The 72,089-nt window shown below is 33.4% G+C and overlaps 1 protein-coding gene across 1 annotated transcript; it reads right to left on the reverse strand.

The window, feature by feature from the left end:
• Positions 1–3: 3 nt before the first annotated feature.
• LOC133336773 (kinase D-interacting substrate of 220 kDa-like) lies at positions 4–35,186 on the reverse strand (the record flags this gene model as incomplete). The annotated part of the gene is made up of 5 exons (XM_061545053.1): positions 35,070–35,186; positions 3,960–4,292; positions 1,291–3,898; positions 1,044–1,209; positions 4–116 (listed from the first exon to the last, which is right to left on the reverse strand). Coding segments are annotated over exons 2-5 (3,196 nt in total), but the record flags the coding sequence as incomplete, so codon positions are not given.
• Positions 35,187–72,089: the final 36,903 nt, after the last annotated feature.

Genomic DNA, 72,089 nt, shown 5'->3' on the forward strand with positions numbered 1-72,089 from the left:
CTGCTACCAATAAATCAGATTTATGCAATTGTAGGAAAGCATCTAATTTGCGCTCATCACGATCCAATTCGAGAAGGGGAGCGGCTTCACGTAAGCAGGCCAATTTGGGGCGGACTCTGGAGAAGAGAAGGAATAATTATATATATATATATATATATATTAAAAATCCGAGGTTTATAAAGACCATTTGGTCTGTATAGAGACAAACAGGGCTGTGTACAGACCCACAGGTCTTTATAAAGACCAAATGGGCTGTATAGAGACCCACAAGTCTTTATAAAGATCAATTGATCTGAATAGAGACCCACAGGTCTTTATAAATACCAATTGGGCTGTATAGAGACCCACCGGTCTTAATAAGAACCAATTGGGCTGTATAGAGACCCACAGGTCTTTATAAAGACCTATTGGGCTGTATAGAGACCACAGGTCTTTATAAAGACCTATTGGGCTGTATAGAGACCACAGGTCTTTATAAAGACCTATTGGGCTGTATAGAGACCCACAGTCTTTATAAACACCAATTGGTCTGTATAGAGACCACAGATCTTTATAAAGACCACAGCTATTGGTCTGTATAGAGACCACAGGTCTTTATAAAGACCTATTGGTCTGTATAGAGACCACATGTCTTTATAAAGACCAATTAATCTGTATAGAGACCACGGGTCTTTATAAAGACCAATTGGTATGTATAGAGACCACAGGTCTTTATAATGACCAATTGGTATGTATAGAGAACCACAGGTCTTTATAATGACCAATTGGGCTGTATAGAGACTCACAGGTCTTTATAAAGACCAATTGGTCTGTATAAAGACCCACGGGTCTTTATAAAGACCTATTGGTCTGTATAGAGACCACAGGTCTTTATAAAGACCTATTGGTCTGTATAGAGACCACACGTCTTTATAAAGACCAATTGATATGTATAGGGACCATAGGCGTATATATAGGCCAATAGGTCTTTATACTGATCATTGGCCCTTATAAAGTAAGCATTTCTGTTGTAGATCATTAAGAGACCTCATCTCGTAACTTACTTTTCATAGACCGCTTGCAGGGGAACGCTGTCATCGAATGATTCCATAAATTGATCATGATGCAGCACAATCATACTGGCTCTCAATGGCCATTGTTCAGTCAAATTAATCCAAGAACTTAGACGATACCAGCTAAAATCAATTTGGAATGCCTTGAGGAGACGAACTGAAAACAAAAAGAAAAACATATTAAATTAAATGAAAAATTAAAAAACAGTTCCCTCCCCTTCCTCTGCCGCACACTTACCCGTAATATAAATAACATTCATCAAACGTCTCATACTACGTGGATTAACATCACTAAAGTAATCATCGGTTAACATAATTCTCGACATATCCAAGACACCTTGAGGATTTTGACCCAAACGATGTAGATTCGAACCAATTGAACTGGCCACAGATTCGGAGAGCCGTAATGACTTCTTACCCGATGCAGCACCACGACCACCTCCTAAGGGACCACGTAATTTCTCCTGACTTGACATAATTTCCGATGCATTCGATAGCCTTCTGGCCGAGACAGAATGACCCAATGTGGGTCCATCATCAGATTGTAATTCACCATAATTGCGCTTGAATAACAATGCTGTCATTTGAGCCCGTTGTACCTTACGTAATCCGGAATTTTGCAAATACACCGGCAAGTGAACCAAATTCCTTAGGAAATCATGACCACCAATACCACCCTCGGTAAAGAGACGACGACTATTTGCCTCTGCCGCCTTGGCAATAACATGTGGATCCACAGCAATCAGCATTACGAAGGGTCGATTTGGTGAAGAGAGCAATGTCTGTATGGCATTCAAAACGGAGAGGATCCGCTCGGTATCACAGGAATCTAAGGCATCCACAACACCCACTAGGCGACTTTGTTGATTGGTGAAAGCGTCGAGGCATTTAATCATATCTGTCATTAATGCCACTTCGGTGCCCAAGGCTGTAAGCGGTGCTCCTTCACTCGAACGAATGGTTCGCTTCAAATGTCGGCCCTGCGATGTGAAGAGGGCACCAACTGCTTTAGCCAATACATGCAGATTGGTACAGATAATTGTGACCAAAATGGCACAGATTACATAAATTGACATGAGGACATTGTTACTATCTACACTGGAACCATGGGCAAAGTAAGCCACAACCAAGGAAACGCCTGCAATGAGGGTTAGCAGGCCCATTTCAAAGATTACCACAATAGGAACACAACACATGCGACGCCAGCGCCAACCAGCTGTAACTTTCAGGGGTTTGGGGCGAAAAGCTCTGTAGAGACGAGTTGATAGCCAACCATAGTGGACCTCTATGGCCTCAAACAAGGAGGCTAACATATGGGCCACAGCTCCTTCACCTGTCGGCGATGCACTACTAGCCTCGGCAAAGTGGAAACGTACTGGCTTTGCTTGGCTATCCGCCTGAGCACCGGGTGGATGACAAAAGGCCACTTGGAAAATCAGTCTTAGACGTCCAATACGTTTCTGTATGCCATGATCGATCGAGTAGGCCCAGTACATATCCATTTGGTAGTTGCAATAGCGGATGATGGCAAGCAGGAGATATGTAAAGGCCAGGAAACTGGCACCCGCCACAGGACCCCAGGTAAATGACCAGGTGCATAGGCCGACAATGGTGCCGAGGATAAGGGCCAGATGGAAAATAACTAGGAATAGCAGACCAGCTGTTCGTATCGGAGGTTCAGCCCATTGACGGGCAAAATTTGTCATTTCTTCTCTTAACTTGGTGAGCAGGAACGATTTTCCGCTGCCCCATTTGGCATAGAGACCCACGGTAATGGGTGTGGTGAGAGTCGGTTCACTGAGAACATCAGCCAAGGCCGAGGAGTATAGCTCGTAGCCCAACATGCCTTCAGAATCTTCGTTCGTGTTCAAACGTCGTGAACCAAATACTTGACCCAATATTGTCTTCTGATGGGCTGTATCAATGGCATAGGGTGTCTCTCCCGACTTATTGGCCCGATATAGCAATTGACTGTTCTTCGGGTTCCTCAGCAAAGCCTCAACAATTGCCTTGGACCTGGCACGCATTGCTATGTGCAAACATGTATCACCACGTTTATCGCTAGCACCCACTTTAGCCTTACGATCTAATAACATTTGTACTATTTCCAAGTTGCGATTGCGTACCGCCCTCAACAGAGCCGTGTCGCCATCTTTGGTCGCAGCTTCGAGATCAGGATTTGTGTGCAGGAGGATTTTGACAATCTGATTGTGACCCTTCTCTACGGCGGTATAAATGGCGGTTTTACGATCTTTACCCTGGATATCGACATCAGCATGTTTCTTGAGTAGAGCTTCGACAACACTGCGATGTCCACCCTTAACGGCGTGTATAAGAGGTGTATCGCCTGCGCGATCTTGTATATTGATATATGCACCGGCAGCAATTAAAGCCGCAGCAATTTCCTGATAACCTTCTCTGGCGGCAATAGCCAATGCGGTCATGCCATCTTTATCCAATGCATTGACATTGGGTTTCTTTTCCAAAACAGAGGTAACACAATCGGTGTGGCCACCAGAGGCCGCCACCAACAGTGGTGTCCATGAATACATACCAGCTGTATCAACATTAGCACCAGCTTTCAAGAGGGTATCGACAATTTCTACATTGCCTTTGCGACAGGCCCACACGAGGGCAGTGGTGCCATATTTATCGCCCACATTTACCTTGGCACCGCGGGTTACTAACATTTCTACAATATCCTTAAAGCCACGGCCAGCGGCCCACAGCAATGGTCCCAAATGGTAATTACCATGGACATTGACATCGGCACCTTTCTCCAAGAAGAATCGAACCAATTCGGTGTGGCCACGATAGGCAGCCCACATCAATGAAGTCCAGCCTCCCTGAAAGAAGGAAATACAAATTAGAATGGAATTGAAATAGAAAATTGAAAATCTTCCTTACCATCTCACGATGTTCCAAATCGGCTCCATGATCTAACAACAACTGAGCAATCTCAAAATGCCCCGCCTTTGAGGCACACAAGAGTGCCGTCCAATTGTCATTATCCTCGGCCTGAACATCAGCGCCCCGGGCCAATAGCTCACGTACAAATGCCGTTAGACCTCGTGTCGAAACAATCATCAACAGTGTGGCACCATTTTCATCACGATCATCTACCGTCAGATGGCGACTATCTAAGATGGAACGCAAACCGGATATATCATTGGCGTCCACATATTGCAGAAGTGCTCGATGTCCCAGCGAACCCATAGAATCTCCAAACCGATTTAGGTTCTAAAGTTTTGAGAGAAAAACGAAAAGAGAAAAATAACGATAACGATTAGTAAGGTGATAAAGAGAAAGCGGGAGAGATAAAAACAAAAAAGGGGATTCATGCAGTTCCATCAATTCAATTTATAATAAAGCTGAAACACAAGCATATCCTGTAGCTAGTGTTAATATTTCCATTTAAAACAACAACAACATATTTGTTATGATTTACAACAACATGAAAAAAACAAGTCAAACTGTGTAATATTATAAATATTTAGTATAGAAATTGTTGATAACTATAAGTCGTAGAAAAAATTGACTTCATGATAGAAGTCCGATCTAAAAAGCTTGCTGGGATATAATAAATATTAAATATATTATATATATAAAAATATTAATAAATATTAATAATATAAGTATAAACAAATAATAAATACAAAAAAAATTAAAGTCGAACGGGGCTGACTATATGATACCCTTCTCCACTTTGGGTATATTCAACAGATGAATCCTAAGAGTCGTTGCATTTTTGAAGGACCAGTAAAATGAAATTGGATCCATAAACATGCAACCTATACTAAATTTTTCATTTGGTAAGATATAGAGTTGCTTCTTACCATTTACTTAACATCGGACGAAAATATATATATATATATATATATATATTTTTCGTCCGCTATATCGAAATCTATATCTGAACCGATTATCACAAAACTAAACATACATCATTCTGGACCTAATTCAGTATCCTATGCCAAATTTCGTCTAAATCGAAATGTATATAGAAGCTTTGGTGATCCATTAACATAAAATCGGACGAAAATATATATGAGAGCTATATCTAAATCTGAACCGATTTTCACGAAAATTAGAACACATCATTATACACTCAAGTCAGTACGCTATGCCGAATTTCGTGCAAATCGAAAGATATATAGAGACTTTGGTGCACCATTTACATTAAATCGGCCGAAATTATATATGGGAGCTATATCTAAATATGAACCGATCTTCACGAAAATTAGAACACATCATTATACACTCAAGTCAGTACGCTATGCCGAATTTCGTGCAAATCGAAAGATATATAGAGACTTTGGTGCACCATTTACATTAAATCGGCCGAAATTATATATGGGAGCTATATCTAAATATGAACCGATTTTCACGAAAATTAGAACACATCATTATACAATCAAGTCAGTACGCTATGCCGAGTTTCGTGTAAATCGAAAGATATATAGAGACTTTGGTGCACCATTTAAATTAAATCGGCCTAAATTATATATGGGAGCTATATCTAAATATGAACCGATCTTCACGAAAATTAGAACACATCATTATACACTCCAGTCAGTACGCTATGCCGAGTTTCGTGTAAATCGAAAGATATATAGAGACTTTGGTGCACCATTTACATTAAATCGGCCTAAATTATATATGGGAGCTATATCGAAATCTGAACCAATTTTCACGAAACATAGCCCACATCATTTTAGTCTTAATTTAGTACGCTATGTCAAAATTCGTGTAAATCGAAGGATATAAACGGGCTTTGGTGTTCCATTAACATAAAATCGGACGAAAATATATATTAGAGCTATATCGAAATTTGATCTGATTTTCACGAAACCTCACATACATCATTCTAGGCTCAATTCAGTACGCTGTGCCAAATTTCGTGCAAATCGAAGGAAATATAGGGACTTTGGTTCGCCATTTACATAAAATCGGACGAAAATATATATGGAAGCTTTATCTACATCTGAAGCGATTTTCACGAAACTTAGCACACATTTTTCTAGACATAATTCAGTACGCTATGCCGAATTTCGTGCAAATCGAAAGATATATGTAGGGACTTTGGTGCATCATTTACCTAAAATCGGACGAATATATATATATATGGGACCTATATCTAATATCTGCACCGATTTCCTCCAATTTCAATAAGGTTCGTCCTTGGGCCAAATAAATTAGCTGTGCCAAATTTCATCCAATTCGAATCAAAGATGCGACCTGTACTTTGTTTACAATTTAACATCAACAGACGGACGGACGGACATGCATAAATCGATTCAGAAAGTGATTCTATGCATATTCTTAAAAGGAACCACAGGTCTATCTCGATTCCTTTTGCCTTTTACAAACATATGCACAAAGACGTAATACCCTGCTTCACAGTGTGGTGAAGGATGAACGTTAAAATAAAAACGATTTTAACTAGCGAAGACACAAACCAAAGTATACACGACCATACTGTATAACAGTTATATTGATCAGTATAACACAGTAGTGTGAAGTTAAAAACGAATTATACCAATGGAATTTAGTAATTTTTTTTTATGAATCGTATCATGCTAATTCAGGGAGGGAAGGTACCATTGGAAAGCGCACAGGGAGTACTTTACGAAAAAATTATACCCAGATTATTTCATATCGGAAATTTTGAAAAAATATTTTTTTCAAGACGTTATCAACGAATGCCACTGTGCAAAATCTGGGAGGGATAGATCTATATGGAAGGTATCATTGCAAAACCCACAGGGAGTACTCTGAGAAAAAATTATACTCAGATCATTTAATATATTTTTTAATTTTTTTTTTTTTCAAGACGTTATCAACGAATGCCACTGTGCACAATCTGGGAGGGATAGGTCCATATGGAAGGTATCATTGCAAAACCCACAGGGAGTACTCTAAAAAAAAATTATACCCAGATTATTTCATATCGGAAATTTTGAAAAAAAAAAATAATTTCATCGGATCATTGGAAAGCCCACAGGGAGTACTCGAAGAAAAAATTATACTCAGATCATTTCATCTAGGAAATTTTTTGAAAAAATATTTTTAATAAATCCACGCCTATTATAGCCCTTGAAAAAAATTGTTATATAATATATAGATATTTATTACATTTTTAAAATATTAATATTTTATTTTTATACCCTACACAACTATGTTGTCAGGGTATCATAGATTTGTGCAGCCTCAAGAGTTTGTAACGCCGCGAAATATTGGTCCTAGACCCACCTTTAAGTATACCGATCATCATATCTCGACTAGCTGAGTCGATTTAGACATGTGTGTCCGTCCGTCTGTTCGTTTGTTCATTATAATTTGTAAACACGATACATGCCACAGTTATAAACCAATCTTCACGAATTTTTGCATGTAGGATGGGTTTTGGCCAATGAAGACCCCCTATTGTTTTTGGTAAAGATCGTTTAAAATTTAGGAGATGAAATGGACCAAATACTTAATTTTTGTCGATTTTTGTGGTTGCTCTAGAGGCCGCAATTATGGCCCAAACATCGCGAATTTCTACAAGGAGAAGGGGATTGGGCCAAAGAATAAGCATGCTTGTTTTGATAAAGATCGGTCAATATTTAGCGGTTCAAATGGACCCTGACTATTGTGTGAAAAATTACAAAATTTGTATTCTATAGGAAATATATTTACTCCAGAAGGACATAGACCCGAGAAGTTGATAGTATATCCAAGAGGAGTGGTTGACCTTTAAATTGATACCAATTATATTGTCGTATGTACTCGGAGGTGGGAGTTACATTTAAATATTTACAGGTGCTTACGTATTTACAAACCCATTACCACACTAGACGGCGGAAAACTTAACTTTTTGTGTGTGTAGGGGGGTGGGTTTTTTTTGAGCCGATCTATATGCCATAATTGAAACCCCAACATCACAACATAACCCACGGTAAGAAGAATCTGTACAAGTACAGCCCTCGTCTACTGAATATTAGAAATATTTGTTGACAAGTCGGGTAAAAATATCGCAAAATATTGCCCATGCTCTGAATATAGAATCATAGAAAGTTAGATTTTCGTGGAAGATGTGTAGGGTATCATATGGTCGGTCCCGTCCGACTATACTGCTCCGCTCACTGTTTTTAAATATAATTTTTAAAAAATATTTATTTCCTTGTAAAAAAAAAAAATCCACTACCCTAATAAACATAGTGCACCTAATGGTGGTGTGATTATACCCTTCACCACACTGTGGTACAGGGTATTATGTCTTTGTGCATATGTTTGTAACAGGCAAAAGGAAACGGCATATACACATGGTTCCTTTTGAGAATATGCATAGAATCACTTTCTGAGTCGATTTATGCATGTCCGTCCGTCCGTCTGTCTGTCCATGTTAAAGTGTAAACAAAGTACAGGCCCGATTTATGATCCGAATTGGATTAAATTTGGCATAGGTTACTTGTTTGGCCCAAGGACGAACCCTATTGAAATTGGGAAAAATCGGTTCAGATTTAGATATAGCTCCCATATATATTTTCGTCCGATTTAATGTAAACGGTCTCTATATATCTTTCGATTTGCAGGAAATTTGGCACAGCTCAATGAATTAGGTCTAGAATGATGTGTGTAAAATTTCATAAAAATCGGTTCAGATTTAGATATAGCTCCCATATATATTTTCGTCCGATTTTTTGTAAATGGTGTACTAAATACAAAATATGGCAAATGAAACAAAAATATAAAAAGTTTCCACCCACAATGAATTTAAATATTTAGATAAATATTTTCATATTTCTTTCTATCACACAAGAACAAAACAAAACTAAATCCCTTTAATTTCTTTTCCAAAAAAATTAAAATTTTTTTTTGCAAAAAGAGGAAATCATGTCTGCTTTAAAAGTTTAGGGAATGACTAATTAAAAAAATTAAAATAAATACACAACTAAAAAATTGTCTACGAATAATTAATACCCTATAAGACCTTAGCAACCTGTACAAGAAATTTGAAATGCGTGCACATTTCTAACACGTGAAATATATGTTTTGAATATTTTCGCCATTAAAAATAGAAAAAAAGATATCGCACATGTTTTTTGTTTTGATAGTAATGGGTCAATTTCTAGTCGAGCCCCCCGATTAATATTTCAAAACAAACAATCGCCCAAAAAAAAAATATGCTTACTAATTGCCAGCCATGAGTATCATAGATGATGGAGTAGACAAACGACTAAAATAACTGCAAACTTGAAATATTTCTGTAAACAACAAAAAAGACACATTCGAAAAATGTGTAAACAAATTAAATGACATCGAGATGTATGTATATATTTTGCATGACATGTGTTCGGACAAGCAAGGGTAAGTATTTGGATCTACTGCCTCTTGGCTGCTGGGTAGGTTGGTAGGTAGACATGATGATTGATAATGGAAAAAAGTGTTGTGTTTTCTTTTAATTTTATCTTATCACAAGAAATATATATAACGTTGCAATAGCAGCTGCTCTTCGAGTACCACACTCGTATGGGGGGGTTTCAACCGAACTAAGCCACCACTCTAGTGTGGCATGGCTACTGTTAAATCTCACACCCCAACCAACAACAGTAGTGGTAGTTATAAGGGGGGCGAAAAACAACAACAACAATAACAACAAAATAGTTGTTTTCAAAACACCTACTAACTGTCATTGTCATATTTCTCTGAAATGAATGTCACAGCATCCCTACTACTCATGGTTATCTACCGTGTGTGTGTGTGTTTGTGTGTATATACAACATCACATCTCTTTCCGTTTTTATGACACTGCATAATGACACAGACGACAGCGGAATATGCCAAACAAATATTAGAGGAATTAGTCATATAAATTATTTGTTATCTTAATTTTCTTTTAAGCGAAATTTAATTCAAATTATTTATTGTTTTGTTTTATTGTTGTGATATTTCTGTTTTGTTGACATACATATGATATACATTGCTGTTGTTACTACTGTTTTCATTTGTTATTATTTTTTTCTGCCAATGGTATTTAGTGAAATGCAGACAGAATTTTTGGAATTCCTTGACATATTTGGTATTCTTATGGATCATATTTAATGCAAAGAGGCGAATAATTTCGGTTGGATTTTTGATCTTGAATTTTTTTAAATAAAATAATAAACACGAAAAAAATATTTTTAATAAATCCACGGCTATTATGACCCATAATTTTTTTTTTTTTTAACAAATCCATGCCTATTATGACCTCTAACTTTTTCAAAAAATTCACGCCTTTTAAAGACCTTGAAAAAATATTTTCAATAAATCTACGCCTATATATAGCCCTTGTTCTTATTTTTGTATACACTTCAGGGTACAGGTACAGGATATTATGTCTTTGTGCATATGTTTCTAACAGGCAAAAGGAAACGAGATAGACACATGGTTACTTCTGAGAATATACATAGAATCACTTTCTGAGTCGATTTACGCATGTAAGTCCGTCCATGCATTTTTGTGAACAAAGTATAGGTCGCATTTATGATCCGATTTGGATGAAATTTGACCCAAGGACGAACTCTATTGAAATTGGGAAAAATCAGTTCAGATTTAGATATAGCTACCATATATAATTTCGTCCGATTTAATGTAAATGGTCCACCAAAGTCCCTATATAACTTTCGATTGGCACGAAATTTGGTACAGCGTAATGAATTAGGCCTAGAATGATGTGTGTTAAGTTTCCTGAAAATCGGTTCAGATTTAGATATAGCTCCCGTATATATTTTCGTCCGATTAAAGGTAAATGTTGTACCAAAGTCCCTTAATATCTTTCGGTTTGCACGCAATTTGGCACAGCGTAATGAATTGCAGAATGACATGTTTATGGATCCAATTGAATGTTACTGGTCCCTTAGGATTCATTTGTTGAATATACCCAAAGTGGGTATCATATAATCGGCTCTGTCCGACTTTACTACTTTCCTTACGGATTATTTATCGATTTAATTTAGTTTTGAAAATATACTCCACATAGGGGTATATTTTCTACTGATTACTACCGATTATTATGATAATAATCAGTCGTTACAAGTATCTACGCGTGACGGCAAAATCAGATGATCCACCCTATAATACCAAAAATAATCCCTCTTGAATATTAAAAAAAATCACATAATCTATAAAAAACCAAAAACAACAAAACTCTACACTTCCTCATGCAACTTAAATAAATAATTGAAATTAAAAATAGAACATTTGACAAAACAAATCAAAACTTTGTTTATAAAAATAAACTTTCAATTTTTCAAGTGGGTGTACAGAGCGCGCGAGCACCCACATTATCGCCATTTTAGGGGAATTTTTAGGAAATCATGGCCGATTAAAATTTGTTTACGGATGGTGGGTGATCTTTGATGTCAATTGCAATTTGCCACTTAATATATCAAATGCAAAACAAATAATAACAATACAAATAATTTACAATCGATGGAGTTCTGTTTGTTTCAATATGATGACAGATACTGTCTACTGGTGGCTAGCCGTTGGATTTCTTATCACTCATTTTGACATTTGACGTCTTAGTATTTTTCTATATTCACAAATTTGTGAAGAGTGGAAATTTTTTGTTAGACGTAAAAAAGTCATTTGGTCTTCTCAATAAATTATTGGATATTATTTTTTTTCTGTGAAAACAAAAAGAAAATCCTTTTTTTAATGTCTTCCTCATAACAACAATGTAGGCTAGTAATATGGCCTACAACAACAACCACGAAAATATTGTCATGTCATGCCTATAAATTATTTGAATTTAAGTCATTTCAATTTTCAAAATTGACTTGACGTGTTAAGAAATTGATTTTAATATTTGTTAATGCCACTGTTTTGTGTTTCAATTTCATTTTTCTTCGAAATTAAGTGTCATTTTGGTGTCACCGTGAAAATAATCAAAGCTTCGGTATTTATCAAATGATTTAAAGGGTGTTTCGTAGGTAGCCCATCACTTTTAATGCCAATATTTATTCGCGTTATTCAACATATTCCACATCATTAGGTGGCATTATATTCTACTAATAGCGACATTATACATAAACCGATCATTAGTGAATGAATTATGGGAATTGCATAATTTGTTAATAGGAAAAAAATCAAATTCAAATAGGATTTTTTTCTTCAAAAAATTAAGGGGTGTAATTGGAAGGGATGTATTTTTTTACCAAAAATGCGATGTGGTTAAAAAATGTGCCACCTAAAGATTTTTTTTATTTAAATATGACATTTATTATTTCAATTCATTTTCAGCAAAATACCGACCATTTTTTGGGGGAGGTAGCAGAAGGAGTGGTCGTATATTGGGATATACACAATTTGTATCAAATCGGACATTTTCCAATACGAAACGATTTTGGACCGATGGGTTTCATCTCCGGATTTCAAAATATTAGGTTGGGGAAAAGAAATCCATTCTTTTTTCGGCATTTGGCTGTACTAATAGATTTCTCGTAAAGTATCGATCAAACAATTTCAGATTTATGCTCGTTGAAAGGTTGACATTTCGCAGTAAAAAAATTCTTTTGCTGTTTTTTGTTTGGTGCTTTCAGTTGTGAGTTACAGGGTGTTTAAAATGGATTTAAAATGGTTTTTTCTTTGACCACGGGAAAAATGCAAGCCTTTAAAATGGCAAAAAAATCATACAACAAAAACAAAATCGGACATTACGAAGCATGTTAAATGAAGTCCTATAGTTCATATAAAAATAATGGTTTTCTTTTTTCCCAATATATAATATTATGATAGAAACATTTTTAAGAAAAAAAAATCATCAGCACCCGTCTTCTATTTTTTCCTATAGGAAAAACAATTCGTCATTTCCTTTGGGCCAATTTTTTTCTATAGGAAAAAAAATTCTGTCCCCTAGTTCAAATTTTTTACCTATAGAAAAAAATGTCAGGACCATTGGTAAATTTTTTCCGTATAGAAAAACATTCATCAGGACCCGTGGCTTAAAATCGTCAGTCCCTTTGGTCCAATTTTTTTTTCTTATAGAAAAAATTTTCAGTATAGGAAAAAAAAAATCGTGGGACAATTTTTTCATATAGAAAAAATCGGCAGGATCCTTGGTCAATTTTTCCGTAAAAGAAAAAATTCGTTAGGGTCCCTGGGGAAAATTTTTTCCGTAAAGAAAAAATTTGTCAATTCCCTTGGGCCAATTTTTCGTCAGGAACCTTGGGCCAATTTTTTTTTCTGTATCAAAAAATAGTTGAAGATAGTAATTGTCAGTCCCCTTGGTAAAATTTTTCCGTAAAGAAAAAATCGTTCATCAGGACCCTTGTGTTAGTTTTTTCTGTATAAAAAGAAATCGTCAGGATCCCTGTTCCAATTTTTTACCGTAAAGAAAAAAATCGCTTGAACTCATGGGAAATTTTTTTCCGTATAGAAAAATTCTAAAGAACCCTTGGTAAATTTTTCCGTATAGAAAAAATTCATATTTTTAATTTTCGAAATAAATAAAAAAAATCAATAACATATTTAAAAAAAGAAATCGTCAGGACCAATTTTTTTCGTATAGGAAAAAAATTCGTCAGGACCCTTGGTCCATTTTTCCGCAGGAGAAAAAAATCGTTAAAAAATATTTTTCGTATAGAAAAAAATCTTTAGGACACATGAGCCAATTTTTCGCTAGGGCCTCTGTGAAAATTTATTTCCTTTATAAAAAATCATCAGGGCCCTTGGGCCAATTTGTTGTGTATAGACAAAAAATCGAAAGCCACCATTCGTAAATTTTCCGTATAGAAAAAAAAATTTACAATTCTTCGAAATAAATAAAAAAAAAATGTTTTTCCTCATTCAAAAAAAAAAAAAAAAAAAAAAACGGTTATGGACTGTTCCCCTACAGTTATGGACTGTTCCCTTTACTACTAAGATAACAAATTGTTCAGTATGATTTCGAAAAAAATATTAAAAATTATTAGATTTTTTAATTATCGAAAATTCTCAAAAAAAATTTTTTTCCATGTTAATATAAAAGCTCAGATAATAAAAATATCAAAAATCTTCCAAAACGATAATTTTCTTTAAGTAGACTTCGGAGCAAACTCGTTGAAACAATGATATTTTTTGCAAAAAAAAAATCTTGTTTTGAGATCGAAGAACAAATTGGGTATTAAAGGGTTAAATTATCATGGCTCAAATGGTGATCAACACTTTCTTGTATAAAGATATTTTCCCCATATCAACACTTTCCAACTCCAACATATACACATATATTTTTTTCTCAAAAATTACAGGTTTTGTGGAAATGTGAAAAGGCATCCTTTTTTTAATTTCTTTCATAGTTAAAAAATATGTTTTTTTTAATTCTTTAAAATTAGGGACTTCGAAAGTTAGTATGTCTCAAAAATAAAGCAACACGTTATCAAGCTTACAATCGGATATCTCACATAGAGGCATAGGCAACATTTTATTTTTTTAACAAATTCAGAAATTTAAACATGTTCTTTAAAATCAACATTTTCACAAATATATATTTTTTAATCTCATACATTTTTTCTCTTAGTCCTTGAATGCCCTTGATGATAGTTTATTTTCCATTTTTTGTTTTTTATTTTTTTTTTTTGCACTATTTCACATATTATTTTTTATTGTTTATTTTCTTATTAATATTTGTATATATAAATAATAATAAAAAACGATTTTGGATACTAACATTTTTACTTTTCTTCTTGCCGGGCGTGCGTAAATTATTTAAACTTAACCGCGACGCACTTAAAATTAATTCATCCCAACTCTTTGATAATTTCATACTAAACGGTTTAGTTGGACGGGTCACAGCATTTATACACAACACAAAATTAAATTATTTTTTTTTTTTTTATTTTCTTTTTGCGCGTTTTCCGTTCAAAACTTTGGATAGTGATGAAGTGAAGATAATTATTTGTCTAGATGTCACGGTAGTTATCGTATGGCTGGATGGATGGATGGGTGATAACTTGGCCAGATAGATATTGGCTGTTTCAAGTAGCGGTAATAAAACAACAATTCTGACAGCTATAACGCGGCATCAATGATATTGATGACAATGTCGAGGTTGGAGGTGGTGGCTGTTGTGGTGGTGGTATTGAACGTTATAAACATTTTTCCCGTTATATTAGGCGTATTTAAAAGGGCGAAACAAGACGAAACGGTTATTTTGTTTATTTTTTGTTGTTTCTTTTCCTCGATCGCTCACTCACACACTTACTACCCCCTTTGTTGTGATTCCTTTTGGAGTAGAAGAGGGTACTCAAGTGGTGCTACGACGACAACGACGTTGATGATGATGATGATATCGTGGAAAGTCACGGTCTCCACTATATATTTATATGGGTGGAAAACAAACTGCAGCACTCTCGGCGATAGTATAGATTACAATACTACGCATACGACCAACCGAACGCTACACACACACAGTAAAAAAAATTGAGATGAGTGACAGTTATTGGTTGTGCTTGTTAAAGGTGGCGTCAAACGCGATAAGACCCTTCCTAGGTGTTTTTTTTTTCACTGGTGCTGCTCGACTGTCAAAAGAGGCTCATTGTTTTAAGACCTGAAGATTTTTTTACTTAAGCATATGAATAATTTTTTTTTTCAATATTTCACGCACACACTCCTATGCACATATATCATTCCACTTGATTCGATACCATTTCATTTTAAATGACAGCTGAAAGTAGCTACCCAATTCCGCAAATTTCAAGGTAGATTGTAGAAGAGGCCCACCGCCGTCTGATATTCGGGCATATTAACGTCTTTCTTCGATTATCTCAATTAAAAATTTATAATTAATTTGTTTTTAAATATTTGTTTATGATTGCTAACAGAAATGACGTAAAATATGACAACAACGACGACGACGAAGGTGACAATCCGGCGATGAGGATGAGGACGAAGACTTCGTTGACAACATCAATCATTTGCCACTTATGTTTATTTATTTGATGGACAAGATTATGGTTAAGAGGTTTGGGTTGTTGTTGTTTTTGTTCTTGTTGTTATATTTTATTAACTGGGAGGCACTGTATTTATTTTTAATTCTGTATTTATTTAATTTTTTGTTTTTATTTATTTTTTATTTTTTAGATGCACACGCGCGCCACTTCAAAAAAATATTGAATGAATGAATTTCTTATGTTGCTTCTCTTCGCCTTCTTCTGGATTTGTTGCTTAAAAATTAATAATATTTTTCTTTAAAAAAAATTATCCGAAACGCGTCCCGTGTTGTGATCACGTTCAAGGTACAATACGTTATGAATCGTTTATTATTTATATATTTTTTTGTAATCATTATTATCATAAGTGTGCTGAGCAACATTATCATCATCGCCATCATCTGTTTGATGGCGGGTTTTGCAAAAAAAGGTAGCCGGCACATCAGACCCCCACCTAACTGTGAATGTTTGTGTGTGTGTTTTGATTTGAAAATTTTACGGAAGCCATACGGCATTTTTAAAGAGGTTGGGAGAATTGTTGCTTTTTTGAGTATAACAACAGAGAGCAACACACCATTGAGAAACGTGCTTGAAGAAATTGTTGTTGTTGTTGCTTTTTGTCAATATCGTGTGCTCGCTTCTCCTTTCTTAAATCGTTTCCTACGGTGGATTATTAATTACCCTGACACACTTTTTATTATGATTTTTTTTTCGAGAATTTTTTAGACATCCCTGATATAAACCTAATTTGTAGGAACTCCCAAAATCTTCCTCGAGACCTCTAAACATATATTTTGTTACGGACTCTCACCTACTTGAATACTTGAGAAAAAATCGTAATTTTTGTTGTCGATTTTTGAAAATAAAAAAATATATTTTTTTAATTTTTGGAATTTTAGAAAAATTAAAAAAAATAATGATATTTCAAACCCAGAAATATTTGTTTCTAGAATTAATTTTTGTAAAAAAAAAATTTAAAAAAATGTTCAGAAAATATATTAACTTATTTTAATTTTACTATTTCATTACACACTTCTACTATTTCACGATACAAACATTTTAAGGAATCAAATTCATAAAAACATTTTTCGATTTTTTATTTTATTTTCCATATTTTTTTATTGTTAATTTTCCATATTTTTTTAAATTTTTTTAGTTTTAATTTTCCATATTTTAAAATTATTTATTTTCCATATTTTTTATTCTTAATTTTCCATTTTTTTATTTTTAATTTTCCATATTTTTTTATTTTTAATTATCTATATTTTTATTTTTAATTTTCCATATTTTTAATTTTTTTTAGTTTTAATTTTCCATATTTTTTATTTTCAAGATTTTACATTTTTTTATTTTTATTCTCAAGATATATTTTTTTCTATTTCTAAATTTTCAAAATTAATTAATTTAATTTATTCTATCTAAATGTTATTAGCAAAAAATCGTTTTTTTTTTACAAAGAATGAAACTTTTAATTCTCCTATTTTCTAAAACTGTTTTCAAAAATTCCGCATGCTTCACAAACCTTTTAAACATTTGCACTCCTTAAAAATGTTCACTCGCCAAACAAACTCGTTCATTTTGTTTAGTAAACATATTGCCGATTTAATAAACAAACCTCTATGCTTTATACCTGCTTCTCAAACCCTCTCCCATCCACCTTGTAACAACTCACATCCCTTGTTTATTAAACAAATCAACATTTTATATCTCCAATTTAATAAACAAACCACTAAATATCTCCCTATATACCCAAAAACTGCCTATATGCTCTCTGCCATTAACACATATACCCATACTCCTTATTTAGTAAACAAACGTCTAAACGCTTAATTTCCAATGATTTCTGCCTTACAATCATACACCCACCAAAATTCAAATAAACAATCGTCTAAGCATCTGTCTTATTCTCATTTCAAATGGATCTCTCTATATTTTCCCTATACCACATGTACTCTTTATACTGGTTGTCTCTCACTACCACCCACCAAAATACTAATACTCCTTACTTGAAAATAAAAAAACTACAACATTTAATTGTTTTTGATCTCTGCATAGACTCAGAATGGACTTAACATCTCCATCATTTATTTATAATCTCTTTCTACTTCCTTATCCCTCATTTAGTAAACAAACCAATAAACATCTTTACATATACAATTCTCATACGGTTAAATTCTTATTGGGACTCTCTACCACCTACCACAATTGGTAAACAAAACAGCAACAAGTAAGCATCACCATTATTCCCTTTTCTAATTGATCTCTCTCTCTATATATATATATATATATATATATTTCCCTCTCCTTTATTTAGTAAACAAACCAACAAACATCTCCGCATATACCATTCTCATACGGTTAAATTCTTATTGGGATTCTACTATAAACACTCAAGTAAGCATCACCATCATTCCCTTTTCTAATTGATCTCTCTCTATGTATTACCATATCACCTGTTTAGTAAACAAACCAACAAACATATCCGCTAAAACTATTCTCAAATAGTTATTTTTCTTACTGGCTCTCTCTGGCACACACAACCACCCACCTAACTAACTATACTCCCTACCTTAGTAAACAAAAAAACACGACAAAGCATCATAAGGCATTCTGAAACATTTACCGTAAGAGTAATACCGTGAGATTAGTAGTTGAGTACTCTCATTGTAGTTGTACTAAGCTCATAACAAAAACCATCGTGCATTTGTTTACACATGTAGACTCTCTGCTTTATGGGGACTGTAAATAATGAAGATATAGTAATTTGAGAGACAAGTAACCATATACAGTTGTTTTTGTTGTTTTACTGTTATTGCCGTTTATAATCGTATCGGTAATCTTAATGAGTATAATGAGAAGTACTTTAGAGCGTATGATTTATATCAATCAATCAACAATAAAGACGTATTTAATTGGAAGGCCCTTTGAATGATTTCTAGCTTACTTTGGAAAATGTAAAAAAAAACAAAATAAATTAAAAAAATAGAAAAAGTGGCAGACAATTGTTTATTGTTGTTCGTGTATTGCCTTTGTTGTATATAATAATGAGCATCTTTATGATGAGCATTTTAATGAGTAGACATACTGCGAAGCGTATGATTTATATCAATCAACAATAAAGATCCGAATTTAATGAAATTATTAGAATATTTAAATTTCGTTAGAGTTCTTCTTTTAATTAAAATTATAAATTATGAATTTATAGTATATGACTCGGCAACTAATTAAGATATTATCTTTGATTTTTAGGAATTTTATTTGTTTAATACTATTGATTAGGACGTATGATTTATTTCAATCAACAATAAAGGCCTAATTTATATGAAATTATTTGAATAATTGGACTTCTTTGAGTTATTTTCTTGTTGATTTACATTCGATAAAACCAATAAATCATATAGTCGTCTAGTAAATATACAAAAACGTGCGCATTTGGCAGCAAAGGCGAACACAATCGATCTTGTGTTAATTTATCATACTTGAAAAATTGCGGAAGAAATTCATACACGAGTATATGAAATTTAGATTATCATTAATTGATCGTATTTCTAGCATTTTCGCTCTGACTGACAATCTATCGTTGTGATCAATACAAAACACAGAGGCTAACAACGAAAGGAGTTTGAAAATAAATGTATTTAGGGTGAGTGATAATATTTCGGCATTGAATAAACAATCTAGAATTCATAGTAGGAAAACAGGTGTTCATTTTTAAAGGAAGACTTCAGTGAAAAAAAATATTAGACATAATAAGAAAAATTTCCCACAGGATATCATCTCTAATGTTTTAAAGAAATGCTAAATAAGTCAATAAAAAACGAAACAAAACAAAAAAATTCAATACCTATGAATTTTGTCAATTTGGTCTATATACGCGAATTCTTTCAGTAAACCTAATAACAATATCAGTACTGTGAACTGGGATTACAAGAACTAGGTCACGATATCAAGATACGACTGAATATCATCCTTAGGGGACATTATTTATTTTTAAAGAAATATAAATATATACAAGGAAAATTTATAAAAATATATTTTAAAGCTCTGTTGTTTTCATACATTAAAAATAATTTAATTTAAAATGTATTCAAAAAAATATGTTGTATAAAAAAATTCAATTCTTTATCATTTTTTTTAATACAAAATAACAGGTTTTTATATTCCCCAGGGAAAATCTCTCCTATAAAAAATGTATCCCCAAGTTAAGAAGAGGTATCCTTTACAAAATTTTGTTCTCAGGCGTTGAGAGTTTTTATTTCAAACAGTACAAATTATCTTTGGATCACGAAAAAATTAAACAGAAAATCCATGTATAGCTCCTTTGGAAAGAATTAAAGAAAATATATCCTTAAGCATTAGGCAATTCTTTTTAGGTCTTGAAAATTTTTTTTTCAATTCCTGATTATTTTTTAAGCAAGAATAACTGATTATTTCAGGCATTTAGAGTTTTTTCCCATGGTAAAATTATCTTCGAATTTTCAGATCCTTTGCATTTTTTAATATACCCTACCTCAAGCCTTCGACAATTATTTGAATTTTTTTCTCAGTTCTTATAGGTCTGGAGCTATTTTTTTCGATAAAAATATTCTAGTTTCGGAAATTTTCTTATAGAAAATATCTATTGTTAGGACTTCAGGGTTTGAGCTAAATATAGTTAGTTCATAAAAAAACATGTTGTGTCTTGAAATATTGTTCCCTAACAAATAATCTATCCTCAGATCATGGTGAATTAGTTTTCCTTACCAAAAATCTCTGTACGGATCCAAAGACCATAAAGAAACAAATTTCTCATTGGATATTTAACATTGATTTGCTTAGAAAAATATGTTCAATATTTTTTTTGGATACAGAAAAAACTGTGCTCATGAGAATGTTTTCACCTTCAAAAAAAAAAAACCCCTTTAAAAAATATTTTCCGAATTTTAGGTATTTTTGTCAAAAGAAAAATCTATCGTAATCTTCTGATTATTTTTTATCGAAAACAATATTTCCTCAGTTAGACATTTTTTCTTAGGTCCTCCACAATTTTTTTCAATACAAAAAATCTTTTCCCGTATTTTTTTTTAATAGAAAATTTTGTTAACTTTTGGACAATTTTTTATAGATCTTATAGTTCTTGTACCACATTTTTTTATTTAGAATTCCTTCTGACTAATTTAATTTTTTTCTGTAGAAAAAATCGTTCCTCAGGTTTTTGACGAACTTTTTTCTATAGAAAAAAATTCCACAAGAATTTGTTTGTATAAAAAAAAATCATTCTTCAGGTTCCTGACGATTTTTTTCTATAGAAAATTTTTTTTTCAGATTCCCAACGAATTTCCTGACGAACTTTTTTCAAAAGAAAAAGAAAATCCTTTCTTCAGTTCCCTGACAATTTTTTTTTTCTATTGAAAAAATTTTGCTCAATTCATGGTCTAATTGTTTTCTATTGTTTCCTCATTTTTCTACAGGTTTGAGACGACATTTTTTCTATAGGAAAATATTTTTCAGATTTTATTTTATTATATTTTTAGTTTTTTTTATATTGGATTTTGTTTTTTTTTTTTTGAAAATCCCCCCCAAAAAGTCATGAAAAATATCAGCACCTACAAACATCAAATTCAGCCCGTATAATAATGACAGACATCAACATTTTTCTTTGATGTAAACACAAGAACAACAAAAACATAAACAAAATATCGGTCATATTTAAGTGGAAATTTATTATGGCCCGCCGCTGCCAGCCACCATTCTAACCGATCTTTTAAGTCACAATAATAAAACGTGAGCATTTGGTGAGACAACAAAATTGCAGCAGCAGCAACAACAACAACAACAAAAAATTTGTTCAAATCAAAACACACATTAAAACGCATTTAATTTTTTTGCATTCAACACAAAAAAGCCCCTGTGAATCGCAACGAACTGAAAACCAAATCAAACCAAGCAACGAAAAGAAGAAGAAGAAGAAAAAAATATAACAACAACAAAATACTACATAATCTCACGTTAATTAACACATTCTTGTTTGGGTTGTTGTTGTTGCTATTTTAGTTATTATTACAACTCTTTTTTGGTTCAAATATTTGTTGCAGTTTTTTGGTTTGGATTTTAAGCAAAAAAAATCGGGGTGAAGAAGAAGAATAAGACGCAGAAGAGACCAAAAAATTGCAATGTAAACAAAGCTCACTGAAACGCACACACACACAAACACCACGAGACGACGCGTGAAGGCGCGTAAAACTATTTTTTGTTTTGTTTTTATTTTTTGTTATTTAATTGTCAAGTCGCCGTCGTTGTCATATTGAAGCTTCGTGATTTTTTTCTTGAATGGACACGCACGCACTCGCTCGTTTCGATTTTCTTAGCCACCAAACAACCTACGATGCCAAAGTTTGTCTTGAAACTAACTTGGCTAAATTATGTTGGCCCATGGAAAAGCCTTGCTGCTCTCCATTTCTCTCTCTCTCACTCTCTATGTGTGTGATTTGCAGTGACTGCACGCAAATGCAGTGCAGAAAAGATGCAAAAAAATAACAACAAAACAGCAGTAGAAACTGCTGCTGTTGCTCCATTTACAACAAGTTATCAAAAACAACAACAATTTTGATGGCCGTGGGGTCAATTCAAATTGGTGGGCTCGACTCTTGCCAGACAACTCTAAAAATAGAGATTAATTTTCTTAAAAAAAATAGACAAATGAGTAACGACAAACGAGGGGGGGAGGGAGAGAGAAAATAATATATGAACAAATTCTTTAGGAACCTGGAAAACGATTTTTTTCTATAGAAACATTTTTCCTCAGAGCCCTTATCTAATTTGTATCTATAGAAAAATCCTGACGAATTTTTTTTTATAGAAAAAACTTGAGGTACGATTTTTTTCTATAGAAAAAATTTCATCAGGGAACCTGAGGAACGATTTTTTCTATAGAAACAAATTTCTTCTGAAACCATAGGAACCATTTTTCAATAGAAAAAATTTCCTCAGGAACCTGAGGAACGACTTTTTTCTATAGAAAAAAAATCGTCAGGAACCTGAAGAACGACTTTTTTCCATAGAAAAAATTTCATCAGGGAACCTGAGGAACGACTTTTTTGCTATAGAAAAAATGTTATCAGGAACCTTAGGAAAGTTTTTTTTTTATAAAAAAATTTCATCAGGGAACCTGAGGAACGATTTTTTTCTATAGAAAAAATTTCATCAGGGAACCTGAGGAACGATTTTTTCTATAGAAAAAATTTCTTCTGAAACCATAGGAACCATTTTTCAATAGAAAAAAATTCTTCTGAAACCATAGGAACCATTTTTCAATAGAAAAAATTTCCTCAGGAACCTGAGGAACGACTTTTTTCTATAGAAAAAATTCATCAGGGAACCTGAGGAATGACTTTTTTCTATAGAAAAAAATTAATCAGGGGACCTGAGGAATGACTTTTTTCTATAGAAAAAAATTCATCAGGGAACCTGAGGAATGACTTTTTTCTATAGAAAAAAATCATCAGGGAACCTGAGGAATGACTTTTTTCTATAGAAAAAATTTCACCAGCGAAACTGAGGAACAACTTTTTTCTATAGAAAAAAATTCATCAGGGATCCAGAGGAACGACTTTTTTCTATAGAAACAATTTCATCAGGGATCCAGAGAAACGACTTTTTTCTATAGAGAAAAATTTCATCAGGGATCCAGAGGAACGACTTTTTTCTATAGAAAAAATTTCATCAGGGAACCTGAGGAATGACTTTTTTCTATAGAAAAAAATTTATCAGGGAACCTGAGGAATGACTTTTTTCTATAGAAAAAATTTCATCAGGGAACCTGAGGAATGACTTTTTTCTATAGAAAAAAATTTATCAGGGAACCTGAGGAATGACTTTTTTCTATAGAAAAAAATTCATCGGGGAACCTGAGGAATGACTTTTTTCTATAGAAAAAAATTCATCGGGGAACCTGAGGAACGATTTTTTCTATAGAAAAAATTTCTTCTGAAACCATAGGAACCATTTTTCAATAGAAAAAATTTCCTCAGGAACCTGAGGAACGACTTTTTTCTATAGAAAAAAATTCGTCAGGAACCTGAAGAACGACTTTTTTCCATAGAAAAAATTTCATCAGGGAACCTGAGGAACGACTTTTTTTGCTATAGAAAAAATGTCATCAGGAACCTTAGGAACGTTTTTTTTTTATAGAAAAAAATTCATCAGGGAACCTGAGGAATGACTTTTTTCTATAGCAAAAAAATCATCAGGGAACCTGAGGAATGACTTTTTTCTATAGAGAAAAATTCATCAGGGATCCAGAGGAACGACTTTTTTCTATAGAAAAAATTCATCAGGGAACCTGAGGAATGACTTTTTTCTATAGAAAAAATTTCCTCAGGAACCTGAGGAACGACTTTTTTCTATAGAAAAAAATTCGTCAGGCACCTGAGGAACGACTTTTTTCTATAGAAAAAAATTCGTCAGGAACCTGAAGAACGACTTTTTTCCATAGAAAAAAATTCGTCAGGAACCTGAAGAACGACTTTTTTCCATAGAAAAAAATTCGTCAGGAACCTGAAGAACGACTTTTTTCCATAGAAAAAATTTCATTAGGGAACCTGAGGAACTAATTTTTTCTGCAGATTTTTCTACAGAAAAAAAGATTTTTCTATAGAAAAAAGATCTTTCTATAGAAACAAGACTTTTCTATAGAAAAGAAAATTTTTTTCTATAGAAAAAATATCCTTCTATAGAAAAAAAGATTTTTTATAGAAAAAAAAAGATTTTTTATAGAAGAACGGATTTTTCTACAGAAAAAAGATTTTTCCATAGAAAAAAGATTTTTCTATAGAAAAAAGATTTTTCTACAGAAAAAAAATTTTCTATAGAAAAAAGATTTCTCTATAGAAAAAAGATTTTTTTATAGAAAATAAGGTTTTTCTATAGAAAAAGGGTTTTTTTATAGAAAAAAGGTTTTTCTATAGAAAAAAGATTTTTCCATAGAAAAAAGATTTTTCCATAGAAGAAAGATTTTTCCATAGAAAAAAGATTTTTCCATAGAAAAAAGATTTTTCCATAGAAAAAAGATTTTTCCATAGAAAAAAGATTTTTCCATAGAAAAAAGATTTTTCCATAGAAAAAAGATTTTTCTATAGAAAAAAAGATTTTTCTATAGAAAAAAAGATTTTTCTATAGAAAAAAAGATTTTTCTATAGAAAAAAAGATTTTTCTATAGAAAAAAAGATTTTTCTATAGAAAAATAGATTTTTCTATAGAAAAAAAGATTTTTCTATAGAAAAAAAGATTTTTCTATAGAAAAAAAGACTTTGCTATAGAAAAAAGTTTTTCTATGAAAAAAGATTTTTTATAGGCTTCTGAAGTTTTTCAATAGAAAATTTTGCTTTAGGAAGCAAAATTCTTTCCCCTGAGGAAAGATTTTTCTCTAGAAAAAAGATTTTTCTATATAATAAACCTTGCCCCCGAAAAAAGCTTATCGTCGGATAGAAAAAAGTATCAACAAATATTTGTTGTTGAATCAATATCTTGTCTTGTAGCATAGAGCAATGTTTTGTCATTTTCGCTCTCTTTCTGCCTCCCTTTTAATCTCTATTATTTGCCTCATTCTCAATGCTATTTGTGGTTATTTTTCTTAGAGAAAATTATGGTCAATAACAAATCATTGTTTTTTTTTACAAAAATTAATTGAAGCTTAACAAAATAGCTTTTAGCGGGTATTGACAAACAACATTAATTGATGTGCCTCTCTCTCGCTCTTCTAATAACTCCCCATTAAAAATATGCATCTCAAATAAGAAGCATTGGCGTAGAAGAGGCATCCGAGAGTATAGAGAAATGTCACCAAGAATATTTAATTTTGCAGAGTTTCAAATTTAAACTAGAAATTTCAATAAAATATTCCTCCCCAGGATATGAAACCTAAGTATTCGTTCTCTCCGCCTCTGATGTCTCAAATATACATTTCATTATAATTAAGTTATTAAATGGCAATCGCATAATTGTTGCAGTTCGTTGTTGTTGTTTTTGGTGTTTCTATTGCAATTGTCGATTTTCACCAGAGCATGGTCAGAGAGCAGCATGGTAACGATGTTGTGTTCATAATTATTATGAACGGAGACGGCGGCTGGCTAAGGGGATTTTTTATTTGTTTTTAATAAAATCTTGAGTGCTTTTTATTATTTGATATTGTTGTTGTTGTGGTAGTTGTTTGCTGCAGCCGATAGACCATGCCATAGCACACCAGACGGGAAATATATAATTTCTTGGCAATCAATTGAAACACATTTGTCAAAATTAGAAAAGAGATGTTGATGTTTGTCTCGTTTTCTTTGGTTGTTAATTAAATGAAAAAATAGAGAAACAAATAAAAAGAAAACTGAACAAAACTAAACACGACAACGGAACAGGTGGCCGGTCATAACATTTGCAAATTTTGATAAAAGTTTTGTTTGAAGGGTCAGTGAAAATACGAGGGTGACTGGGATAGGTTTGAGGAGATTTTTTTTCGTTTAGAAACAAATTTGTATGTATGAAAAAGAAAACACCCTTTCAAAACCTCGTAATATACATCTTTAGAAATATGTATCCTCAGATTTTGTATATACTTCTGTTGTAGATATAACATCAGGAACTAAGGAATTTTATTATATAGAAAAAATGTATTCTCAAACATTAATCAAACAGTGTAAAGGGTATTCTAACATGTTGGAAGTTGATTTAATTTTTTTTTTTAAATCTTATATAACTTCAGATTCATATTCTTAAAAAATATTTTTTATACTTGAAATATATTTTTTATTTTCTTTTTATTTACTTCTCCCATATATATGAATGAAATCTTTGCTTCGTCATAAACTTAGATAGCAGCCGTAAGAATGACTTGCATTTAGGGGGTTTTTTATTGATGAATGTCGTCAGTTGGTCCAATGCAAAATTAATGTGATTGGCCTTCATGAGTCTGAACAAAGAAGGTCAACAAATATATTTAATAATTAATTATAAAATGCAAACAAAATTTCAAAAATCAAAAGGAGTATTGACCTATCAGTCACTCGTTAATTCCGCTTTGAAATTACGGATCTTTCCTCAGGAACTGAGGATGGTTTTTTCTATAGAAAAAAAATTCCCCATGAATTGAGGAGGGCTTTTTTCTAAACAAAAAAAAAATCCAAGTAACCGAGGATAGTTTTTTCTATAGAAAAAAAATTGCTCAGATCCCCTGATGAGGAAAGATTTTTCTATAGAAAAAAATTTGCTCAGGCCTACTGACGAAAGATTTTTCTACAGAAAAAAATTTGCTCAGGCCTTCTGACGAAAGATTTTTCTATAGAAAAAAATTGCTCAGGCCCACTGAGGAGATTTTTCTATAGAAAAAAAATTTGCTCAGGCCCACTGAGGAAAGATTTTTCTATAGAAAAAAATTTGCTCAGGCCCACTGAGGAAAGATTTTTCTATAGAAAACAATTTGCTTAGGCTTCTGAGGTTTTTCAATAGAAAATCTTCCTATAGGAAAACATTGCTCTGGCCTCTGAGGAAAGTTTTTTTCTATAGAAAAAATTTGCTCAAGCCCCCGAGGATGGTTTTTCACTATAGAATAAAATTTTCTCAGTAACTGAAGATGTTTTTCTATAGACTAAAAATTTCCTCAGGAACTGATAATGGTTTTTTCTATAGAAAAAATGTCCTCAGGGACTGAGGATGGTTTTTTCTATAGACAAAAATGCCCTCAGGGACTGAGGATGGTTTTTTCTATAGAAAAAATTGCTCAGGAACTTAGGATGGTTTTTTCTATAGAAAAAAATTTCCTCAGGAACTGTGGATTGTTTTTTCTATACATAAAATTTTGCTCAGGAAATGATAATGGTGTTTTCTGTAGAAAAAAAATTCCTCAGGAACTGAGGTTGTTTTTTTCTGTAGAAAAAAAATCCTCAGGAACTGAGGTAGTTTTTTTCTATAGAAAAAAATTTCCTCAGGAACTGAGGATGATTTTTTGTATAGAAAAAAATTTCCTCATGAACTGAGGATGATTTTTTCTATAGAAAAAATTTCCTCAGGAACTGAGGATGATTTTTTCTATAGAAACAAATTTCCTCAAGGTTTTTTCTATAGAAAATTTCCCCCGGAACTGAGGTTGGGTTTTTTTCTATAGAAAAAATTTCCCCAGGAACTGAGGTTGGGTTTTTTCTATAGAAAAAAAAAAATTCCCCAGGAACTGAGGTTGGGTTTTTTCTATAGTAAAAAATTTCCTCAGGAACTGAGGATGATTTTTTCTATAGAAAAAATTTCCTCAGGAACTGAGTAGGGTTTTTTCTATAGACAAAAATTTACTCAGGAACTGAGTTTGGGTTTTTTCTATAGAAAAAAATCCTCAGGAACTGAGTAGGGTTTTTTCTATAGACAAAAATTTCCTCAGGAACTGAGGTTGGGGTTTTTCTATAGAAAAAAATTTCCAAGCGAACTGAGGTTGGGTTTTTTCTATAGAAAAACATTTCCTAGTGAACTGAGGTTGGGTTTTTTCTATAGAAAAAAATTTCCTCAGGAACTGAGGATGGTTTTTTTCTATAGAAAAAAATTCAAAGGCGCCTTGGGACTGATGGTTTTTTTCTATAGAAAAAAAATTCCTCAGGAACTGAGGTTGGTTTTTTTTCTATAGAAAAAAATTTCCTCAGGAACTGAGGATGGTTTTTTTTCTATAGAAAAAAATTTCCTCAGGAACTGAGGATGGTTTTTTTTCTATAGAAAAAAATTTCCTCAGGAACTGAGGATGGTTTTTTCTATAGAAAAAAATTTCCTCAGGAACTGAGGATGGTTTTTTCTATAGAAAAAAATTTCCTCAGGAACTGAGGATGGTTTTTTCTATAGAAAAAAATTTCCTCAGGAACTGAGGATGGTTTTTTCTATAGAAAAAATCCTCAGGATCTGAGTAGGGTTTTTTCTATAGACAAAAATTTCCTCAGGAACTGAGGTTGGGGTTTTTCTATAGAAAAAAATTTCCTAGCGAACTGAGGTTGGATTTTTTCTATAGAAAAACATTTCCTAGTGAACTGAGGTTGGGTTTTTTCTATAGAAAAACATTTCCTAGCGAACGTAGGTTGGGTTTTTTGAATAGAAAAAAAATCCTAGGGAACTGAGGTTGGGTTTTTTCTATAGAAAAACATTTCCTAGCGAACGTAGGTTGGGTTTTTTGAATAGAAAAAAATTCCTAGGGTTTTGGGTTTTTTTCTATATTTTTTTTATTTTTTTTCCATAGGAAAAAATAAAAACGAATTTCCTCAGGAACTGAGTAGTTTTTTTTTCTATAGAAAAAAAACCCTCAGGAACTGATGAGGGGTTTTTCTATAAAAAATAATTTTTCTGTAGAAAAAAATATCTTAGGAACTGAGGAGGGGGTTTTTCCATAGAAAAAATCCTGAAGAACTGATTTTTTTCAAACAAAATAAATTCCTCAGGAAGTAAGGATAGTTTTTTTTTTGTAGAAAAAAATGTTTTGTATAGAAAAAATGTCTTCAGGAACGGAGGATAATTTTTTTCCTATGAAAATTAATTTGGTTAGGCACTGAGAATGGCTTTTCTTTCAATAAACAAAATTGATCCGGAACTAAGGAATGTAGGACCTGAAAATAATACTCAGAATAAGTCGAGGAATATTTCTATAAACCTTTCACTGAGGAAACTTAGAAAATAGATTTTTTCCTTTAGAAAGAAATACTTCTGGACCTGAGAAAGAAATTTTAGGAAAAAAAAATCCTCAAGACAGACGAAGAAAATATTTTTGTAGGTCATGAGGAATAATTTCTTTCAGGACATGAGGCGCAACAAATTTAACCTCCGAACAATTTTTTTTATATTTCTTATTTATTTATAAAAAAATATGTTTTTTCATTGGTAAAATGTATCCTCAGTTATAAGAAGGATTTTCTATAGGAAACATTATCAGGGTATAACAAAGTTTTTTTATAAAAAAAAAATCATGGTTTTAATATTTTTTCAGATTCTGAGAAGAAAATTTTCTATAGCAAAAAATGTCCTTGGTTCTGACATATATGAAAAAAATCATGTTTATATTTAATTAATTTTAATACCCACCACTCTTATACTAATTATTTAAAAAAATATTAAAATACTTAGGTATCTTAAAAACAAACTTATGTCTAACAAACCTGATCGGCATTTTCATTACCTAAATTATAATTAATTAATATGTATATCACAAAAGAATATGTTATAATTTAAATATTGAGCGATACAAAGTGTTAACATTTAGTAGTGGGTTTAAAAAAAAAAAAACAATTCGTATCCAAGACAAAAAGTGTTAATTTAATAACCAAACTAAGGTTAACCGGAACTTTCAATTTAGTTTTTTTGTTTTTGTTTTGTATTTTTTTTTTTAATTTTTGTAGTCTTAGTCTTTACGTCTAACATTAGTGGCAACATGTAAATCACACATTTTTATTACTTTTTTTTAATTACATATCAAAAAAGCCGGTTTGATTATTTATTGCAAAAATGAATAATAAGTTCAGCATCGTTTAATCGATAAAGTTGTTTGTTGGGTCTATGCGGTACGCATGCGTATTGGTAAACAGAATAGTAAACAACAACAACAACAAAGCAAATGTAATCTCTGAACACAAGACAATGTTCAGCAGTAACATTTTTGTAACGACCAACAAGAACGATCACATTGGCGGAGCAGAACAACAAAAAAAAAAAAAGGTTAATGGTCAACGACAGATCATTCAACTCTGAAGATGAACTCCAAAGAACAACAACAATGCCAACAAACAATCATGCAACAATAGGCCATGGCAAAAAAAAACAAGGATCCAAACATGAAGTAACAATCATCCAAAGAGAGAGGGAGATAGAGAGAGTTGCATGGATGCTAGACCCTTGGGAACTGTTTACAGATCACTAGGAGTTTTTGTTTTGTTTTCCCTCTTAGAACAAGAAACAAGTATTATAACAACAAGAACAACAACAAACTAAATGAAAGAAAAACCAAAACAAAACAGCAACAACAACATCAATAAGGCCAAAAGCTCAAGAAGTTTAATAACCACAATTGGCTATTTTTATAACAAAATAGCAACAACAACAACAAAGATAACAAATCATGCATGCAACCAACAACTATCAATGTTTAGGCCATGAAAAAAGCATAGAAGAGGAGGAGAAGAGCAGAGGAAGCAAAGAAGATAGAGCAGAGCATAGAAAAAAGCATCAAGAGATGGAGTAATGTTGCCGATACTGATGCTGCTGAGGATGATGATGTTGTTGGTGATCATCAAAATGCTGTTGTGTTCTGTTCTGTATTTTTTAGACGTTGTGCGGAGTGTGGACAAAAATAGAAATGACCACACAAAAGGAAGAATGAAGAAATTCAATGTAAGAAGATCGATGTCGTATGCAAGAAGATAGCTGAGGAAAAGCAAGAGGATAAAAGCCATGAGACAAAAGAGTCAATTATGTGGATATGGTGCCCACATTATGTGGATAAAATGGATAAAATCTGAACATATGGATAATTTATTTATTTACTCAATTTGGATAATATGGGAGAATATTTCACAATTTTTTGGATAACGTGGATACAAGTTGTCAATGGAAAAATATACCAAATCTTTAAGAAAAAATATAATTAACAATGTGGATAAAAAAATGCGGATAACGCGGATAAGCATTACACACCACTATCCGAATACAATTATATGCGGATAATGTAAATATATTTTTTTACTCAATTAGTATTACTCAGATAGTGATTTCAGAATTTTTTGGATAATGCAGATAAAAATTTGGATACCATGTATAAGTATTTCACATCTTCCAAATCATGTCAATTAATCATTTACAACATGGATAATATTATTCACATTGTAAATAACTAATTTGGATAATGTGGATAAACATTCAAACCCCTTTGGATAATGCGGATAAACCACTTATCACATTTGAAAAATTTGGATAAGCAATATAAATCATTATACAACATATCTGGAACATTTGGATAACGCGGATAACCATTATACATAATTTGGATAATGCGGATAACAATTTCATATATGTGGGATAACGCGGATAAATTTTCTACTTTATTTGGAGCGCTTGCTTTCGTTTGGACAACGCGGATAAACATTTCTCTTTAATTTAAAAGCACGGATAAACGTTCTACGTCATTTGGATCTGCAATTGCAATTGGATAATGTGGATAAACATTATGGCTCATTTGAAAAAGTGTGGATAACGATTCCACATAAATTGGATAAAATGGATGACCATTTCACATAATTTATATAACGTGGATAAGCACAGATAAACTTAGATACATGGGATAAGTTGTTTATTTTATTTGGATAATGTGGATAACGATTAAACATCATTTGGATTTCTCTTTAATTTAAAAGCACGGATAAACGTTCTGCGTCATTTGGATCCGCAATTGCAATTGGATAATGTGGATAAGCAATATGGCTCATTTGGCACAAAAGTGTGGATAACGATTCCACATAAATTGAATCACATGGATGACCATTTCACATAATTTATATAACGTGGATAAGCACGGATAAACTTACATGGGATAAATTGTTTATTTTATTTGGATAATGTGGATAACCATTGAAAAGCATTTGGATAACGTGGAAACGTATTTCAGGGGTGGATAAAATATTCACATATTTTGGATAACTCGGATAAACGATCTAAATCCTTTGGATAACGAAGATAAACATTTCCCATCATTTATATAAACTGGATAGGCAATAACATATATTTAAAACTGTGGATAAGCATTCCGCTTCAATTGGATAACACGGATAACAACTTCACATTATTTGGGTAACGCGGATAAATGTTATTTTTTATTAGATAATGTGGATAAGAGTTACCCACTATTTGGATAACGCCGATAAAGATTGTACTTCACTTCAAGAGATTAGATAATGTAGATAAAAATATGTTCTTTGCTTGGATAAAATGTATAAGAACTGCACATAATTGTGATAATGTGGGCAAGCAATAGTGAGAATATTATCTATGCTATGTTATCTATCATATTTTAACAACAAAACGAATTTATCTATAACATTTATATTTTGCGGATAAGTTATCTAAATTTTTCGGATAAAGTGGATAAGTTATCTATGATGTTTGGATGATCTGGAATTAATTATCTAAGAGTTTTGGAAAATGTGGGTAAATTATCTATGAAATTTGGTTAAATTAGATACATTATCTATGATATTTCAATAAGATGGGTAAATTATCTAAGAAATTTGGATAAGTTAGATACTATATATATATGATATTTGGTTAATGCAGATGCATTATCTATCGTTTTTAGATTATTTCAATAAGTATCTTTGGTATTTTGATAATGTAAATATGATATCTACAATGTCTGAATAATGTAGATAAATTATCTATGATGTTTGAATAGCGAAGATAATTCATATTTAATGTTTATATAAGGTGGATAAATTATCTACCGAGGTTAGATGACGTAAATAAGTATTATTCGATGTTTGCATCATAGATAAACTATTTACGAGTGGATAAGTCATCTATGAAGTTCAGACAATATGTGAAAAATATCTACAATATTTGAATAACGTGGATAATTTATCTACAATGTTTGTATAATGTGGATAGATTATCTACGATGTTTTGATAAATTGAATAAGTTATCTTCGATGTTTGGAAAATGTGGATAAATTATCGATGATGTGTTGATAACGTCGAGAAGTTATGTGTCGAGTTTGGATAACGTAGATAATCTATGCACGACATTTAGCTAATATGTATAGATTATATAAGTCATTTCGGTAACGAAGTCTGGATATTGCAGATATATTATCTATGGAAGTATGTTATCTACAATATTTATATAACATAGATAAGCTGCATCCGATATCAGGATAATTTGAATATATTATCTATGATATTTGCGCGTGAGATATTTACTTTTGATATAGTAGATAAGATATCTATGACATTTTGATAACGTGGATAAGCTATACAATATATTTGGATAACGCGGATAAGTTATCTATGATATTTTGTTAGCATAGATAAGTTATATGTGATATTAGCATAATAATCCATGATATTTGATTATCGCTGATATGTTATCTATGATATTACATGAGCAGATGCTATATTTTTTTTTTGGTTTCCGTGGATATGTTATCTACGATTTTTACACAACATGGATAACTTATCTATAATATTTAGATAGCATGGATAAGTTATCTCCGACATTTTAAAGATGTGAATTAATTATCTGTGGCATTCAAAATAGCTTGGATAAATTATTTACGATATTTAGAAATCGTGGATAAACTATCTGGAACATTTTGATGGCCAGAATAAGTTATCTATGATATTTGGATAACATGGATAATTTATCTACACGAATAATGGGGCTATCCTCGTTATTTAGATGTGTTTTATAATGCGAACAAATGTTAAAAAAAATAGGATAAATTATCTATGATATTTAGAAATAATGGATACGTTATCTGGAACATTTAGGTGGCCAGGATAAGTTATCTACGATATTTGAATAACATGGATAATTTATCTACGAGGGTACAAGGATTATCCTCGTTATTTTGATGTGGTTTATAATGCGAACAAAAGTTAAAAAATGTGGATAAATTATCTATGATATTTAGAAATCGTGGATATGTTATCTGGAACATTTTTAAGGTCACGATAAGTTATCTACGATATTTAGATAACTTGGATAATTTATCTGCAAGAATACTGGGGTTATCTTAGTTATTTAGATGTATTTTATAATGGGAAAAAAATTTATCCAAGTTTTTAGGACCTTCTGAGAAACTTCACCATATATCCAAGAGAGTAAAAAGATGATTGTATTCTCAGAGCAAAAGAAGCGGTTAGACAGAGAGAGCATGCCAGCCAGCCAGGCAGTCAAGTCAAGCAAAGAATTAATGCAAACAACAATGAATTTATAGAACATATCGAAATGTGGAGCGGAAGGTTAGAGAGAGAGAAAGTGTGAGTGCACGAAAGAGAGTGGGAGAAAAACATTTGCAACGATTCGAACATTGAAAAAAAGTGTTTAGATCTGTACCGTGGCATTGTGGGCGTGTGAAAATCGTCTCAAATGGAAATTGAATTGACTGAAACGCCGACCAGGACTTGTCGGTATATCCGAATCATGTAACTTCTGACCATTACTATCACAATTATTATTATCGATGGCTGGATCAATTTGAACAATAAGACGAGGCAGGGATGAATGTGGCGACAATTCCGATACGGGATGATGATGCTTCCCAGTTGGTGAGTGGTGGTGATGTTGGAGAAGATGGAAATTTAATAACGACGATCTATGGGTAATATTCTTTGTTTCTTCATCCGTTACTGCTGGTGCTGCCGCCGGAGGAGAAGATTTATTTTTACGTTCGACAACATCTTCTTCATCTTCCTCCTCATCGTCCGTGTGAAACAAAGGTAAATGCAGGGTATGTATGTCACGATGGCCCGTCTGGTGAAGACCTCGGACGAGGGCACTAATCGTCGGTGCATTATAGCTGCGAGCTGTATCGCTATGTGGAACATGACCACTACGCACTTTATGAATGGATGGTGGTAATACCGCAGCAGAATCTGTTTTACCTTTCACATTTGGGGATGAGGAGTGCAGGTCTTCCTCTTCTTTCTGTTGTTGTTTTGGGGATTTTGGGTTATTCGCATCATCATCATTCTTCTTCATGTCTGGTCGGCGGTGATTAATAATATTTAATTTTTCGGATTATGAAGTTGTTGTTTGGTTTTGTGTGTGTGTCTTTTATTGTTTCGTTGCTGAATTTTGATTGGTATTAATTGTGGTTCGATTGCTTGGTAGGTTGATCAGTTGGTTCTTTATGAAGGTGTTGTCACCGTCCTGCAGTGCAGAAGAAATTTAGTTGGCAGTAGTGGTGGTGGTGATGGTGATGTCCCATAAACTGTCATCTGTTTTTTTGTTGCCAGATAAAGAAAGGATGCATTGTTTATGGCCAATGTTGGTGTATAAGCGGCGAAGAGAAGTGTTACGCCGAACAAGAAAGAAAGAAAAAAAAGAGCAAGAAGAAGATGAAGAAATTGAAGACACGATTTCATTTTCAGTTTTTTAGTTGGTGGGGTTATTTTTAGTTTTGCACGAAATACCAACAACGGAACAAGGGAATTCAAATCTTCTTTGTAAACTCAAAATTTCGATACAAATTGAAATTTGTGGTATTGTTTCAGCAAAGAAGTAGAAGAAGACAAGAAACGTACGCACATAAACACTGAGAGAATAATTGAAGGTAATTAATAAAATTGTGTTAATTTGTATTGTAATTTAATTTAGTATTCTAATTAGGGGGATAAATTATCGGCAAACCTGCTGACAACAAATATAAATGATATACAAATTTTTTTGAGATGTAAATTAGATTTCTACAATCAATGGATAAGTTATCTAAGATATTTAAAATAAATTATTTGCGCGGATAACTTATCTAAGATATTTTCATAATTTAGATACAACTTTTACAACCTTTTAAAAGCATGGATATATTATCTACAATATTTAGATAACACGGATAAGTTATCTATGGCATTAAAATAACACAGATAATTTATCTATGATATTTGGGTAATGTTGAAATGTCTTTGGGATGTGAATAAGATATTTATAGTAAAGTGAATAAATTATCTACGACTTGCGGATATAGTGGATAAGTTATCTATGATAATTGGATAAGGTATATATTAGTTATAAATGGCATATAAATAATGTTGATAAGTTATCTATCAGATTTGGATACTGTGGATAAGTTATCTATGATATTTCGATAAGGTGGATAAGTTATCTATATTTATATAACACGGATATGTTATCTAAGACACTTAGATAAATTATGAACAATATTTAGATAATATACATTAGTTATTTATGACATTTAGATAACAGGGATAAGTTATCTACGATATTTTGAATAAGCTATCTACGTGAATAACTTATCTACGATGTTTGCATAATGTAAATAAAATTTCTACGACATTTGGAAAACGTGGATATGTTATCTATGATATTTAGATAACGCTGATATGTTATCTATGACATTAAGATAGCATGGATTAATTATCTCTTATATTTGGATAAGGTAGATAAGTTATTTATTATGTGGATAAGGTATCTATTGTATTTGGATAACGTGGATAAATTATCTATGATATTTAGATAACATTTATAAATAACTTCTGGTATTTGGATAACGTGGATAGGTTATCTATGAATTTTTGGGTTAAGTGGATAATTTATCTAAGATATTTGAATAAGCTATCTACGTGAATAATTTATCTACGATACTTGAATAATGTAAATAAAACTTCTACGACATTTGGAAAGTGTTTATATGTTATCTATGATATTTAGATAACGCCGATATGTTATCTATGACATTAAGATAGCATGGATAAATTATCTATCATATTTGGATAACGTAGATAAGTTATTTATTACATGGATAAGTTATCTATTGTATTAGGATAACGTGGATAAATTATCTATGATATTTAGATAAAGTATATAAATAACTTATGGTATTTGGATAACGTGGATAGGTTATATATGAATTTTGGGTGAAGTGGATACGTTATCTAGGACATTTAAATATTGTGGATAAATTGTCTATGATATTTGGATAACGCAGATAAGTTATTTATTATATATATATATATATAACGTGGACAAATTATCTATGATATTTAGATAACGTATTTAAATTACTTATGATATTTGGATAACGTGGATACGTTATCTATGAATTTTGGGTGACGTGGATACGTTATCTATTACATTAAGATATCATGGATAAATTATGTATGATATTTGGATAACGCAGATTTGGAAAACGGGGATAAATTATCTATGATATTTAGATAACGTATATAAAAAACTTATGGTATTTGGATAACGTGGATAGGTTATCTATGAATTTTGGGTGAAGTGGATACGTTATCTAGGACATTTAAATATTGTGGATAAATTATCTATGATATTTGGATAACGTAGATAAATTATTTATTACGTGGATAAGTTATCTATGATATTTGGATAACACCAATATATTATCTAAGGAGTATATTCAACGTGATAGGTTATCTATGACATTTAGCTCAATTATCTGCGATATTTACATAATATGCATCAGTTATCTATGACACTTAGATACCTTGGAAAAGTTATCTACGATATTTGAACATCGTTATCTAGGATATTTAGATAACTCGAATAATTTATCTATAATATTTTGCTAAGAAATATAAATTACCTTTGACATTTAGATAATGTAGAGAAGTCATTTATTATCCTTAGATAAACAAAAGTTGGATAACGTGGATAAGTTATCTACGGCATTAAAATAACATGAACAATTTATCTATGGTGTTTGAATAAAGTGTATACGTTATCTACGACATTCATTTAGGTTGTCTCTGACATTTAGATAACTTGGGTAATTTGTCTACGATATTTCCTTTCTATAGAAAAGTATATCCTCACTTCCGAATGAAATTTTTTTCTATAGAAAAAAGTCTTCCTCAGGTTCCTGACGAATTTTTTTCTATAGAAAAAAGTCTTCCTCAGGTTCCTGACGAATTTTTTTCTATAGAAAAAAGTCTTCCTCAGGTTCCTGACGAAAGTCTTCCTCAGGTTCCTGACGAAATTTTTTTCTATAGAAAAAAATCGTTCCTCAGGTTCCTGACGAAATTTTTTTCTATAGAAAAAAATCATTCCTCAGGTTCCTGACGAAATTTTTTCTATAGAAAAAAGTCTTCCTCAGGTTCCTGACGAAATTTTTTCTATAGAAAAAAGTCTTCCTCAGGTTACTGATGAAATTTTTTTTCTATAGAAAAAAATCTTCCTCCGATTCTACAGAAAAAAAATCTTCCTCAGGTTCCTGACGAAATTTTTTTCTAAAGAAAAAAAAAACTTCCTCAGGTTCCTGGCGAAATTTTTTTATAGAAAAAAGTCTTCCTCAGGTTCCTGACGAAATTTTTTCTATAGAAAAAAGTCTTCCTCAAATCCTAATGAAATTTTTTTCTATAGAAAAAAATCGTTCCTCAGGTTCCTGACGAATTTTTTTTATAGAAAAAAATCTTCCTCCGATTCTATAGAAAAAAATCTTCCTCCGATTCTACAGAAAACAAATCTTCCTCAGGTTCCTGACGAAATTTTTTTCTAAAGAAAAAAACTTCCTCAGGTTCCTGACGAAATTTTTTTCTAAAGAAAAAAACTTCCTCAGGTTCCTGGCGAAATTTTTTATAGAAAACAGTCTTCCTCAGGTTCCTGACGAATTTTTTTCTATAGAAAAACATCTTCCTCAGGTTCCTGACGAAATTTTTTCTATAGAAAAAAGTCTTCCTCAGGTTACTGATGAAATTTTTTCTATAGAAAAAAAATCTTCCTCAGGTTCTTGACGAATTTTTTTCAATAGGAAAAAATCTTCCTCAGGTTCCTGAAGGAATTTTTTTCTATAGAAAAAAATCTTCCTCAGGTTCCTGACGAATTTTTTTCTATAGAAAAAATCGTTCCTCAGGTTCCTGACGAATTTTTTTTCTATAGAAAAAAGTCTTCCTCAGTTCCTGAGCAATATTTTTCTATAGAAAAAAACCTTACTCAGTTCAAATTTTATTCTCAGTTTTCGAGCAACATTTTTGTTCTATAAAAATTATATCTTTAGATACATTATCCACCAATTTTTGTAGCCCTATCAGCAGATAAATTTATCCACCCATTTCAATATTAGTTATTATAAAAAATATTCAAATCTTTCTCTCAGTGTTGTATTGAATTATTAGCCATTGTTATTTACTTTTTTTTGAACTCAACATAGAGCATTTCCAAAACACTCTGAAATCTTACTTCGAAAAATATTGCCAACTCTTTAACCATCCTTTAAAAAGTTGAATAACCCCTTCGATCGCTGCGAAAAAAAGTGAACTGCAAAATATTTTTAAAATCACATAGAGGGAGGTGGTAGGAGAATTAATTTAGTCATCATCAGCCGATATCCTACCTCAACATAGAATGCGAGAAGATATGACCAAAAAATCGAAATAAATAATTCATGCTATGACTTTGATGGTGGGGGAGGCAGGTTTTGAATTGATAATGAAGATAAATGCAAAAACAAAATATTTTATTAAAAAATTATCAGATTCTAGTATCGATTTCGAAGTATGAGCCACGCGTAAAATCTGTTGCCTACCTATCATCATCTATCGCTCCTCATGATTATTGATGTGATCAAGCCTAAATGCGGACATGTTAAACATGTAAAGAAGTAGTATCGCCATGACGTAGAGAGAGAATACGAAGCTACCCCCACCCATCCGATTATTTTACACGTTACACTTGACTACATTTCATGTTAGGCGACAATTTGTTTTTTATGTAGAATTATTTCAATTTTTTCGATATTTCATTTTCGATATTATCGATTTTTGTTACTTGTGTTGTTGTTTTTATTTTTGTTGTTTATTAATTAAAACCAATTGACGGACGGACTGAGTATTTGATGTGGATGTATGTGCTGTTGTTGTTGTTGTTGCACATTCTATAAACATTAATTAATTCATTCATCATCAATCCATCTTTCAATTCGTTTTTTGTCCAAACTCAGACAGACAGACACACACTCACACATATCTGTCATGAGATATAGACTTGGTGTGCGTCGAACCTCCTCCATTGAATGCTAACAAGTTCGCCATCAAAATTTGCATCGAAGAATTGCCTAGGTCTGTCTGTCGTATGGTGATGGGGAGGTGTTGTATGTTTGTTGTTGGGCTATGAAACTTAAATGTCACATGAAATTCTACGTAAGTTTGACGTTTGCTTTTTTCACTTGTTGTTGTTGTTTTTGTTGCTGTTTCTATTAATCGTCACCAATTGATTTGTATGCCGTTAACATAATTGAAGAAATGCATGCCCGCCGCAAACTCAAAATCAATATGTATGACGTAGAAAGGGAGGCGGACTAACAGAGAAGGGGGAGAAGGGGTCCTTAGACAACGCAGTTACAAGTGAATTTAGAATAAAAATAATAACAAGTAGGTATGAGATTAATTTAATTAAGTTAAAAGTAATGTAATAGGTGGGTTCCGCAATAACTTAGGAATTTCTAAAAAATCTACGCCTTGTCTATTCTTAGAAAAACGTATATTAATTACAGTTCATTTTACAAAATTGTGTGGCAATCGGACAAACTTTGGGTCTATAGTGCACAATTTACATAAAATCGGAAGAAAAAATATATATAGATATCGCTCTTATCTAAATCTGAACCGATTTTCACGAAACTTAACACACATTATTCTAGGCCGAATTCATTACGCTGTGCCAATTTTCGTGCAAATCGAGAGATATATAGGGACTTTTACATAAAATCGGACAAAATTATATATGGGAGCTATATCTAAATCTGAACCGATTTTCACGAAACTTAGCACACATCATTCTAGACTCAATTCAATACGTTGTGCCAAATTTCGTGCAAATCGAATGATATATAGGGACTTTGGTGCACCACTTACATAAAATCGGACGAAAATATATATGGGAGCTATAACTAAATCTGAACCGATTTTCAGGAAACTTAACACACATCATTCTAGGTTCAATTAATTACACTGTGTCAAATTTCGTGCAAACCGAAAGATATTAAGGGACTTTGGTACACCATTTACATAAAATCGGACGATACTATATATGGGAGCTATATCTAAATCTGAACCGATTTTCAGGAAACTTAACACACATCATTCAAGGCCTAATTCATTACGCTGTGCCAATTTTTGTGCAAATCGAAAGATATATAGGGACTTCGGTACACCATTTACATTAAATCGGACGAAAATATATATGGAAGCTAAATCTAAATCTGAACCGATTTTTTTCCAATTTCAATAGGGTTCGTCCTTGGGCCAAATAAGTGACCTATGCCAAATTTCATCCAAATCGGATCATAAATGCGACCTGTACTTTGTTCACAAAAATACATGGACCGACGGACGAACGAACATGCGTAAATCGACTCAGAAACTGATTCTATGCATATTTTCAAAATGAACCACGTGCCTATCTCGTTTCCTTTTGCCTGTTACAAACATATGCCCAAAGACATAATACCCAGTACCACAGTGTGGTGAAGGGTATAATAATAGGTGGGTACCGCAGTAACTTAGGAAATTTTTTTCTAAGGCTAGTCTTAGAATTTACGCCTTGTCTAGTCTTAGAAAAACATTATTTAGTCTTAGGAAAACATTATTTAAAAAATCTACGCCTTATAGGGTTCTAAGAAAGAATTATTTAAAAAATCTACGCCTTATAGGGTTCTCAGAAAAAAATTATTTAAAAAATCTACGCCTTATAGGGTTCTCAGAAAAAAATTATTTAAAAAATCTACGCCTTATAGGGTTCTCAGAAAAAAATTATTTAAAAAATCTACAAAAATCTACGCCTTATATTTAAAAAATCTACGCCTTATAGGGTTCTCAGAAAAAAATTATTTAAAAAATCTACGCCTTATAGGGTTCTCAGAAAAAAAATTATTTAAAAAATCTACGCCTTGCCTAGTCTTAGAAAAAAATTATTTAAAAAATCTACGCCTTGCCTAGTCTTAGAAAAAAATTATTTAAAAAATCTACGCCTTGCCTAGTCTTAGAAAAAAATTATTTAAAAATCTACGCCTTATAGGGTTCTCAGAAAAAAATTATTTAAAAAATATACGCCTTATAGGGTTCTCAGAGAAACATTATTTAAAAAATCTACGCCTTATAGGGTTCTCAAAGAAAAATTATTTAAAAATCTACGCCTTATAGGGTTCTCAAAGAAAAATTATTTAAAAAATCTACGCCTTATAGGGTTCTCAGAAAAAGAAATATTTAAAAAATCTACGCATTATAGGGTTCTAAGAAAGAATTATTTAAAAAATCTACGCCTCAGAAAAATATTTTTAAAAAAATGTACGCCTAAGAATTTTTTTTTTTTAAATCTACGCTTTGTCTTCCTCATATTCCTATCCTTCCTCAAATTCCTGAGGATACTTTTCCTATAGAAAAAAACATCCTCAAGTTCCTGATATAATATTTTATAGATCTTCATGACATTCCATTCCACTTAATTAAATCCCTTTTAATATAATAAAAAAAATTAACATCCATGAAACCTACCTCCACTTCCGGTGCTGCAGGCTTCAAACGAGCCTTAAACATTTTCTTTAATTGTTTGGCGTGGGAATCCGTTTTGAAAGAAATTTGCGAAGTACGCCAACAACAAAATTAAAGGAATAAAACACCAGCCAACACGCACACGATTTTTACAACAATTAACAAGGACGCCTTAAATCCGTTTGCAGGATACACTAAAGGCCAATTAAATTAAATTACAACGTCGTGACTCAAAGGACAACACCTGAGGACAACACTCAAGAGCACTTAAAACGAAAAAAAAAATAATTGCAATTGTTTTATGCCGAAGGATAATGAATTATTTTTTTGTGATCCCGTAGCGATGCTCTGCTTTGGACGAATGTTATTTCATTTGAAATTCGCGAGATTAACTGAATGCCAGCATAGCCGATACAATTAATTTAAACAACAAAATGTTATGCAGTGGCCAATTGTCGTTTCGATTTTTTTTTTTTTTTTTTTTTTTTTTTTTTTTTTTTGGGGGGCACCAAGCAAAAAAAAATTAATTAAAAAATTATTTAATAATATTTTTTTGTTTGTTTACAAGAGATAACAAAGATAAAAAACATTTAACCGAAGTTAAAACACAAAAAAAAATCGGTAAATAATAATTATTGAATGCTTTCAATTTTATTTCCGCAGGAAGGAAGTTCACATTTAGCGATAATTAAGAAGCTCAAGTAAATATTCGAATATTTGTTTTAATTTTCGGTTGTTTACTTATGTGTTGCACAAATTCCACTAAGGAACACCCGAAATTTTTTTATCTACAACCTTCCTATGCGCGATCGCGTTAGTGTACTGACTTGTAAGAAAATCATTCATTTTTCTTGGGTAGACGACTTTGTGGGGCGGGCCTCCTCCCTTTCCACATTAATTGAGTTGAAATGAATTTGTATCTGCCTTCATAAATCTTCCCCCCTTCCCGGCACCTTCCTATATTGCGCCCAGCACCATCATCAGTGTGACAATTAAACAATAACAAATAAAGAAGAAGAAAAATATGGAATCATTTTTAACAGCGAGATATTTTATTTTTCGAATCGTAAAGATTTATTAGATCTTCACCAGACTGTCATTTCAAATTGTCTATCTATTGTTAAGTTTTATTATGTGTGGGTCGGACGGACGGACGGTCTCTTATAAAAATGTTTATAACTCCATCATTCACACACAATCATTGTTTCATATATGGTGACCAAATAAAAGATATTAGGGCATCATATTAAGCGAAATGAAATTTAAAGTATACTTTCAGGCGCTAACATGTAAGGTAGAGTGTAATTAAACGGCAAACAGTTGTGATCAAATAAATAGCAAAGATAATAAAAAGGCGTAGATTTTTTAAATATTTTTTTTTCCTAAGACTAGACTATAAGGCGTAGATTTTTAAATAATTTATTTTCCTTAGACTAAAGAACCCTATAAGGCGTAGATTTTTTTAATAATTTTTTTCTGAGAACCATATAAGGCGTAGATTTTTTAAATAATTTTTTCCTAAGACTAGAAAACCCTATAAGGCGTAGATTTTTTAAATAATTTTTTCCTAAAACTAGAGAACCCCATAAGGCGTAGATTTTTTAAATAATTTTTTCCTAAAACTAGAGAACCCCATAAGGCGTAGATTTTTTAAATAATTTTTTCCTAAGACTAGAGAACCCTATAAGGCGTAGATTTTTTAAATATTTTTTTCCTAAGACTAGAGAACCCTATAAGGCGTAGATTTTTTAAATATTTTTTTCCTAAGACTAGAGATCCCGTACATTTTTTAAATAATTTTTTCCCAAGACTAGACAAGGCGTAGATTTTTTAAATATTTTTTTCCTAAGACTAGAGAACCCTATAAGGCGTAGATTTTTTAAATAATTTTTTCCTAAGACTAGAAAACCCTATAAGGTGTAGATTTTTTAAAAAAAAATTTTTTCCTAAGACTAGAGAACCCTATAAAGCGTAGATTTTTTTAACTAATTTGTTTCCTAAGACTAGACAAGGCGTAGTGGATGATAGATACCAAGCAACGGCTCTGATTGGCTTTAACATAACGAAGTCCAGGCTTATCTTGGTCCCTCTTTCATCTAAATTTCATCATCCTTTTTTCATCACCCGATGAAATAGTGAACTAATATGTGCCGAGATTTCACCCATAAGAACTATAAAAAAATTGGTTGAGGCGTCGGGTTAGTTGCCCACTCTCGGAAAACCCAACCTACTATGAAAAAGCAAAGAAAAAGAAGACCAAACATGACCATGTTGACGACCCCCGCAAACGTATAAAGGATCACGATCTGCGAATTTGCACTAGGAACACTGCGCACGTTGTACAGAACAGTGTTCGCAGTGTTCGCATTGGTGGATGTACTCAAGAAGTACAAAGCCGATATTATTGCCTTACAGAAAATGCGATGGAAAGGGACTGGCGTAATTAAATCAGATGATTACGCCCTGTATTATAGCTGCTATGAAACGAGACATGAATTTGGCTGCGGATTTATGGTTAACAGGAGAAAAAAATACCTTGTCTTCAGATTCACTCCAGCAGATGAGCGAATTGATATAATCCACATAAAAGCATAATTTTTCTACATCAGTCTTATTTGCGCCCATGCTCCGACCGAAGACAAAGATGAACAGATCAAAGGCATATTATCAAACGAGAGATCAAATCGATCATGTTAGGCGTTCTATCGATCTGCGGAGCGATCTGCGTGAACCATCAGTTGGAGCCAAGATTTATATGCCTTGTTGCAGCAAAGGTGCCATCTCACAACACAACAGGAAACGGTGTCGCTGAAAAGCTGCAAACACAATGGTTGTCCGAGAATAGCTGGTGCACTTACCCACCTGCTTGACGAAAGCACCCCTGGTCCCGATAATAATATAGAAGCACAATGGCAAAGGATTGCCCACTAACTACAAATTGCAGCAAAAGCAACAATTTTTACCAAAAACACACCAAGAAAGCTGTCTCGAGGAAGTGTCGTCATCCTGATGTGTTCAAAAAAAGGAGACAGATATAAGCAACACGTGATATGTGCCAACTATAGAAAGGAGAGAAGAAACGTCCTTCCAATCGCATATAAAGTGCTATGCAGCGTGCCGTGTGAACGACTGAAGCCAATGGTCAATGACATTATTGGACCATACCAATGCGGCTTCAGACCTGGCAAATCCACCATTGACCAGATTTTCACACTGCGCCAAATCGTGGAAAAGACCCACGAAAAATACATCGACACATACCACCTATTCGTCGACTATAAAGCCGCATTCGACAGCCCTATCCGTTGAGAGGAGTTTAAAGCCATGTCTGCGTTTGGCATTCCTGCAAAATTAATTCGACTATGCAGGATAACTTTAACAGGCACAATATCAGCAGTTAAAGTCGAAAAGTACCTATCGGAGCCCTATAATACCGTACGAGGATTCAGACAAGGTGACAGTTTGTCGTGTGACCTTTTTAACATCCTGCTGGAAAAGGTCATACGAGACACAAAGGTGAACAGAAATGGCACTCTGTACACCAAACAACACACTTTTGCTCGCCTATGCCGATGACATCGACATAATGGGTCGAACATGGACAGCGGTAACATCCACCTTTGAACAAATTGAGAAGGATTCTGCCAAAGTGGGTTTGGAGGTAAACGGCGAGAAGACTAAGCTGATGGTATCAACGCGCAAGACGTCCAGTAGACTCGGACCAACTGTGGATCTTGAAAACTACAGCTTCGAGGTAGTTAAAGATTTTATATACCTTAGTACCGCCATGAATAAAACGAATGACATCTGTTTTGAAATTCGGAGAAAGATAGTGATGGCAAACCGATGATACTATGGTCTGAGAAAGCAGTTTAGAAACAAGGCCTCCTCCCACCAGACCAAACTCACACTCTACGCTATTATATGGATCTGAAGCATGGGTACTTGCGCAAGCAAATGAGACTGAAAGAAAAATTCTCCGAAAGATCTACGGGCCGATCTGCGTCGACAGTGAATATCGGCGTCGAATGAACCACGAGCTTTACAATTTATACGCGGACATCGACATAGTCATTCATATTGAGCTGCAGCGAATACGATGGCTAGGCCCTGTTGTGCGAATGAATTAGAATGCTCCAGCTCAAAAGGTATATAAAAGTGAGCCTACTGACGGTTCCCGTAGAAGGGGAAGGCCACGAATCAGATGGAAAGACCAAGTAGAAAACAACATCTTGGAAAGTGGTCTTTCAAATTGGAGGAGATGCACACAAGACCGACGCGCTTGTAAATCTTTTTTAAGCTCGGCTTATGGAACAATCGTAACAAGCCAGCTAAGTAGGTAAGACAAGGTGTAGATTTTTTAAATAATTTTTTTTCCTGAGACTAGACAAGGCGTAGATTTTTTAAATAATTTTATTAAAGTTCTAAGTATTTTCCCTTTTCAGCAGGGTATTCACAATTTCGTTTCGACCTAGACCCAAATAGTGCCCAAAATATTACGTTTGTTTTTATTAATTTATAATCTTAAAAACAAACAAACAAAAATAGTTACCACCTACCCACCACCACCCACCTCCAAAACTATAAATTTTGTTGTCTGACAAATTTGCTTGGTAATTTTAGAAGCCTAATTATTATCAATGTTGACTGTATCAGCTATGTTGTTATATATTTCACGATGAGGATGATCCGATAACACCACCTACCATTATTAGGCTTGTTTTCAATGGCAAGATAACCGAAAAGAAAACAACAACAACCAAAAAACGGAAAGGCACATGTGCAGATCCAAAGATAAGCTACAGATTGGCATGTAAGGCATACCTTTTTTTCTGGGAAGGGAACAAACGAACCTCTCTACATTAGCCAGACATACGACCTCATGTGTAAAACCCCGAAAAATTTTAGGTAAATATGTGTGTTAGTAGTAAAGAATATAATTTGATATTACGGATATAGTACGTGTGTATGGGTGGGTATATATTTGTAAATGAGCAAATCTGAAAAATATTTGCTTATCTGCTGAATAATGTAATATCGAGAGAGCGGGTGTGGGGGAGACTGATAACGAATCATTAATGTATTCAACCGCAAAGATAAATTTTGTGGTTTGATAGTTTTTTTATTAATGTGCAGTCAGGGTGGCAGACAGGTTTAGTTTGGGGTTTTTTGTATTTATTTCAATTTTATTTATGATCCAATTTTATGCAATATAAAGCCTGAAAATTTTCAATTATAGAGAGCCTAAAGAAATACTTGCAGATCTAATAAAGGTTATGATAAAATGTTTTTGCCTATATATAATCCTCAGTAAGGTCTCCTAACTCTAGGACTCGGTATAGGAGGAAATTATCAATTTATAGAGGGTTCAGATTGGAGGCCTCTAAAATTTTTATAGTGTACATTTACTTGGTTTTCTACTTATAGAACTCTAGAAGAAGATTTGAAGGTGTTCTATTCATTGGAGATCTACCCATCATTTGAATATCAGGTCCACTGTAATACGTCCAAATGTCCATTAGGCTATATTGGTCTTATATGAAGTCTACAAGGTATTATATTCCATAGACAGAAGACAAAGTTAACCGAACTCAATAGTTTATATAGAAGGCTCTAATAGAAAACTACTGAAAAGGTCTTTCATCTTTAGTAGATTTTTACAATAATGACCAAAATAATCACTCTAGATTCGATTCTGTTAAGTAGATATGAGAGGAAATACGAGTGGAAACCCCCCTTACATCTACTGAAAAATCTACTCAAGAAAAGCCACTTATATGTACGTCTATTTTCGATCTATGCTATAAAAAAGAACATAGAAGTCAACCTGAAGGTATTTAATATACAAAAGATGTCTGAAAAACTGTGGAGGATATTTGTAGGCCCTCCCCAATGTCTTCCATCCGTAAATGGTCTCAGGTAGGTTTTGCACCTGTAATAGATTTAAAGAAGATATTTTAAATGTTCAGTATTCTATATACTGTAGGGACTTAAGAAGGCCTGAAGATGAAGTCCTTCTAGCTAATAATGACATCAATCATGATTACAGGTCAGTTAATGAATATCTAGAAAGCTTATCATTTATCGAATACTCCCGAAAGGTCTTCAAGCTACAGATTACCTCAAAAAGGATCTGTATCTATAGGAGACCTCTGTAAGTTCTTCAAGCTATAAACGGCCTCAATTTCTATAGACCTTCTAGAAGATCCCTCACATATAAAGGATCACTAAAAAGTATACAAAACCCCCTTATGGTCATTCTGCTCTAGAAAGTCTCCAGAAGATTTATGTATCTATCTATAATACACATAAAGCTATTCTAAAAGTACGGTATTGTACATAGAATAGGGCCTTAAATGTACCTGAATACATATAAAGGGGCCTAAAATGTACCTAGAGATACATTTTTTATTAAGGCTATGGGCGGCCTCAATAACGATTTTAGTCTAACGACTATCTGTGTAAAAACATTTATTAAAACAGCATCAACAAGGCCTATAGATAAAATCTGACTTTAATCAAGGTCTTCAATTTATAGTCTGCCTCAAGAAAGTTCGGTCTCTATAAAATAATCTCTGGAATTTCTTCGAGCTATAGATGGCTTTTATAACATTTTAATCCCCACCTATAGAAGACTTTTTGAAGATCCCTCAGAAAAAGAGGTTCCCTAAAAAATCTCCTACGAAGCCTCTGAAAGGATTTCCACTTATTAAATATTTTCCGAAGGTATTTCAATCATTGAATGCAGTGGGTGCTCTACGTATAGAGGAAATATTCAAGGGTTAATATTTATTGAATATTTCCGAAAGTTGTTCAAGCTTTCGACCGCCTTAATAAAGTCTTGAAGTTCTTTCTGCTATAGACGACCTCTATAGAATTTTTCTTCATAGCTTTATTAAACCCTTTGAAGATTCTCCAGATATAAAGAGTCTTTAAAAAGTCGTCTACAAAGCCAAAGGAAGGACTTTCAGCTTTGGAAGACCTCCAGAAAATATGTCATTCACTAAGGTCGCCATAATTGTTTCCTATTTGTTAAAGGTTTTCAGACTATATAATGTCCCAAATAAAGTGCCAAAGACAGAGGACCTTCCATTTATAGAGGCTCTAGAAGACCTCGTTAGCTACGAATATCAGATAGATCTTATATTTGCAGAAATCAAAAAAATCTAACGAAGGTTTTTGACCTACCAGGAAGAGCTTTTATCTCTCAGAGATCCTTGTAAAATCTGCTATCAAGGCCATTTCCTCTCAGAAGGCTTATTAAAGAACTTGAAGATCCCCAGGAAGTATTTTTTTTTTTTCTTAGAGAAGTCTTCCATCTATGAAATTTCTGGGAAAGTTGCCTTTTATTTAAAAGATCTGCTATGAATATGCCCTTAAAAAGAAGATCATTTACCTATTATATATTACCACTGGAAGGCCTTAAACCTTTAGAAGACCCCTAGATCTTCTATTTATAGTGGATCCTTTGGAAGTCTTCCGGCATTAAAGGACTTTACTATTAGAAGGGCCTTAAGGAGACTTCTCTTCTTGTATTTTTTATACGTAGAAAAAAAAAAATGAAGTTCTCTTATCTATAGAAGTCATTCAAGTTTATGCAAGACCTCTAGAGGGTATCGGCAAATCTTTGGAATGTTCGTTATCAATAGAAGACCTCCGAAAGGCCTTCAATATATAGCATATTCCAAATATCTACAAATGGAATCTTGAAGACTTGTTTTACTTTGAAATTCCTTCAGAAAGTCTTTGGCAGAAAACCTCTGAACAGTGCTGAAGATCCCTTACACAAATCAATTGAAGATCTTCCACCTAAAGAAAAATCATAGAAGTCACCTAGATCTTCTATAGTAGGGGAACGTTAGAACATATTTTTCAATACCTATTTAGTATTTCTAAAATATCCTTAGAAGACTTAAAAATTTTGTTTAACATATGGAGAACCTTCAGTAGATTTCCTATGAATATAGGACCTCAAAGAACTCTTCTAGGGAAATGTAATTTTTTATTTTTAGAACACCTCCTAGAAGACCTTTAGAGGTACTTATTTCTTCGAAGGCCTCTAGAGGTACTTTGTTGTTCGAAGACCTCTAGAGGTACTTCTATTTATACCCTCAGCCTTATGGCTAATGAGGGTATATACGCTTTGATACAGTAAAAATTAGCCTTATCGAAATATTCGTTTTAGACTCCATATTTTTTTTAGAACAAATCCGTTTCAAAAAATTCCGTGTCGATTTACACATGTCCGTCCGCCCGTTTGTTTGGTTGGTGCGCACGATAAATCTCGAAGGGAATAATCGATTTTATTCAAACTTTGCACAATATTTCTTCCAAACTTAGTTTAAGTTTGAAAATGGGGAATGTCGGTCCACTCCTTCTGATACCTCCTCCACAAATTGGTCAAAATTGTGCTAAAAATTAGTTTTATAATAACATGCATAGGGACTATCCGATTTGACCGAAACTTTGCACAACCTAGAGATACAGTAGAAAGATGAAAGTGTTTGGTCCACTCCTTCTTGTACCTCCCCCACAAATGGTCAACATTTTCGATATTTATAAATCCAATATCATGCGAATGTTCGATGAGACACATTGGTCCACTTCTTCTGCTATCTCCCCCACAAAATGGTCAAAATTGTGCATTGAAAGCCCAACCGCGTGCTTTTTACCTAATTTCCTATCATTTGGCCTTTCAGTTTCTCTAAGAATTTAGATTTGGATGGCAGAAATCTTCCTGACAAAGAATTTTCAATACAGTTACATTTTTTTCGACCGGTTTTTATTTTTTAAAGGCCAGAAACCTATTCTTTAATCGGAAATGGATTGAATACATATTTTTAAATATTCTTAAATTTTTTGGAATTAAATTCCCCCAAAATTAAAATAATAGACCAGTAAGGAAAGTAGTAAAGTCGGACGGGGCCGACTATATGATACCCTTCACCACTGTGGGTATATTAAACAGATGAATCCTAACAGACGTCGCATTATTGAAGAACCATTAACATGAAATTAAACATGTCATTCTGCAACCTATACTAAATTTTGGTCAGGTATAGAGTTGCTTCTTACGATGGGACAAAATAATGTAAATAAATTTAAAGCGAAATATCGAAATATAGGTTACACTTATTTCAGTATGGTTTTTGCATTCGGCCACATTTTGAGTTCTTTATTTACTTATAAATCCAAATCTACTTATAAATCCAAAATCGGACGAAAATATATATGGGAGCTATATCTAAATCTGAACCTATTTTCACAAAATTTAACACACATCGTTCCAGACATAATTCAGTACGCTATCCCAAATTTCGTGCAAATCGAAGGATATATAGGGACATTGATGCACTATTTACCTAAAATCGGACGAAAATATATATGGGAGCTATATCTAAATCTGAACCGATTTTAACGAAATTTTACACACATCGTTCTAGACTTAATTCCGTACGCTATGCCAAATTTCTAACGATATAAAGGGACTTTGGTGCAATATTTACCTAAAATCGGACGAAAATATGTATGGGAGCTATATCTAAACCTGAACCGATTTTCAGGAAATTTAACACACATCATTCTGGACCTAATTCAGTACGTTATGCCAAATTTCGTGCAAATCGAAAGATATATAGCGACTTTGGTGCACCATTTACATGAAATTGGACGAAACTATATATGGGAGCTATATCTAAATCTGGACCGATTTTCTCGAAACTTGGCAGACATCACTCTAGGCTTAATTCAGTACGATATGCCAAATTTCGTGCAAATCGAAAGATATATTGGGACTTTGGGGCACCATTTACATGAAATCGGACGAAACTATATATGGGAGCTATATAGAAATCTGGACCGATTTTCTCGAAACTTGGCAGACATCTCTCTAGGCTTAATTCAGTACGTTATGCCAAATTTCGTGCAAATCGAAAGATATATAGGGACTTTGGTGCACCATTTACATGAAATCGGACGAAACTATATATGGAAGCTATATCTAAATCTGGACCGATTTTCACGAAACTTGGCAGACATAATTCTAGACCTAAATGATTAGGCTGTACCAAATTTCGTGCAAATCGAAAGATATATAGGGACTGTTTACATTAAATCGGTTAAATATATATATGGGAGCTATATCTAAATCTGAACCGATTTTTCCCAATTTCAATAGGGTTCGTCCTTGGGCCGAATAAGTGACCTATGCCAAATTTCATCCAATTCGGATCATAAATGCGACCTGTACTTTGTTTACAATTTAACATGCACAGACAGACAGACAGACAGACGGACGGACATGCATAAATCGACTTAGAAAGTGATTCTATGCATATTCTCAAAAGGAACCATGTGTCTATCTCGTTTCCTTTTGCCTGTTACAAACATATGCACAAAGACATAATACCCTGTACCACAGTGTGGTGAAGGGTATAATAAACTCTAACGCAAAAAAATCATCATACCTGCAGCGAACTTCCCGATTTCGAAAAGGAACTGCGTAGGAATCCAAAAGTAAAGATGCTGCCATAACCTGCAAGTGAATCACGATGCCCTTGACCTTGAGGGCTGGCAGAATGGTTATTGGCAGCTGACGAAGATGTTGTTGGTGCACCAGCACCACCAGCAGCAGCTGCTGCTGCAGCAGCGGCAGATGATGTTGAAGGATTCAAGGGTGAAAGTTCAGAATAGGCCCGGCCTACTTGACTTAATTTGGGGACGTTACGTTTCATATTTGTATATATTTTATTTACAAAAATAATAACAAAACACTTAACAAAACATTTTTTTGTTTTCAAAAAACAACACTTCGTGACACTTCTATTTCTATTTACACAAATAGTTATTTTATTTAAGAATTTACACTACAATTTTACATTGTACATTATTTTTATTTTTAGTTAAGGAACACTTTTTAATTTGTAACGCCAATAAACGGAACCGAGCAAATGACAACAACAACATCGAAAAATATATAAACGGCAATTTTTTTGTTTAGCCACCACGTTGATTGCCGTGTTTGAACGGGATGGTTGGTATTAATTTTTTTTTGAGAACTTAACACTGACTAGCTGGCTCGGCTAGACGTAGTTAGACAGACTCATGACAACAAAAACGACAATAAAATAAATTCCTATTTTATTTCACTTCATCGGGTGTAGAACAGAGAGCTCATTTCAGTTCAGTTCGTTTTCAGTTCATTTGAGTAGTGTTAATTCGCCTCAAATACTATGGTCGCTGGAAAAAGGGGATGAGTGAGGGTGTAGGGAGCAAAAAAATCACCAGAAATGTATCACCAACCAGACATAGAAGCAACATAAAATGGGTACTATCTACAGCAACAACAACAACAAAGCGCAAACAAATCAAATTCATTGTTGATGGCTATGATACACCCAAAGAAAAACGGAACAACAACAACTCGTCCACTTTGACACCGTATTATTTTTTGAGCTGATTTCGAGTTGATGTTTAGGGGGTTTAGGGGGATTGGGAATTATGAGATTATTGTTGTTATTGTAATTTGGTTTATTTCGTATGTGCAATATGTTGTTGTTGCTTAACATTTGCTCCTTTATATGATTTTTGTTTGGGAGATGGTGTGGGGGAAACAGTAGTGTATATTAGGGTATAACGAAAAAAATAATTAAAATTTGATTTTATGGGAATGATATAGAGAAAATATATGAAAAAAGGCTGTGCCGAACTTATTAACCCTACCACAAAAAAATGTTGTCATTTGCTCGGTTTTTCTACCAGGAGAAATTTAGAGTCCTAACATCCAAATAACATGAACCACATGACCATAAAATATACATATAATGTGAGGTCCATGTGAAAATATAAACCAATTTGCAGCCATGAGGTCGGCCTTTTTCCTCTAAGAACATGAAATTCTAAAAAAAAACTATTTCGTTTCAAAAATTATTGCAGGTCTTTTATAACTCTTTAAAGGGTGGCGGACCTGTATATGGTGGCTCCATCAATGTATGGCCCAATGTTAAAAATTTTCTGAAAGAAGCCTTTGACTCTCCGAAATTCAGAAGATCGTCCAGGAATTTTAAAATACCTATAATTGATTGGGTCTTTTATATGGAGGGCTATGACATGTTTTATATTGACTTATCGAGATAGAATGTCTTTTAATCCCGCCGAATTAATAGAGACTCATGCCACAACCTGGATATATTTTGAAAAAATAGTATCACGATTTTACATTGTACAGGACCGGAAACCCCATCTCATCTTTTTGGAGGATCTCCCCTTCAAACCGCCTAAAACGCTGTTTGTTCTTAATAGGGACTCATGTCACAACCTGGATCTATTTTGAAAGAATAAACGAATGACATATTTTCGAGGATATCCCCTCAAACTGCCTAAAATGCCGGTTGTTCTTAATTGGGACTCATGTCAGAACCTTGAACTATTTTAAAAGAATAATAACACGACTATATATGACACAGAACCTGAAAACCCCTCTCATCTTTTTGGAGGATCTCCCCTCAAACTGCCTAAAAAACTGGTTGTTCTTAATAGGATCTCATGTCAAAACGTAGATATATTTTGAAAGAATCATATCACGACTTTACATGGTACAGGACCTGAAACCCTCTCTCACCTTTTATTGAGCAGTTTTTTTAATTAAATGGTATTCCATAGAAAGAATTCTCCATTGGTAGTATTTATAGAGTTCAAAAGTAGCTCTGAAACAAGGTTAAAATAAAGCCGTCGATATGTAGAAATACCCCTAGAGGTATTCTAAAAAATATCGAAGAGTTCTAGTGATGATTTTTCTGATCTGTGAAAAGCTATCAAGGTGCGTTTCTGTAAAAGAAAAAGGTAGTTAGAGGATGTTTTCTATAAATAGAATTACTGGAGGACATCTAAATGTATAAGTCATTTTATAAGTACAGTAGTCAGTGTCTCTTCTATCCATAGAAGACCTCTCCATTCCAGAAGACCTCATCTATTCATAGTAGGCATATTTCATCCACAAAAAACCTCTTCTATCTATTAAAGACCCCTTCTACCCATAGAAGTCCTTTTTAATTCATATAAAATCTCTCCTTTTCAAAGAAAATGTGTTCTATCCTTAATATATCAATTATTTCTATAGAAAAAATCTTTTATCCACAAAAGTCTTCTTCTATCCTTAGACGGATCTTTTATCCAAAGAAGGTCACTAATATCCTTTGAATACCTCTTCTATCCATATAACACCTAATATATCCATATAAATCCTCTTCTATGACCTCGTTTATCCATAAAATACCTCTTCCATCCAATGAAGATCTCTTCTATCCATAAAAGACCTCTGGTATATTTAGAAGACCTCCTGTATCCTTCCTCTTTTATTCATATAAAATTTCGTCTATCCTAAGAAAAGGTCTTCTATCCTTAAAAAATCTCTTCTTTTCATAGAATACCTTTTTTATTCACAAAAGTCCTTTTCTATCCTTAGAAGACTCTTTAATCCATAGAAGGTCGCTTCTATCCTTTGAAGACCTCTTATATCCATATAACACCTAATATAACAATAGAAGTCCTCTTCAATGACCTCTTTTATTCATAAAATACCTCTTCTATCCGAGGAAGATCTCTTCTATTCATAAAAGACCTCTGGTATACTTAGAAAACTTCTTGTATCCTAGGAAGATCTCTACAATCCAAAAAAAATATTATATAAAATCTCTTCTATCCAAAGGAAACGTCTTCTATCCTTAAAAGGTCTCTTTTTTCCATAGAAGACCTCTTTTATCACATAAATCCTCTTCTATCCTCAGAAGATCACTTTTATCCACGTACAAGGTCGCTTCTATCTTTAGAATATCTTTTATATCCATATACCTCCTAATATATCCATAGAAGTCCTCTTCTATCCATAGATGACCTCTTCTATCCATACAATACCTCTTCTATCCGAGGAAGATCTCTTCTACATAAAAAAACCTCTGGTATATTTAGAGGACCTCTTGTATCCGAGGAAGATCTCTACAATCGAGAAAGATCTCCTCTATCTATAAAATACATTTTCTATAGATAGGATAACTCTTCTATCCCCAGAACAACTTTTGTTTATAGAAAAAATTCATCTGCCTACAGAAGACCACTGAACTGGCCCCTTCTATAGCTCAAAGCCTTCTTTATGGTCTCATGCCTGTAAAAGACCTCTGAAAATGTTTCTGTCTGTAGAGTACTTCTGATGCACTGCTGAGAATCTCTAAAAAATCTGCTTTCCTCGGTCTATAGAGGTCTTCTAAGAGTCCATGTGCTTAATGAAGAAAACGTATTCCATTTAAAGAATGACTCACCTGTCTGCAGGAGACCTGACAAACGTCTTTTTTTACGGAAGCGGCTGTCCTCTGTTATAAGGAAGATTCAGAATTACCTCCAAGAAATATCTTCTGACTATGGACAACTTGAGAAAGATCTTCCATCAATAGATGACTTAAGGAATTACTTCTTTTTATGCAAAGCTTAAAGGTCTTCCGTCTATAGAAGGCTGACAAATTTCTTGTATCCTTAGAGCACCTGAAGGAGGTCTTTTGTCTCTAGAGCCGTTGGGTGGGTTTTTTCTATTTATATTAGACTCGAAAAATCTTCTGGGGGAAGGATGACTTACAAATATGATCTTCTGTATATAGAAAATCTGAAAAAATATTTCTGATGAAAGAGGACTTCCGAATATGCAAGGTCTTCCGCCTACAGAAGGTCTGGCGAATATATTGTGTCCATAGAGCACCGGAAAGTGGTCGTCTGGCTATGTGAGTTTTTCTATTTATATTAGACCAGAAAAAGTCTTCTGGCGGAAGGATGACTTCCAAATATGATCTTCTGCATATAGAATATCTGAAAAAGGATTTCTGATGAAAGACGAAATTCGATTATGGAATGCCTTCCCTTTATAGAAGGTATGATGAATATCTTGTGTCTATAGAGCACCTGAAGGGGTTTTCTGCCTATAGAGGACCTGAAGATAGTTTTCTTTCTTGTATATAGAATACGCTGAAAAGGTATTCTGCCTTTCGAATATATTGTGTCCATCTGAAGGAGATCTTCTGTTTAAAAAGGAGCTGAAGGTAGTTTTCTTTCTATATTAGACCTGACAAAGAATTCTGGCGGAAGGATGACGAAGGTTTATTGTCTATATTAAACCTAAAAGTGTCTTCCGACGGAGTACTTCCAAATATAGTCTTATTTATATAGAATGAATATCGACAAAAGATATTGCGACGGTATTCTGAAGGAGGACTTGCTAAGACCTTTCGTCTATAAAAAATCTGACGAATATATTGTGACCATAGAGCATCTAAAGGAGGTCTTCTATCCATAGAGGAACTGACGATGGTTTATTGTCTATATTAGACTTGAAAATTCTTCCGACGGAATTAATACTTCCGAATATCGTCTACTATATACACAATATCAAAATCCAAAAAAATTCATAATCCAAAAAAATTATTAGCCATTCTAAGTGCCTTAAAAACCGAGAAAAATATTCTCGATTATTCGATTTAAATTTATCAAATTATATTTGGATATAGATAAATATTAATCAGCACAGCATGTATACCCCTTTCCTTAAAAGTAAATACCTTTAGTCGTATTTCCAAAAAGTTCAAAAATTCAGGGTAATCGGTTCCGAACTATAAAAATAAATGATGAATTTTTAATCGATTAAACAAATCGAAGATCTACTAATGTTCAGAATGAAATAAATTCATCAATTCGGTTCAAACCCGATTTTTTACCCGGTTTAAAATATACAGGTTCTATTCCATTAGAAAATTAAGCTTTTTACTCATGGTGATAATTTCACATTTTTAACGGAAATATTTTTTTTTTTTTTGGTTCATAATTGAAGGCACACTCTAATGTGCGGCAGAGTCTCTTTAGTAATTTGTTTTTAATGTTTGTTGTAACAACAATTTATATTATTAACCATCTTGTTGATAAGCTAAATTTCACAGTAACGATCAAATTGATAGCATTAATAGCATGCTATCAGCTATAAAAATCGGAAACGATTAATATAATATTATAATTTAAGATCTTTCATCCTCTACAAAACTTCTGCGGGAATAAAGGGAGAGGGCAGAAACAAATGGACATTTTTTTAACATCATATCTTACCACTCATCTGTGCTGTGATTTTATAATATTTTTATATTTTTTATAGACCATCGATGACTTTCTGATTATTCTTTAAAATATTAATTTTATTGCATTCTCTGTGATTCATATTTGTCCCATCTTTGTGGTCAGCTATAATTTTCCTCATCACTGCCCCGGACGTATAAAATGACATACGTTTTTTTTTTTTTTTTTTTTTGCTGAAAATAAATACTGTCACTCACATTACTGTTAGACTAACACCAGAATAGAACAGAAAATCGTAAAAAATGTGAATCAACTCATTGTTCACACTCTCTCGTCATAGTTCTCCTGCGATGGTCGGGATGATATATTACACTCGGTTATGACTCCAACGGAACAGAATGTAATTCACTCACCGTCCACTCATATTTGTAATAATTATGAATAAGTAATCTGCCGTACATCAACACATTGCGAGGACAGACAGACAGCAGATTACGTTAGGGGTAAATAAACAAACACGGAGGCATTCAGCCAACAATTCCGGGGGAATTATGATAGAGGAATGGCACTCGACAAGGCAGAGGGCTTAAGTGTGCTACGTTAAATAAATAATGGGATGAGGTAGCAGAGTGGAGGGTAAGTGTGACAGTTAAAGATATGGGATATAACCAAGGGTCAAGGGCTGCAGAAGGTACTCTGTCTTCCGACTATAATAGACATAAAGCAAGTATGAGACCTGAGGAAGGGTTATCATTATTTTTGGAGATGTGGAAAAGATTTCAGAGCTGAACAAGGTATTACGTCTATATGATACCTGAATATAGTCTTCTGTCTATAAAAAGGAGAATCTAAAAAAAAAATGGAGTCCCCTTTTCCTTTAAGACGGAAATCGGAAATCATGGCAATGGTCTTTTATGTATTTATCTATAGATGTCTTGTAGAATATATTTTTCCTATAGAATACCTAAACAGATCTTCTTTATACACTATATATCGAATAAGATATTCTGGTTTACAGAAGATCTCAAGAAGTTTTCAGTATTTAGAAGTTGTGAAAAATATATTGTTAACTTCAAAAAAAAGTCCTGCAGAAGATATTCTCCGCATAGAATACCAGGAGAAGGTTATATTTATACAGAAGACTTAAGGAAGGCATACAACATAATATCTGAAGTAGGTATACAGTCTAAATAATACTAGGCGAAGATTGCCTTCCTAGAGAATACAGAAGGGGTTCTGAAGACATGAATAATAACTTATTTCAATTGCAGGCCTACAGTAGGTTTTTAGGTCTAGGAAAGACTTGCAAAAGAGTTTCTTCTACAAGAAAATTTTATCTGTATAGTGGGTAAAAGGGTATATTTATACAGCAGACTTGAGGAAGGCATACAACAGAAGATCTGAAGTAGTTATTCAGTCTAAAGAAGACTAGGTGATGATCGCCTTCCTACAGAAAATAGAAAGGGCTCGGAAGACCTGAATAATAACGTATTTCTATTGCAGGCCTACAGTAGGTTTTATGTCCAGGAGAGATCTGCAGAAGAGTTTCGTTTACAAATATAAAAGATCTTACAAAGATATTTTGTAAAAAAAAAAAAAAAAATACCCGACCTCGTATCTATAAAAGTCCCGAAGAAGATTTTCATGAAAAAGTCTGCCTGTAATAAAAATAAAGAAAGTCTTCATTAGACAAAACACCTTATTTGTGTCTTCAATAAACAGTAGAACTTCTATGGATACAAATCCATCGTCAGAACTTGTATAAAGATAAGACCTGTCAGATGCATTTATTCGAAAGATGGCTTTACGGAGGTCCTCAGTAGAGATAATTACTTACAGTTATTCTCTATAGACACAAGACATTTTAGAAATTTTCTGAAAATCTACAACTTCTGGAAGACATCTCTCATAGACAGAAGGACTATCTGAATATATTCTTTAAACTGATGGCATATAGGAATTGACGAATTATCAGAGGCTCTCAAAAATGTGAAGGATTTTCATAGGTCTTCGACATACCCTAAGACTATCTTATATATGCACAAGGACTCTCAGCAGTCATCATAGTACCAAAACCTATCACAGATATTCTATAGACAAAAGACACATCAGGTCAATAATCGCCTATAAGAAATACAAGGACTTTCAAAAGTTTTCTACACATCTTTCAGAGGTCTTCTTTGTATAGATAAAAGACTTGTCAGAAACTAGCAATAGAGAGAAGGACTTGCAGAGCACGTCTATAAGAGGAAGGGACAAATATCAATGACAGAATATTTTATAGAAATCCTCAATTGCGTGTCAGAATAACTCTCCAGACAGACGACCTGTCAAAGTCCTTCTATAGACAAGTGTTCAATCAGAAGTCTTCAAAAGACAGAAGGGATCTTCTATGGCTAGAAGAGGTCTTCTTTGGATTGAAGAGGTATTCTATGGATGGAAGAGGTCTGGTATGCAGAATAGATGTAATCTATATATGGAGGAGATTTTGTATAGAGGATATAGATAGAAGAGGACTTATATGGATAGAAGAGGTTTTCTATGGATGGAAGACGTCTGCTACGGAGATAACAGGACTTCTATGAATAGAAGAGGTCTTCCATGGATAAAAGAAGTCTTCTATGAATAGAAGACGTCTTCTATAAACAGAAGAGGTCTTCTATGGATCGAATAGGCCTAGAATAGGCTAAAAGAGGTATTTATGGCTAGAAGAGGTCTTATTCGGCTAGAAGACGTCTTCATTAGATAAAAGATGTATTCTATGGATAGTAGAGATATTCTATGGATAGTAGAGGTCTTCTATCGATAGTAGAGGTCTTCTATCGATAGTAGAGGTCTTCTATGGATAATAGAGGTCTTCTATGGATAATAGAGGTCTTCTATGGATAGTAAAGGTTCTCTAGAGACAGAATTGGTCTCTTATGGATAGAAGAGGTATTGTAGGGATAGAGATTTTCTATGGACAGAAGAGTTCTTTTATGGATAGAAAAGGTCTTCTATGGGTAGAAGAGGTATTTTATGGATAGAGAAGGTCTTCTATGGGTAAAAGATGTATTCTATGGATATATGAGGTCTTTTAGGGATAGATTAGGTATTCTATGTATAGAAGAGTTATTCTACGGATAGAAAATAATTTCTATGGATAGAAGAGGTCTTCTATGGCTAGAAGAGGTCTTATATGGCTAGAAGAGGCCTTCTAGGGCTAGAAAAGGTCTTCTATGGCTAGAAAAGGTCTTCTATGGCTAGAAAAGGTCTTCTATGACTAAAAGAGGGTTTCTTTGGATAGAAGAGGCCTTCTATGGCTAGAAAAGGTATTCTGAAGACATCTTCTTTGGATAGAAAAGGTCTTCTTTGGATAGAAGAAGTCTTCTATGGATAGAAAATGTCTCTACGGTTGGAAGAGGTATGCTATGGCTAGATTAAATCGTATATGGGGACTTCCATGGATAGAAGACGTCTTTTTACAGATACAAGATGTCTTCTGTGGATAGAAAAAGTCTTCTTTGGAGTCGGATATGACTAGATAAGGTCTTATGTAACTAGAACCGGACTTCTATGACTAGAAGATGTCTTATATGAAATTGTCTTCCATATAAATTTTCATATGCATTTCCAGAAAAAAAATTGTTGTGAAAATTTAATCAAAAATTGTATGAAATTTCCAATAATTAAAACTCCCATCTCTGGCACAGGGCTGGCTCTTCAACATTTCTACAATTGTTCTGATAAATCCTATCCTCGATTCAATTGCTTAAAAATTAAAATAAATAAAATTAACAAAAAAAATAATCACAAATTCATTGCCTTAGCAAATCAAATAAAAAAATCAAAGCATACTTTTAGGCGTATGCTAATATAATCCCCCTAATAAGGAAATTGTCAATGGAGGCAAACAACAAAAAATTAAATTAATTACTATTATTAACAACAACAAGTCGCAAATTAACGGCAATTATAGCATCAACTGAATCTTGGCACTACAAAATTTTACAAAAAGAAAAAAATATAATAATGAGAAAATGTCGCATTTATGGCATTTTTTCAAAGGGTGAAAAATTAAAAAAAAAAAACGTTTCGGTCTCAAAACAAATGTCGAAAAATAAAAATTCAAAACAATGATAAACATCTAAATGTTGTTGTTATTATTTTTGATAACAATGTTTATAAATGTAATTACTTGTTGTTTTTCTTTATTTTTTGGGTGGGGGTCTTCTGCATTTTTTTCGTTTTCAATTAGTGAAAATATTTGAAAAAATAACAACAACCAACAAAAAAGTAAGCGCCGTTTGTTTTTCTTAATTTTGTTTTGGGGACATTTTTCATTCACATTTGAATTGATAAAAAAACGACCGACTAGAATGTATTTAAATAATTGCCAAAGAGACAACAAAAACAACAACACGAAGAAGAAGAAGAAAAAATGGCATTGGCCTTTAGCAAGTAAAGGAAGCCGAAGCCAAGAAGCAATGCAGAGAGGAGGGCGAGACGGGCAAGGCAGAAGCCAAAAGAAAATACATTTTTTTTTGCTTCGGTATTGTAAAATACCCACACAACGTGACGATAACGTGCGTGACGTTAGCATTCGAATCGAATAAAAAATAGTTTTCATTTTAATTAATTCGAAATTTTGGTGAGGCAAAAATTCATTGAGAACTTATAAGCTTTGGGTGGATCGATTTTTATACATAAGAACTACTGGAATTCGATTATAAGATATAGGAGGCTTAAGGACACTTTCATCTAAAAGCGAGAGGAGAAATTCTTCAAATTGTCAATGGGCAGAGTGGAGTGGAGATTGGACCTACTTATAGGTAGTTCCAAAAACTTATAGTTTCAATATGAAACTCTGAATGAAACCGTTCGTATGGGGGGGATTGTATAGACACAAAAAATATCAGAAGTATTTTATAGCCAGAATACCTTTCAGTGGGCTTTTATATTCAGAATATCTGTCAGAAAACTTCTATTGAAATAAGACCCGTCAGAGGTCTTCTATAGGAAAAATATCTTTGATATGTCGTCCATATATACAATATTTTCCAGAGGCATTCAAAGGGGCCTCGACATAATAGACACATGATCACCGATTTTTCAGAGGTATTCTTACACGCGAATATTGAATATTGAGAATATTGAGAGGTCTCTATGAATAGCAGAGGTCCCCTACGAATAGAAGAGGTCTTCAAGGGATAGACGAAGTTTTCTTGGGGTAGAAGTCTTGTATTAATAGAAGAGGTCTTCTATGGATAGAAGAGGTCTTCTATGGATAGAAGAGGTCTTCTATGGATAGAAGAGGTCTTCTATGGATAGAAGAGGTCTTCTATGGATAGAAGAGGTCTTCTATGGATAGAAGAGGTCTTCTATGGATAGAAGAGGTCTTCTATGGATAGAAGAGGTCTTCTATGGATAGAATAGGTCTATTGCTAGAAGAGGTCTTCTATGGATATGAGAGGTCTTCTATGAATAGAAGAGGTCTTCTGTGGATAGAAGAGGTATTCTAGTGATAGAAGAAGTCTTCTAGTGATAGCAGAGCTCTTCTATGGATATAAGAGGACTTCTAGGGATAGCAGAGTTATTCTATGGATAGAAGAGGTCTTCTATGGATAGAACAGGTCTTGTATAGATTGAAGAGGTCTTCTATGAATAGAAGAGATCTTCATGGGATAGAAGAAATCTTCTTGGGATAGAAGAGGTCTTCCATGGATAGATGAGGTCTTCTATGGATAGAAGAGGTCTTCTATGGATAGAAGAGGTCTTCTATGGATAGAAGAGGTCTTCTATTGATAGAAGAGGTCTTCTATGGACAGAAGAGGTCTTCTATGGATAGAAGAGGTCTTCTATGGATAGAAGAGGTCTTCTATGGATAGTAGAGGTCTTCTATGGGTAGAAGTGGTCTTCTATGGATAGAAGAGGTCTTCTATGGATAGAAGAGGTCTTCTATGGATAGAAGAGGTCTTCTATGGATAGAAGAGGTCTTCTATGGATAGAAGAGGTCTTTTATGGATAGAAGAGGTCTTCTATGGATAGAAGAGGTCTTCTATGGATAGAAGAGGGTTTCTATGGCTAGAAGAGTTATTCTATGGATGATAGAGTTTTTCTATGGATAGAGGAAGTCCTCTAGGGACAGAAGAAGTCTTCTATGGATAGAAGAGGTCTTGTATGGATAGAAGAGGTCTGGATAGGGTATTGAATAGGTCTAAAATTTTTGATAGGTCACTAAAAGGCTGAAGAAATTTCCAGAGTATTTTTTTAGAGATAGACAAATCTTTTAATGCTCTGCTGCTTATGGAAGGCCTTCATATGACTCAGAAATCTTCTACAGGCAGAATATTTTTTCAGATGTCTTTAATATACTGAATACCATTCAGAGGCTTCAACATGTAAAACATTTCCAAGGAACCTAAAAAAATAGACAGAGAATGCCTTGCAAATGCCTGAAAAAGTGCAAATGCATCTTCAAGAGTCAGAAGATCATCCAGTGGTCTTTCGTGAATATAATTCAGATAAAAATAAGGTCCTCAAGAGACCTTCTGTATATTGAGCCCTTCCCAGTGGTACTCAGGAGACCTACTAGAGTTCCGTTTTGGTATAGAAGACATTATACAGGTATCCGATGTCTTCTATAGAATGAGGACTTTCAAAGATAAAAACATGGGCTTTCTCGAGGCAAGCGCAACAATTTTCCCAAATAAGCTGCTTAATTCCAAGCACAATTTTTCTTATAAAAAATTGTTTCGAATATATTTATATCCGATTTAACATCTCAACAAACGGATTATCTACATAATAATGAAAACCATTTGGCCAGGGTCCAACTTTTTGCTTTTAAATTTGTAATATCCATTTAAATTAGCGTTCGAAGTATTCGACTTTGTTCATCGCCTTTTGTTTTTGGTTTAAATGAGGCATGTCGGCATTTTGCAGCACGTTTTTTTAAAAGAAAATTATTTGTTGTTTTTTGTGGACGTTGTTGTTGTTCTTGTGTCAAATTTGAATTTATTTATAGAAATGTGTTCAACATAATTTTAGATGGCAGACAAAATAGAAAAAAAAAACGATTTGACAATGTTCTTTTTTTGTAGTAGTTCCTTCCTCATAGAGATGAAATAAAAAAATTTTTGAATTAGTGGCCAATAATTTTGAAATCCGCAAATGCTCAATGGCAGTGGTGATTTTTTGAGAGTGTGTGGTATTATTGTTGTTGTTTTAAATATGTATGTCATACTTCAAGGTTGAATTTGAAGAAGCAAAGTCATAAGGTCATGGAAAAAAATAAAAGAATTTAAAGGCCTATAGGAGGATGCGTCGATCTTCAATAGATAGAATGCATACCGGAGGTCTAACACAAATATGAGGCCTTTAAACAATTTGTTTTTAACCGAATACCTTCCAGATGTTAATTAGGAAGACTTTTTTGAATATTGTAAGGACAGATATTTTTCGATGACAGATTTACAGTCTGTTTTTGTAAAATTCTAAACGAACGAATTCGAGTGACTTACGACCAAACCTTTGTTTATGTAAACAAATTTTTTTTGATTCAAATCAAATATAAATGACATATTTTTCAAAACCAAGGAGTTTGGTCGTAAGTCACTCGAATTCGTTCGTTTAGAATTTTACAAAAACAGGCTGTTAGATTCGGTATATATAGAATATAGACTATATTTTTTTGAAAAAAAAATTCAAGGACTATGAACATAAAAGGAGATTTTTTAGAGACAATTTAAAGTATTTAAAAAATTTTTCGATCCAAAAATGTCCTAGGAATAGACAAAATATATTTTCCAGATTTCCTAAATTCGAATTTGATAAGAGAAGACACTCACGAGTATGTGTGGTGAGTGTCCTCTTTCTATGCCCTATGCAATGCTGTATGGCTTAGGCGTGTACCCTCGGTCATTTTCGCACAGTGGGCTCAAACGAATTTCATATAGGTTTTCCAACATTCAAAATAACTAAAGTTTCAAAATATTTAGAACCGACATCAAAACTGGTTCTAGAACCTCTTTCCATGCCTTATCCAATGGTGCATAGCCTAGTAATGTAACCTCGATCATTTTCGCACAGTGGGTTGAAACGAATTTCATATGGGTTTTCCAAAATTCAAAATAACAAAAGTTCCAACAGCGATATCCAAGGCGATATCAAAACTGGTTCTAGAACCTCTTTCCATGACCCATGTAATGGTGCATAGCCTAGGGGTGTACCCTCGAGCATTTTCGCACAGTGGCTTATGTAGGTTTTCCAAAATTCAAAATAACTAAAGATTCAAAATACTTGGAACCGAAATTGAAACTGATTCTAGAACCTCTTTCCATGCCCAAACCAATGGTGCATAGCCTATGTGTGTACCCTTGCACATTTTCGATAGTGGGCTGAAACGAATTTTATATGAGTTTTCCAATATTTAAAATAACTGAAGTTCCAACATACATCGGGTGCACCCTCGAGCATTTTCGCACAGTGGGCTGAAAATAATTTCATATAGGTTATTTATCTGAAAGATAACTCACACACCAAGCTACTCAATTCAATGAGAAAAAACTTGCACTGAAAACCTGGACCATTAGCGAATAACTCTCAGAAGTATTCTCTATATATAAGAGCTTTGCTTGTGTGAGCAAGTTACGGTAGCGACGACGCTCAGTTACGGTATATGGATGTCCATCAGAGGTTCAGAGCTCTTCTTCGACAGTAAACTTATTTACTTAGCTGGCTTGTTACAGAACAGTTATTCCATATGCCGAGCTTGAAAAAGATGTGGTTCCAAGATGTTGTTTTCTACCCCTTGTTGGCCTTCCCCTTCTACGGGAACCATCAGTAGGCTCGTTTTGATATGCCTTTTGAGCTGGGGCATTCTCTTTCATCCGCACAACATGGCCTAGACACAACCACGGTAGTATTAGTAAACTTACAGGGTTCTCAAATAAGGGAAGGGTTTACAATTACACTCTATTGACGCAAGAGGTTTTCTATCGCTTAGAGATCCTACTCAGGATCTTTATAAAAAATATATATATGATGATCCATAGATAGTATACAGTGGAGCTAAAAAAAACTTCAGGAATTCTAGATTTTGCCTATTAGTAGGCGACATTTCAGATATCCTCTTTGTATAGATGATTTTTCATGCTAACTCGATGAAAATAAGACCTCTCCAATGCCATCAACATGGAATGGAAAACTGTAGTGGTTTAGGTTCATTTGATTAAAATCATATGAAATTACATAGTTATTCAAGTTACCGCCAGATGGTGCAGTTTGTATCAGTAGCGTAGATACGAACTAACTGGTGGTTCGTATCTACGCTTAACACATTTTATGGTTTGGACTATATGTTGCATATGCTACAACCACGAACAGTGCCATTTAACCATCCACACTGTAATTTGATACGATCTCCCATGTATAATATTTGTTGTAGAGGTCATCCACAAAAACAAATAGGTTTCTTTCATCTATCTTTTAATGTTAACTCTACAAATGTAAAGACCTCTCAAATGCCATCAACATGGAATGAAAGACTGTAGGGGTTTTAGAGTCATTTGATTAAAATCATATTAAATTACATAGTGGTTCAAATTACCGCCAGATGGCGCAGTTTGTGTCAGTAACGTAGATACAAACCGCCACGTAGTAACACATTTATGGTTTGTGACCATACTATATATAGCATATGCTACAACCACGAACAGTCATCATCATCTAACCATCCACACTACGATCTTAAATATATAATATGCGTTCTAGAGGTCCGCCACAATGACAAATCGGTTTTTTTTTCTTCTATCTTTTCCATCTCATAGAACATGAATAGACAAAAGGCGATATCAAAACTGGTTCTAGAACCTCTTTCCATGACCCATGTAATGGTGCATAGCCTAGGGGTGTACCCTCGAGCATTTTCGCACAGTGGCTTATGTAGGTTTTCCAAAATTCAAAATAACTAAAGATTCAAAATACTTGGAACCGAAATTGAAACTGATTCTAGAACCTCTTTCCATGCCCAAACCAATGGTGCATAGCCTATGTGTGTACCCTTGCACATTTTCGATAGTGGGCTGAAACGAATTTTATATGAGTTTTCCAATATTTAAAATAACTGAAGTTCCAACATACATCGGGTGCACCCTCGAGCATTTTCGCACAGTGGGCTGAAAATAATTTCATATAGGTTATTTATCTGAAAGATAACTCACACACCAAGCTACTCAATTCAATGAGAAAAAACTTGCACTGAAAACCTGGACCATTAGCGAATAACTCTCAGAAGTATTCTCTATATATAAGAGCTTTGCTTGTGTGAGCAAGTTACGGTAGCGACGACGCTCAGTTACGGTATATGGATGTCCATCAGAGGTTCAGAGCTCTTCTTCGACAGTAAACTTATTTACTTAGCTGGCTTGTTACAGAACAGTTATTCCATATGCCGAGCTTGAAAAAGATGTGGTTCCAAGATGTTGTTTTCTACCCCTTGTTGGCCTTCCCCTTCTACGGGAACCATCAGTAGGCTCGTTTTGATATGCCTTTTGAGCTGGGGCATTCTCTTTCATCCGCACAACATGGCCTAGACACAACCACGGTAGTATTAGTAAACTTACAGGGTTCTCAAATAAGGGAAGGGTTTACAATTACACTCTATTGACGCAAGAGGTTTTCTATCGCTTAGAGATCCTACTCAGGATCTTTATAAAAAATATATATATGATGATCCATAGATAGTATACAGTGGAGCTAAAAAAAACTTCAGGAATTCTAGATTTTGCCTATTAGTAGGCGACATTTCAGATATCCTCTTTGTATAGATGATTTTTCATGCTAACTCGATGAAAATAAGACCTCTCCAATGCCATCAACATGGAATGGAAAACTGTAGTGGTTTAGGTTCATTTGATTAAAATCATATGAAATTACATAGTTATTCAAGTTACCGCCAGATGGTGCAGTTTGTATCAGTAGCGTAGATACGAACTAACTGGTGGTTCGTATCTACGCTTAACACATTTTATGGTTTGGACTATATGTTGCATATGCTACAACCACGAACAGTGCCATTTAACCATCCACACTGTAATTTGATACGATCTCCCATGTATAATATTTGTTGTAGAGGTCATCCACAAAAACAAATAGGTTTCTTTCATCTATCTTTTAATGTTAACTCTACAAATGTAAAGACCTCTCAAATGCCATCAACATGGAATGAAAGACTGTAGGGGTTTTAGAGTCATTTGATTAAAATCATATTAAATTACATAGTGGTTCAAATTACCGCCAGATGGCGCAGTTTGTGTCAGTAACGTAGATACAAACCGCCACGTAGTAACACATTTATGGTTTGTGACCATACTATATATAGCATATGCTACAACCACGAACAGTCATCATCATCTAACCATCCACACTACGATCTTAAATATATAATATGCGTTCTAGAGGTCCGCCACAATGACAAATCGGTTTTTTTTTCTTCTATCTTTTCCATCTCATAGAACATGAATAGACAAAAATACCACATATCTTCCAATCTACAGAATTTCAGTGCAGAAAACTTAGAACAGATTTCAAATGTCTATTACACATAATGTTTCGGGGTCCTCATATAGATAGACATTTTTACAGAGGCTTTTCGTGAATGGGAAATCAATCAGATGATATTCAAGAGGCCTATTAAAGTTCTGATCAGTATAGGTGCCCTTGAATAGGGTTTAGATGACTTCAATAGCTAATTTGGCATTAAGGTGAAGAGCATCCAGGATTTAGACGAATTCCAAATGTCTAGAATAGACAAAAGACCAAATAGGCAAAATATTTCTAGATACTCTTAACGGATAAATCTTTGCAGTGTTCTCCAAAGGGATTTTTTGATCAGATTTTGATCACATTTAGATTTTTCATCAATAAAAAAGACGTTTAACATCCCTCATATATCATCGATAGATAGAGGCCCATACATATGTTCTGCAAAAGGTATGCAAAAGATTGAAGACTTTATGGAGATATTCAACAGACAGAGAGCCTTCCGAAAGTCTTAAATAGACAGAATATCCTAACCTTATAAGGCTATTCAATGATTAGAACAATTTCCAGAGGTTATAAGACATTCCAAAAACTTGCCATAGGTTGAAGACCCTTAATGGATCTTTTAAATATCGAACATATTCCATATGGCTTAAAGGAACATATTTTGCTCAATATAGAAAATTTTGAAAAATATATAAAATTTTTAACAATTATGGAGTTAAAAAAGGTTTGAAAAAAACTTACAATAATTTCGTGTACTCCAGCAGCTCTCTGGGCTGATGTTGAAGACGTGGGATATAGAATGTCCACCAATTGGGAAATGCTGTAAACTGGGATGGTATCATTCATTGTGGCAGCTGATTAATAACAGAGACAATAAATCTCTTTTCTCCCGCAATATTTCAAAATAAATAATATTTTTTCCAAATAAGTTACATGTGATGATTTTTTTTTTTTAATTTATTTTTTATAACTTTGTAATCTGTGACTCAAATATCGAAATACAACAATAGCAACACAATCATGAAGGAGAAAGAAACAAACAACTACATGAAGATTCAAAGTGCGGCGGAAAACTGAATGCGATTTTATCCGCGCAACTGAATTATGGTGGCGGCTGCTGCTGCTGATCGTTGTTCGGAATTCGGGGGTGGGGTGGTTGCAAAGCCACCCATTCAGTGGACATTCATTCAGTTGTTATCAGCTGTTATTTTCTTGGCATTTTTTCTCCCAATTTTTTTATTCGTTTCCTTTTGTTTGA

Source organism: Musca vetustissima, unplaced genomic scaffold, assembly GCF_032173495.1.
Source record: "Musca vetustissima isolate MV318-11 ecotype Yass unplaced genomic scaffold, APGP_CSIRO_Mvet_v1 utg14081, whole genome shotgun sequence".
Lineage (NCBI taxonomy): Eukaryota > Metazoa > Arthropoda > Insecta > Diptera > Muscidae > Musca > Musca vetustissima.